Source organism: Mercenaria mercenaria, chromosome 17 (genome assembly GCF_021730395.1).
Source record: "Mercenaria mercenaria strain notata chromosome 17, MADL_Memer_1, whole genome shotgun sequence".
NCBI classification, from domain to species: Eukaryota; Metazoa; Mollusca; class Bivalvia; order Venerida; family Veneridae; genus Mercenaria; species Mercenaria mercenaria.
Genome location: NC_069377.1, coordinates 28204658 through 28276746, shown reverse-complemented (window position 1 = coordinate 28276746; position 72089 = coordinate 28204658). Strand labels below are relative to the sequence as shown.

General features: G+C 34.6%; 4 protein-coding genes and 1 pseudogene across 4 annotated transcripts in view; 4 read left to right on the top strand and 1 right to left on the bottom strand.

The window, feature by feature from the left end:
• Positions 1-4622, top strand: part of LOC123535615 (sec1 family domain-containing protein 1-like) — a 7556-nt gene extending 2934 nt beyond the window's left edge. Inside the window, exon 2 of the mRNA XM_045318333.2 lies at positions 121-4622. Coding sequence (XP_045174268.1) covers positions 121-1081 — 961 coding nt within the window. The 3' untranslated portion in view covers positions 1082-4622. The remainder of the gene's footprint in view (positions 1-120) is intronic.
• A 9402-nt stretch (positions 4623-14024) lies between these two features.
• On the top strand, positions 14025-15722 carry LOC123535854 (uncharacterized). The gene has a single exon (XM_045318608.2). It carries the CDS (start codon positions 14025-14027, stop codon positions 15720-15722), a length of 1698 nt encoding a protein of 565 aa, XP_045174543.2.
• A 9133-nt stretch (positions 15723-24855) lies between these two features.
• Positions 24856-26072, top strand: LOC128549944 (uncharacterized). Its single transcript, XM_053527735.1, has 2 exons — positions 24856-25558; positions 25873-26072. Exons 1-2 carry the CDS (start codon positions 24856-24858, stop codon positions 26070-26072), a joined length of 903 nt encoding a protein of 300 aa, XP_053383710.1.
• A 6640-nt stretch (positions 26073-32712) lies between these two features.
• Positions 32713-39479, bottom strand: LOC123558135 (uncharacterized; annotated as a pseudogene).
• A 7751-nt stretch (positions 39480-47230) lies between these two features.
• Positions 47231-48813, top strand: LOC123537244 (uncharacterized). Its single transcript, XM_045320896.2, has 2 exons — positions 47231-48005; positions 48311-48813. Exons 1-2 carry the CDS (start codon positions 47288-47290, stop codon positions 48754-48756), a joined length of 1164 nt encoding a protein of 387 aa, XP_045176831.2. The 5' UTR covers positions 47231-47287; the 3' UTR covers positions 48757-48813.
• Positions 48814-72089: the final 23276 nt, after the last annotated feature.

Sequence of the window (72089 nt, the reverse complement as noted above, 5' to 3'; positions counted from 1 at the left end):
CCCTTGTCAATTAAATGTATAGCAAAGACATTTAATAATAACTTATTACACTCAATATGATCTTTTCCGCATTTTATAATGCCATAAATAGGTAACAGTAAGTTACGCTTGTCTTTTCAGGTTCTGGCAGTTACAGAAGGGCAATCCTTTTCCCACAGTAGCAGAAGCTGTGCAGGAAGAGCTGGATGCTTACCGAGCTAAGGAAGACGAAGTCAAAAGCCTGAAGGCTGCAATGGGTATAGAGGGCGAGGACGAATCTGCTATCAGCATGCTGTCGGACAATACAGCAAAGTTGACCTCGGCCGTTAGCTCTTTACCGGAACTCCTAGAAAAGAAACGGCTGATTGACATGCACACTAACATTGCTACTGCTCTTCTCGATCAGATTAAAAGTCGTAAGTTGGACGTTTATTTTGAAACTGAAGAAAAGCTAATGAGCAAAGCCATGCTAGATAATCTAATGGAGATTATATCCGATCCTGAAGCTGGGACACCGGAAGATAAACTTAGGTTATTTTTAATAGCACTTATCTGTGGACCAACTTTGAGTGATGCTCAGATTGATCAGTACAGTGTTGCACTAGAGGGCGCTAACTGTGATATATCGGCACTGCAGTATATCCGCAGATGGAAAGCTTACACGAAAATGACGGCGGCACCAAGTCAGTATGGTGGGGGCGGCACTAAAACTGTGAACATGTTCTCAAAATTGATGTCACAGGGATCGCAATTTTTCATGGAAGGTGTGAAAAATCTTGTAATTAAGAGGCATAACCTCCCGGCAACACGAATCGTAGATGCTCTTATGGAAATGAAAACGATGCAAGACATTGAAGATTATCGTTACTTTGATCCGAAACTTTTGCGAGCTGATTCCTCTATTCCGCGAAACAAGTCACCATTCCAGGAAGCCTATGTGTTCGTAGTAGGTGGGGGTAATTATATAGAGTACCAGAATCTTGTAGACTATGCTAAGGGAAAGTCTGCTACAACACCAAAGAGAGTCGTTTACGGCTGTAGTGACTTGTCAAATGCGTCACAGTTCCTCAAACAGTTGTCAAGGCTAGGTCAAGAAATGTGAAGCTGTAGATATCAACTTCAAAATAGTACAAGCTTATATTAAGATTGTCATACTTGGCAAAGTGTTGGTAACTAACCGTAACAAGTCTGTTTTAAAGAGTTAAATTAGGTACTTTATTCATAACGTTTTTGTGCATGATCAACTGAAGAAAACATACTAAGCTTTTCGAGAAATCTGAATTGTCTTGCTATATACTGATTTTGAGTTTACATTCTTTGAAAATGTATTTATAAAAAATGCAAGGAAACTATCAAGGAAGTTATTTTTTCACTTTGGTATATACATTGTAATTTTAATAAATATGTTTTCATGATAGCCCTGTAATTGATTCAAAGTTTTGTCATATTTGTCCAAGAGCTAAAAGGACAGATTGAGGGTCCATGGAAAGGCTTTTGTGAAAACAAATGTTCATTAACAATTTATAACATTAGAAAATTCATGTACATATTATATACTTGTAAATTGTCTGATGGGAAAACTCCCAACCCGGTGTTTACAATCATTACCGACATTTGTGGTGTTGCCAATGACAAAAGTGAAGAATGAGAGGCTGTACTGACCAGGTTTTACAGGTAACATCAGGGTGATGCCTGTATTTAATGCCCTGTCAGTACAGACCTGTCAGATAACGTGCATGCTGGTGTAATAATACATTGGCTAGATTATACATAATAGGGACTATTTATTTAAATTGTTATAATCATGTAATAAGAGTTGACTAAATGAAAATAAATGGTTTTGAGATTATTTGGAGAAAACAGGTTGCTGAAAAAAATAGTAGCTCCCTGTGCCACAACAACTTACATGTATATATTGAAGTAAATTATTTTCAAATTTCATGAAAAGAGTGCTATCAGTGATTTAAACTGTAAAATTAAAAATTTTTGCAAAGGATTAACTTTTGCTATACTCGCTATTAAGTGTACATATTTATACATTCGCAAAAATGAATATTCTTGAAAGTGCTATTATGATTTTAAAACTACCTGCTCAGAGTTTGGGTGAAATTTCAGTGTGTTCATTTCCACTAACTTTGACATACATTATATAAAATTATGATAAATGACACCGAAAAATGTTAAAGTGAGTGAAAGGAAGTGTTGGGTAGTTGTAAAAAGCAAGAAAATTGTTGATTTTCTCTGTTATTTCAAAAGTGTTATGAAGATTTGCCCCCCTCTGCACAATAATATTAGTAATTAAATAGAAGAATGTCGTGCAACATTGGTTTGTCAGTAAGTTTTTACAACATGTCGCTTTTCACAGCACCCACATTATATGAATTTTTGAGAGAGAAAAAAATATTCACCTAAAATGTGTGAGCAAGTCGCTTTAAATAGTACATTTTTCACAAGCTGGCCATATTTGTGAATATACTACCAAGCAAACTTCTTTCAATTGTAAAGTCTTTAAAATTTGTAAAATGAAATTTAAGCCTTGCTAAAACGTTTTATTTTACTAATAATTTTTAAAGGAAGTGCATGAATGTGTCAGTAAATTCAGAGAATGTGCTTTGCATTGTTAATAGGGGTGACTATTTATTTGATAAAGAGATATTTATTAATTATCATTAATATTTGGTTATAAGTGTTTTGTTGTTATGATTAGATGGGGAATGTGTGTTTTCCAACCAACTCTTGTTCTACAGAAGTTAAGCTGTTTTCTGAAAGAATGTCAGAATGGTGTCTTTAATAATGATATCCATGATCATAAGTCAGTTAATATTAATTTATACATTTATTGACTGGAGAGCCGTTCAATAAATGTTTTATTATATGGTGTAGAAATAAATTTTTACATATTTCAAGTATTGACTTTAATAATCATATCTTCTATTTAGGCTATGTGGCACTCACACACTGTTTTATAAACTTAATGACATCTTATTGAATAAAGAGGAAAACTTGCAAATGAGGTATATAATATACATTTATATGACAGAAAAGTCATTCAATAAGTGTTTAATTTATTACATGCCAATAGAATTCAAATGAATTTTGATAAGATTTTCCTTCAAGTTTTGACTAGCTAACAGCGCAAACTATGGACCAGAGATTTATGTAAGGAGTCGTGTAATAATATGTATTTATAATTTTATTCAGTGGGTTGCCAGCCAATAGTCAAAAATATTTACCCAAGTTACAATGGACAAAGGTCATATAGTTGTCCATCCATCAACTTGGACAATACATTAAATTTTGTACCATTAACTGTTAAAAGGGGTGCATACCAAAAAGATACTGACAGAATGGCAAAAAGTAGATCATGATCAGCCTGCACATACATGCAGTATGATCATGATCTGCACTGCTCGCAAAGGTAGAATCAGTTGTGTCTAGCATGAAAAGGGTTAAGAAATCCTGGTTACTTACAAATTTAATGTTATTGCCAATCTTGACACTTAATAATATTGATAACTTTAAATATATCTGCTATATATATTTTTCAATCCAGAGTAACTTAACAAAAATGGTGGAGAAAACGGTTTCATTCTGTAGGTTGTATTTGCCTCAAATTTTGTGCTCTAACCTAATTATTGTGCACTGATATAGTGGTTATGGTCGCTGACTTCAAATATCTTGCTCCTCACAGATTTGGGATTGAGCCTCACTCGGGGCATTGAATTCTTCATGTGAGGAAGCCTTCAGCTAGCTTACGGAAAGTCGGTTGTTCTATCCAGGTGCTGGCCTGTGATGAAATAATGCACAGATGGGCATCTTGGGACTTCCTCCGCTATCAAAGCTGGAAAGTGTGACCTTAAACCCAACAAATAAATTGATTTTCATTTTTCTGTTGATAAGTCTAGCAAGTCTTGTTGAAATGATTATTCTAATATGAGGAACTTCTGTAATAATACATGCTATATATATGTCCAGGAACTTGTGATAATTGCTAAAACATTTCGAATGAGTCTTAAAGGGACACGCCTCCAGTTTATGTATATTTTGAAAGTCATTTAATTTATTAATTATTATTGATAATAAATTGAAGGAAGATGTTTCAATGAGTTCTGTTTAGTATTTGTTTTGACAAACACAGTAAAATAATGTGAAACTGTATAATTTTGTTGGCACACACTTTCATGACATTGGCAGAAACAGCTATTTAAGTATGACAGTTGAAAATAAAATGATTTGGAATTTTAATATGTAATTTAGATTACATTTCGTGGACTGATAATTAACAATGAAATCCACAAAAATTAGTCCCAATGAAAAGTAATGATTCCACAGTATGTAGAAAATGTAGAAAAGCTCCCAAAAGCATTAGTCACACAGTAGAAATGTGAAAATGAGGGAATATACATTTTTTTTCACACATTTCTAAAATATTAACATTCTGACGAAAATTTTGAGGTTGGTCCCTTTAACTTCACATGTACTTGCTTGTTTAAAACTAAACTTTAATGTTATGAATGATGGTATATTACAATTACTCTCTACTTCATAGTTATGATCATTATGAAAAATGTGCAATGATCAGAAGTGGTTATCAAATTGAGTTTTAAATTAGTGAATATGAATAAAATCAGCTATATTTGTAATGCATTGCTTTTTTTTCTTATCAAACAAAATTTAGAAAGATATAAAAAATGCTCCTGAAAAGTATATAATAGAAGTTGCTTTTAGCTCAACTTTTCGAAGAATAGGTAGACCTATTGGACTCGCCCATTCATCAGCATTGGCATCCTGATTTAATAAAGTTTTTGTATGTAAGTTGGTATCTCGGTAACCTCATGTGGGAATGGATTGAAACTTCATACACTTACTCACTGTGAAGAACTGATTCACACTGCACAGGTTCCATTACACCTGTTTTACTTTTTTACAAAACTTATGCGCCTTTTTTGACTTAACAATTTTTGGTCAAGGTTTTTATGCTCCCCAAAGGTGAAGCATGTAGTCACAGCTTTGTCCGTCCAGTCATCAGGCATTTCTTGTCTAGAGTATTTCTCAGCAACCACCAGCTTAGAGAAACTTCATAGGAAACTTCACTATCAAAAGGAGATGTGCATATTATCTATATGTTTTAGTCGGATGATTTTTCACATAGTTATAGCTCTTTGATTATTCAACAGTTAAAGTATACTATAGTACAATTCTTGTCTAGAGTATTTCTCAGCAACCACTGGTTGGAATTTAGCTGTACTTCACAGAAAGGTTTATCATCAAGAGGAGATGCGCATATTGTCTTCATGTTCTGGTTGAATGATTTTATACCGAGTTATTGCCCTTTGATTATTCAACAGTAGTAAATTATATTACAATGCTTGCCCGGAGAATTTTTCAGCAACCGCTGGTTGGAATTTAGCCATACTTCATAGGAAGCATTGCTATCAGGTTATAACACACTAAATAGTTGTTGTCTTTATTCTATATAAAATTGACCTATTTCCAATGGCTGCAGCACACATCAGGACCCATTTTAAATGTCTGTAACCTACATTTTTAGCCCACCATCATCAGATGGTGGGCTATTCAAATCACTCTGCGTCCGTGGTCCGTCGTCCTTCCGTCCGTCCGTCATTCCGTCCGTCCTTCCGTTAACAATTTCTCGTTATCACATCTCCTCAGAAACTACCAGAGGGCTTTGATTTTTAGTATGAAGCATCATCTAGTGGTCCTATACCAAGATGATTCAAATTATTTCCCTGGGGTCTAATATGGCCCCGCCCCAGGGGTCACATGGTTTATAAAGACTTATATAGGGAAAAACTTTGAAAAACCTCTTGTCCAAAACCACAGGGCCCAGGGCTTTGATATTTTGTATGTGACATCATCTAGTGGTCTTCTACTAAGATTGTTCAAATTATCCCCCTAGGGTCAAATATGGCCCCGCCCCGGGGGTCACATGGTTTACATAGACTTACATAGGGAAAAACTTAGAAAATCTTCTTGTCCAAACCACAAAGCCTAGGGCTTTGATATTTGTAATGTAGCATCGTCTAGTGGTTCTCTACCAAGTTTGTTCAAATTATCCCCCTAGGGTCAAATATGGCCCCGCCCTGGGGGTCACATGGTTCATATAGACTTATATAGGGAAAAGCTTTTAAAAACTTCTTGTCAATAACCTACAACATTCAAATTTGGACCACATGTATGGCTTTGAGCGGCAAGATGAACCTTGATATGAGTTGACCTTGATTTTGACCTAGTGACCTACTTTCACATTTCTGTAGCTACGACCTTCAAATTTGGACCACATGCATAGTTTAGTGCACTGAAATAAACTTTGACCTTGACATTGACCTGGTGACCTACTTTCACATTTTTGAAGGTACAGGTTTCAAATTTGGACCACATGCATAATTTCGTGTTCCGAAATGAAATTTGACCTTGATTTTGACCTTTTGACCTACTTTCACATTTCTTAAGCTACAGCCTTCAAATTTGGACCAAATGCATGGTTTTATGTACCGAAACAAACTTTGACCTTTACATTGACCTAGTGACCTACTTTTATATTTTTGAAGGTACAGGCTTCAAATTTGGACCACATGCATAGTTCTGTATTCCGAAATAAAATTTGACCTTGATTTTGACCTACTGACCTACTTTCACATTTCTCAAGCTACAGCCTTCAAATTTGGACCACTTGCATGGTTTTGTGCACCGAAACAAACTTTGACCTTTACATTGACCTAGTAACCTACTTTCACATTTTTGAAGGTACAGGCTTCAAATTTGGACCACATGCATAGTTTTATATTCCGAAATAAAATTTGACCTTGATTTTGACCTAGTGACCTACTTTCACATTTCTCAAGCTACAACCTTCAAATTTGGACCACTTGCATAGTTTTGTGTACCGAAATGAACTTTGACCTTAAGATTGACCTAGTGACCTACTTTCACATTTCTGTAGCTACAGGCTTCAAATTTAGACCACATGAATAGGATTGTGTACCGAAACAAACTTTGACCTTGACATTGACCTAGTGACCTACTTTCACATTTTTGAAGGTACAGGCTTCAAATATGGACCACATGCATAGATTTGTGTTCTGAAGTGAAATTTGACCTTGATTTTGACCTAGTGACCTACTTTCACATTTCTCAAGCTACAGCCTTCAAATTTGGACACTTGCATAGTTTTGTGTACCGAAATAAACTTTGACCTTAAGATTGACCTAGTGACCTACTTCCAAATTTCTCAAACTACAGTCTTCAAACTTGATGCACATGCATAGTTTTGTGTACAAAGAACTTTGTCCTTGAAATTGATCTAGTGACCTACTTTCACATTTCTCAAGCTACAGCTTTCGAATTTAGACCACATGCACAGTGTTGTGTACGGAAATGAAATTTGACCTTGAGCTAGTCAATAAGTTGAAATTTAGAACACACAAAAATGGCACATTGGTGGGCGCCAAGATCACTCTGTGATCTCTTGTCTTGAAGAGTATTGTCAATGCTAAATAAAAATCAAAAGAAAAGTGGGAGTCATGTATGATGCAAGAAAAATAATTTCAGTCAAACACACAAACTGCAAAATCAGCTAAAAAATGAGACCCCAAATTATACTGGTGGTGTATGATCAAAATTTCCATGAAAAATTTTGTCGTGTTGTTATTTCATTATGAAAATGCTACCTACATGTCAAGCATAGATCTGTCGTGTGATTTTAGCAAAAATAAAATGCAAAGAAAATAAGGAAAATAGCTCTACAGAGCAAAAAAAAACTGAGAATTATTTGTATCCGCCATTATGCGACTACCATTTTTTTTCGCGCCATTTTTCTATTTAGTGTTTGTATGCCATCAAGAGGAAATGCGCATATTATCTTCATGTTTTGGTTGGACGATTTTTCACCCAGTTATTGCCCTTTCATTATTGAACATTAGTAAAATTAAGCGCCATCATAGTCAGGCCCCGGTTTCACAAAAAAACTTAAGTCCGTTGTAACTACTTAAACTCAGTAGTGTACTCATGTTTTGACTTCAGTTGAGTAATTATTTGAGATGTGTTTCACGAACATAATCACTCAGCTGAGTCGTTTATCAGACTTAAGTTATAACTTGAGTTAAAATATGAGTAAAAACTTAAGTTTTTTTGTGAAACCGGGGCCAGGAGTACTTCTCAGCAACCACTGCGTGGACTTCAGCAAAAATTCATAGGATGCTTCATCCTCAAGAGGAGGTGCGCGTATTTTCTCAATTATCTGTTGGAATAAGTTTTCATGAGATATTGCCCTTTGGTCATTCAACACCAGTAAACTATATGTGCCCAGTCAGTAAATTCCACTTTTGTTCTTTTGATATGCAAATTTCGGATAGCATCCATCGGTTTTACGATATTTCTTGTATGTAAGCTCAGGTATCTCAGTACCCACTAATGGGAATGGATTGAAACTTCACAAATTTGTTCACGGTACAAATGTTATGATCTGACATGCAGTACATAGGTTCCATAACTCTACTATGCATTTTGCAAAATTATGCCCTTTTTTCAACTTGGCAAGTTTTGGTTAAGGTTTTTAGCTCGACTATACGAAGTATAAGGAGAGCTATCCTACTCGCCCCGTCGTCGGCGTCGGCGTCTTTCCGCGTCCCCACCTTGGTTAAAGTTTTGGTGCACTTTCTCTTTTTTCAACATATCTCTGTAATTACTTGATGGATTTGATTCAAACTTGCAATACTTATTCCTCATCATCATCCACATCATCTGACATAAGGGCCATAACTCTGGCACCAATATTTCATGAATTATCCCCCCTTTTCACTTAGATTTTCAGGTTAAAGTTTTGATGCACTTTCACTCTATCTCTGTTATTACTGAATGGATTTGATTCAAACTTAAAATAGTTGTTAAGCATCATCACTCACATCATATGACACAAGGTGCATAACTCTGGCACCATTTTTAGCTCATCTGATTTTTTGAAAAAAAATGATGAGTTATTGTCATCACTTGAGCGGTTGTCGGCGTCGGCGTCGGCGTCGGCGTCGGCGTCTGCGTCGGCGTTGCCTGGTTAAGTTTTATGTTTAGGTCAGCTTTTCTCCTAAACTATCAAAGCTATTGCTTTGAAACTTGGAATACTTGTTCACCATTATAAGCTGACCCTGTATAGCAAGAAACATAACTCCATCTTGCTTTTTGCAAGATTTATGGCCCCTTTTGTACTTAGAAAATATCAGATTTCTTGGTTAAGTTTTATGTTTAGGTCAACTTTTCTCCTAAACTATCAAAGCTTTTGCTTTGAAACTTGGAATACTTGTTCACCATCATAAGCAGACCCTGTACATCAAGAAACATAACTCCATCTTGCTTTTTGCAAGAATTATTGCCCCTTTTGGACTTAGAAAATCAGTTTTCTTGGTTAAGTTTTATGTTTAGGTCAGCTTTTATCCTAAACTATCAAAGCTATTCCTTTAAAACTTGCAACACTTGTTCACCATCATAAGCTGACCCTGTACAGCAAGAAACATAACTCCATCCTGCTTTTTGCAAGATTTATGGCCCCTTTTGGACTTAGAAAATACCAGATTTCTTGGTTAAGTTTTATGTTTAGGTCAACTTTTTCTCTTAAACTATCAAAGCTATTGCTTTAAAACTTGCAACTCTTGTTCACCATCATAAGCTGACCCTGTACATCAAGAAACATAACTCTATCCTGCTTTTTGCAATAAATATTGCCCCTTTTGGACTTAGAAAAATCATTTTCTTGGTTGAATATTATGTTTAAGTCAACTTTTCTCATAAACTATCAAAGCTATTGCTTTAAAACTTGCAACAGTTTTTCACCATCATAAGTGGACACTGTACATCAAGAAACATAACTCTATCCTGCTTCTTGCAAGAGTGATGGCCCTTTTTAGACTTAGAAAATCATGGGTAGGACAATATTTCTATTATACAAAAAAAATCAGATGAGCGTCAGCACCCGCAAGGCGGTGCTCTTGTTTCATGAATTATTCTCCCTTTTTACTTAGAATTTCAGGTGAAAGTTTTGGTGCACTTTCACTCTACCTCTGTTATTACTGAATGGATTTGATTCAAACTTAAAATAGTTGTTCAGCATCATCACCCACATCATATGACACAAGATGCATAACTCTGGCACCATTTTTTCATGAATTATTCCCCCTTTTTACTTAGAATTTCAGGTTAAAGTTTTGGTGCACTTTCACTCTACCTCTGTTATTACTGAATGGATTTGATTCAAACTTAAAATAGTTGTTCAGCATCATCACCCACATCATATGACACAAGATGCATAACTCTGGCACAAATTTTCATGAATTATTCCCCTTTTTACTTAGAATTTCAGATTAAAGTTTTATGCACTTTCACTCTATCTCTGTTATTACTGAATGGATCTGATTCAAACTTAAACAATTGTTCAACATCATTACCCTTATCATATGATGCAAGGTGCATAACTCTGGGACCAATTTTTCATGAATTATTTCCCCTTTTTACTTAGAATTTTAGGTCAAAGTTTTGACGCACTTTCACTCTGTCTCTGTCATTACTGAATGGATTTGATTCAAACTTAAAATAGTTGTTCAGCATCATCACCCACACCATATGAAGCAAGGTGCATAACTCTGGCACCAATTTTTTATTAATTATTCCCCCTTTTTACTTAGAATGTTAGGTTAAAGTTTTGATGCACTTTCACTCTGTCTCTGTTATTACTGAATGGATTTGATTCAAACTTAAAATAGTTGTTCAACATCATCACCCACACTATATGACACAAGCTGCACAACTCTGGCACCAATATTTAATGAATTATGCCCCTTTTTGCTTAGGATATACTTATATAGTGTTTTGATACATTTTATCTTTACCTCTCTTATTACTTTAAGTTGATATTTTTGACATAGACTCAGGCTATTGTGCAATAACTTCAACCACAATTGGAGTTATTAAACACTCCAGTGACAGCTCTAGTTTCCTCATATGTGCCCAGTTTCACTATCCAGCATCGAAATAGTCGAGCACGCTGTCTCCTGTGACAGCTCTTGTGTATGTAAGCTGGTATCTCAGTAACCATTTATGGGAATGGATTGAAACTTCACACACTTGTTCACTGTGGTGATCTGACATGCATTGTGCAGGATCCATAACTCTGTTTTGCATTTTACAAAATTATGCCCCTTTTTATACGCCCGTCTCTGAAAGAGCGGGGCGTATTATGTGAACACCCGTGGAGGCGGGTGGTCGGCGTCCAAAGTATGTCCGCTCTCTAAGTCAAACAGTTTTTATCCGATCTTCACGAAACTTGCTGACAATGTTTGTAGGCATAATATCTCGGCCAAGTTCGATAACAAGCCAAATAGCCTCAAACACTCGTGGATTATGGCCCTTGAGTTTCTCGAAAAACTGCCAATTTAGCCTTGTCCGCTCTCTAATTCCAACAGTTCTCATCCGATCTTCACCAAACTTGCTGACAATGTTTGTGGGCATTACATCTCGGCCAATTTCGATAACCAGCTAAATCGCCTCAGGCACTCTTGGATTATGGCCCTTGAATTACTCGAAAAACTGCCAATTTAGCCTTGTCCGCTCTATAAGTCAAACAGTTTTCATCAGTTTTCATCCGATCTTCACCAAAGTTGCTGACAATGTTTGTGGGCTTAATATCTCGGCCAAGTTCGATAACAAGCCAAATTGTCCCAGGCACTCTTGGATTATGGTCCGTGAATAAGGCCAAGTTCGATGACGGGCGTCTTTTGTGACAGTCTGGCACTCTTGTTCGACTCATATTCATTCAATTGACAAGGCTGTTGAATTGTCAAGCGTTGCTGTCATCCAACAGCTCTTTATTGAAAACATTTTATTGCATCTTGAAGTTTTCATATTGAGCTCACCAAAGCATAACTTTCACAAGATCACTTAATATATGTGGCGTCCAGTGCTGTCAATATGTTTTACAAGCAACACCTCTCAAGCCACTGAGTGAAAGCTCATGAAACTTGGGTTGAATGTTCGTATGATGGTTTTCTTCAAACTTTCATTTGGTTCTGATTTTCTGCACATGGGGTTCAGTAGAGCTAAAGATAGGAAAATCTTCAGAAAACATCATGCTGGTCCGATTTTACCAAGATAGTTTTGTTGAAAAACATGGGCACCAGAGGCGATGGTCGCTTTCACCGATATCTATTTAATGGAAACTTTAAAAATCTTTTTGTAAGAAATTTCAAAATACTTTCACTGAAATGTTCATTGTTTGAACACCAGGACATCTTGATTGGTCAAAAACACGACTGCTATGAGGTCAAACTTTAATTCTTTTCCCAATATGGCTGTCTTTGAAAAACACATCTGAATGTGACGGTCCGAGGAAGTTTTGAAAATCTAAAACTAACACTTCAGTGGACCAAAGTGTTTTTTTTTAATCAGTTCATATATCTCATACCCAATCTTTCCCAGATAAAAGTAACATTGCTGAATTAATAGTGCATAATTTAGGAAAATGTGGCAGTTGAGCAGATAGATCCTGTCTACTATATTTTTCCGTTACAGTTTCTTTTGTTGCGGGCCAACTTTTGCGGTGCATGGCTTTATAATCGGTGTTAACTGCTAGTTAACGGCTGTAACTGCTAACTGCCAACTTCCCACTGTTGGATTCATGGCTGTGTTTTGGGTGCTCTGCGCTACCGGGAAATCTACCCTTACCATTTATCTTTTTAATAGTGAAACGAATGTATACATATTTTACTTCCGGAACGCCATGAGTAATGTACGTAGAATAGTTAACATTATTCTTTTCATCCTTATATGAAGTGGTATGTATGTTTATTTCCTTGTACTGAAATACTTCTTTAATATAAGCATATTGATAGATTGAAATGTATTTTACCGCCCAATCAATTGAAATTATACTTCGATATTTCACTGAGAATTTATCAAGATATAATCCAAAATTATTTTTCAATAAACCACTGAATCACACAACAAAACTCTTGAAATTCGAAAAAAGGTATTGAAAAAAAAAACACATAAAAGAAAAATCGTCAGCCACCACAAAGAAAAAAGTGGCTAAACACCATATCATCAACAAAAAGTGGAGACTTACTTCTGATCCCGGCAAATTCCGTAAAACCCGTAATGAAAACCGGCAAAGTCTGTACTCTTCACATGCGATTTCGGCATTCTCCGATTTTTATGACAAGCCACGTGCGGATTACACGGATCCTTGAATATGATAATATTGGTATTGATATTGTTTTACCATTTTGAAACTATTTTTTACTTTATTTTACATATTCATTTCTGTGACAATGATAAATCAGTATTGGCGATATTGACGAGTATAGGTGAGAAAACTGAAGATAAAATTACAGAGATTGATGAAGTTATGAAAAGGGCAAGTGAAAGAATTTTAAAAGAAGTTCTCCAATATCGGAAGGAAGTTAATGATCACTGTAAACATATCTTGACAAAATGAAGTCCACAGACAAAAGTACAGAAAGGCATAGAAACATGTTCAGGTATACACGTGTATCAGCATCTACGCATGTCAACTCAAAGTTATTCTTTTAATATACTCTCCTTTTGGGATTAAATAGGCTAGTGTTACAAACGTACGGATTCAACGGAATGACGGATGGGCCAGGACACAGATGAACAGTTAGACGCGGGGTCTCAAACAGGGGACATAAGTACCTAATTATGACACCAGAACACTGAGAGTATTATCCCTTTCATACATGGGCACATTAGGTTAAGAATAAGAACATGCTATTTATAGGTGCATTTTTAGGAAAAGGAAGTAAAATTATGACAGACAAGATTTTACAAGATTTCTTGATTTGATGTTTAGAAAACATGTTTAGAAGGATTTTAGACTTTTATAGTTCGGTCACGGCACTTTTTTAGCCACTTTTAGTATCATCAGATTATTCACAAGGAGTTTGGGAAATGTACATGTATCATACAAAATAATTGCCTGAGGAAACAAATCTGAAACAAGATCAGACAAGTAAATTTACAAAATGGCAGTGTCAGGACGTAAGTCATCAGATTTTCGTGGTTCAATATCTAAAGGTTCCGCAGAGGACTTTGATCACAGTTGTGAACCATGCCTAGTCATTGGTAAGCATGTCGAGGCTCATGGATTTTGTGTGGAGTGTCAGGAATATCTGTGCAAAAACTGCTACGCATATCATAAACAGATAAAAGCCACAAAAAGTCACCAGCTTCTTGATAAAAAGAACATGGGCCAACACACATTTCAGAGGACGGATTCAGCTGTTTGTTTTGAAAAGTGCACTATCCATGGAAATGAAATCATCAAGTTTTTCTGCACAACCCATGAATACCTTGGCTGCACCGATTGTATTACCCTGAACCACAGAGCATGTGAAATTGATTATATACCGGATAAATGTGCAGGTATTGGGGACACTGAGGAATACAGGGAGACAATGAGGAAACTTGAACAGAAAATAAAAGAGCTTGATGAAGTAACGAAAAGGGCAAATGTCGAAGACAGGGAGATAGATACTTGTCATGACAAAGCATTACAAGAAATTATCAAATTTCGGAAAGAAATAAATGACCACTTAGATCAACTGCAAATGAAAATTCAAGCAGATATTGACAAGAAGAAGTCAGCAGACAAACAAAATCTCCAGGAAATGATCAAAATATTTTCCAACATTTCTGCAGATATCAGCAAACTTAAGTCCAATCTACAGGACAGCAAAGCTTCTCAACAGCACGGACAACTTTACATCAACATTAAACAAGCTCAGTCGAAACTAAAGTCAGATGAAGTTCAAAAAGCAGAAGAATCCTTAGCTCAGACAAAGACACAATATATATTTGAACGCAGCAAAGATCTAGAGAATGCGATATCAAAGCAGAAAATATTTGGTACGTTCCGCCTGGTTACGCCAAAAGAAAAGAAAACAATCGACAAATTAACATATAAAGATGATATAAATGTACGCACAAAATCAGATAAGAGTGACTGTTATATTAGAGGATGCGCACTCTTGTCCTCTCACAAAATTGTGCTGGCTGATAAGGATAACTCTAAACTGAAAGTTGTGGACAGGCAAAGTAAAGTCGTGTTAGAAGAGAAGTCACTTGACTCTGGACCACGGGATGTTACCGTACTGCCTCAAGATCAGATTGCTGTAACAATGCCAGAGAGTAAAGAGATCTATATAATGTCAACAGCTGGTAAATTGTCAATCATCCGCAAGATTCCAGTTACAGGAGAATGTAGAGGTATAACGTATCACCAAGATCGTCTCTATGTGATTTGCTGTGATCCTAACTGTGTACGTATTTTAGACATACAAGGTAATGTCCAGAACACAATTTCCCTCAATGATAAGGTATTTTGCTACCCTAACTATATTGTGTTCAATGAGGATTCTAGGCTTATCTATATAAGTAACTTTTTGACACATAAAGTAGTCAGCATCACGTTACAAGGTGATGTATCTGCCGTATACGAGTATAAGGAAGTTAGGGGACCAGCTGGAATGTTGATTTTAGAAGATGGCTCATTGCTGGTTTGCTGCAGGGTCACTGATAGCATACATCGTATCTCGGGAGACTTGAAGCAAGGTCAGACAGTGATTGATGGTCTGACAGACCCACGGTCCATATGTTACAATCATTATCAACAAGAAGTCTATATTGGTGGTAAGAATCAGCTGAAGGTGTTCAGTGTGTAATGACATTTCGTTTCAACAAACTTTAATAGCCAATATGCGGAATTTGTTTTTCCAAGACAAAGACATTTTACTATGTTAAGTATGTAAATTATAAGCCACACACTTCTGTGTATATGTGTGATTTACTACTGTTACGGCATCTTTGAGCTTCCATGTAAATTTAGACACGCATTTCTGTATGTTTGTGTGATTTTCTCTAGCTGCATGTTTGAGTTTGATATGTTAATAAACATGTACAGTAAACACTTCTTTTCATATCATTTTGATTACTAACAATAATGTATCACTTTAGTAAAGCGTTAATTGAATTTAAAAAAAAAAAAAGCATTGAGGGAAGGAATGGTTACTTTCTACATACTCTCGCATTTTACATTGCAAACATATTTCAATTTATGTTGTTGAAAAGTAACAAACAATATTAATTATGTTATCATATCGTTTAGATTCATTCGTCTGCTCAAACTAGCGTTGAACTCCGTAGAAACACTACGCGTGATGCTGAACTGATAAATACAGATATACATATACACACGTTCAACATTTTTTATGTCATAAATGATAGAAATGTTTCAATATAAAACACTTTTATTGTTGTTTGTGTAATTTATTTTCATTTTCTGTTACATTTTTTATAAAAAAAAATGCCAGCTACTGCAGTATTTTTGTACAAACTATTTTAGTTATTCAACATTGATATAAATGAAAATATTATCTTACTAAATAAAGTTATTTAAGAATGTCCTCATGAACGTAGTCTGGGCTACCTTAGTCTGGCTACAGACTAGATAATCGTATTTTTTTTTTTAGAAAAGATAATTCTGTTATATATTCTGACTTCATCAGTCTTGGCTCTGATTGAGAAGGAAATGGACACAATTATACAAAATTTGAATAGCCTCAGGAGTTATCTCCTGTGAACAGAACACAGAGTTTGAACACAGACTAGGGTTTCCTGATCGTTACCCGGCACGCTATTACAATTAAGAAAATGCTTGGAACCGGTCGAGCTATGACAAGCCTCTTAGTACGCGAAAATGATTTACTTCTGACTTCAATAAACTCTGATGTAAATCAGCTTTTCACATGTGTGCATATTGTAACCTTTTACATGTATCCATGTACATCATAAATAATGTATCTGTAGTAGATTAGATAAAATGTGAACTATTATTTGAACTGTTTTCTTTTCCGGAAATATTAGTATATATTACAATATTACGTTTAGTGTTTCTTCCGTGGAAGTTTTATTTGGTTCCTTACTTGAAATATTTACGGAATTTGCTTTTCTATCAAAATATGTTGTTTTTTTTTTTGTATTTTCTTCCATGAAATATTTATCAGCAGTTCAAAAGTGTTTACTTTTCAGTCAGGGTAAATAGTTTCCTGTTATATCTATTTCTAGCTGCCTGAAATCTACTCATTACACAAACAGGATAAACTGAACTTAAAAATATTGGAAAACGTTAACCCTTATCATGCTTGTCACAACTGATTCTGCCTTTGCGATCAGTGTAGATCTTGATCAGCCTGTACGTCCGTGCAGTCTGATAAAGATCTGCACTGTTCGCTATTCAGCCAGTATCTTTTTGGTGAGCACCCCTTTCAACAGTTAATGGTACGGTCCAAATTGGAAGATGGACAAGTTCATTATAGAAATTTAGCATGGTAAGGGTTAACAAGATATCAGTTTTGGGTAACGTAATTTGTAGCTATAGGTTGCTTGAGGTACCAGCCAATGTCTCAGATATTACATCCAGCATGTCATCATTAACATTATAGCATGAGCTTTCAGAGGAATCAGTACGATACTGTCTCGATACTGTGCAGTAAACAAGGAGTATTTCCAAACTCTGTGTAAAATAATGTGTCCCTCATAATGGCCTTTCGATTCAAAAATGGTACGCAATTGTCGGGTACAGTTATGTTACTCTAAAGAAAACGGTTATGTAAGTGTCAGACTGACTGTATGTGACCTTGTCTTTTCACAGATATCTAATAATCATTAATTAACTTTTGACTAAGCCTTCTGAAGCTACGAAAAGGAACTATTGTCAGATGAAATATCGACAGGGAAGGGCCCTAGACCAAGTGACCCAAAAATGATTATTATATAACATTTGATGGTCGGAAGCTCAAGGACTTTTTCAGATATTGATTGAAAGCCATTTAGAGTATCGGTTTCGCCTGTTGATCCTATAACAGTATAAACTTACTGAATGGCTTGTAAAACTATCGCCAGAGGTTCAAAAGACCGGAAAGTCATTCAGTAAGTGTTTTATTACATGACATCAAAAATTAATTTTCATCTTCAATGTGTGACTTAATCACAGCGAAATTTTGTGTTTAACTATATACCGATCAATTGCACACACTATAACCCGACTATTTATAGAGGGGGTCATGTAGAATTAGAAGTTATTTACTGACCGTATGCAAATACTGATGGCATTATCGACTTATTGATCAGAAAGAAAAATCAGTCTCGATGCCACGTACATTTGTCTTTGAATTTGTATTGAATGTCAGTACTATGTATAGGTGTATTAATGGTCACATCTGTGTTTAGGTGTATTAAAGGTCACCTTTGTGTTTAGTTGTATTAAAGGTCATCTCTGTGTTTAGGTGTATTACAGGTCACCTCTGTGTTTAGGCGTATTAAAGGTCACCTCTGTGTTTAGGCGTATTAAAGGTCACCTCTTTGTTTAGGTATTAAAGGTACCCTCTGTGTACAAGCGTTTTAAAGGTCATCTCTGTGTTTAGGCGTATTAAAGGTCACCTCTGCGTCTAGGCGTATTAAAGGTCAATACTGTGTTTAGAAGTATTTGTTAAGCTGTATGCTGCTTTAAATATCAAGGCAACAATTATGGTATTCAAGAACAATAAAAAAAGAATCAATTTCATCAAAGTGATATTAAAACATGTTATCAATTACTGTATTAAAAGTTAAACATAATATCATAACAGCTCTGTATTTTCACCTTGAATTAACTAGAAACTGAAGCACTGTTTTGTACCCAAAAATACACACCCATCAATAAACACCCAAATACGAATATCACTGAAAGAAAGTCACAAACATGATTTTGAATAATTCTTAAAAGCCAGTGTGCACAATTTGATATTAAAACGATTTTTAAAGGCTTTGTGAAAACTATTTGAATATTGCTTTTTCTTGTGAAACAGCCTATTGCAAAAGTATTTAAATAGGGAGGTTTCGCAACCAAACGTTAAGGAACATGGGCTTGATAGTCAGTGACCTTAACCACTTGGTCACGGAGGTATAATATAATACTGGTACACAGGGGGAAAAGCACAATGTAATTTAATGGTAGCTTATGTTTAGAAATAATCAAACTTGTTATCAAAATATTTAATACTAAATTTCATTTGGCCAATCAATAAAAATGTCGACCACTAATGGTACAGTTATATTGTATACTCAGATATTAATCAAAGAGCCATTACTCTTGTGGAAATATAAATATCTAAACTACTATCTTTAGTTAACAACTCATCATGATGGGTCGCCGTTCTCGAATGGTTAAGTTTTACTGACTTCCAATCACTTGCCCCTCACCGATGTAGGTTCGAGTCTCACTCGGGGCGTTGAATTTATCAAGTGAGAATGCCATCCCGCTGGCTAACGGAAGGTCGGTGGTTCTACCCAGGTGCCCACCCGTGAAGAAATAAACTATAGAGGGGCGCCTGGGGTCCTCCTCCACCATCAAATCTGGAAAGTCGAGGTATGATCTATAATTGTGCCCCAACAAAAAGCAATTAAACATGGTGAGTGATCACATCGAAAATGGAGGAATCGGTCTGATATTCAATGAGACCTTGGCACACAAGAATGTGTCTACATGCAAATTGACAAGATGGACAAAGCCATATAATACTATATTAAAATGTGCGTAAAGTTAGCAGCCTAGCGGCCTAGCAGCGTGAAGTTAGCGGTCTTGCAGAGTGAAGTTAGCAGCCTATAAAATATACTGTCTACTTATTGAAGTCACTGCCTCGTCACTAACTCATGTATCAATATCGGACTGCACGGCTGTTTTTTGCATAGGCTTGCACATATCAACATGTCCTTCTATGAGTCATCTGGAGTTATCATACTCGGTTTTAATGGAGCATAAACGTTCAAATCAAGTCGTAAATCCATTTTAGAGCACTCTAGCAATTTTGCTACCCAGAAGCCTGGAGAAAAGAACAATCTAGGTTACAGGTCATAACTTCTGAATAAAGATCTGTGAAATCGGATTTTATATCAAAACAGACTGAAGCATGAGTAAAACCAGGGGCCGTATTCATAAAGCATCTTAAGTATAAGTATAAGAAAGTGATTATTTACTTAATTTATTTTACTTAAGTATATTTGTTATTCATAAAACAACTTAATAAGTAATTCCTGGCTTTTATTATGGACGAAAACATTAAAAAAAAAACAACATTAATTTCAGACAGAAACAACATGCACAATTATGTTTAAATGGCTTTTATCTGAAAAACAACACTTTAATCGTACTCACCACGCTATTTTGTTTTCTGACTTAAGTCATTTCTTACGTATCTTAAGTTTAAGCTGTTTTATGAATAGGACTTAAGTTTTTTACTTAGACTTAAGCTGAAATCACCACAAACTTAAGTAAAATCTTCAACTTAAGTCAAAACTTATACTGAAGATGCTTTATGAATACGGCCCCAGATCTGATTAAACTGCATCATCTGTAATAGTTACTTGAATATTTGACTTTGGTATTGACTTTCTATCTATTGCAGATTCTTACACTAGTATATCTGATTTTGTTGCTGAAAAAAACTATAAAAAAAAAGAAATTTTTATCTATTTGATTGTGATTTATCAACTGATTCTTGAAAATCTGACTCAGTCATTCATGACCTGGGGTGGAACTTTGGTTATTTTGCACTTCTGGTTTATAGATAGTGATATTATGCTGAATAGTTGATTGGGCTTTTGCAGAATCAGTTGTTTGTATCCGGTAAGTATATACGCTAAAGTCAAAGTTTCTGAATTATGTTTTGATTTGTAACATTAGTACGTGCATTCCTGATTCAGTAAAAGTAATTTTATTGAAGAAATTAAGACATTTGCCTTCATGCAACCCATTCATCCCATCGTGACAAAGATACTTTGTATACCTCCTTATTAAGTGAATCATTCTTATTTTTAGCATAAGTGACCTTTTGACACATAATTGGACATTTTAGCCTCTATAAGAATAAATTGACCACGTTCATGTACTACATGCAGAGTCTCTCTCATCAACATTTATGACATTCTTTAAACCTTGCTCTTTATCGTTGATGTGACTTCACTCATGTCCAAGAAAACCAAGAAAATGCCAACCGCATTCCTATTTTTCTGAATATAAAAGGTATTGATAGACATATAAATATGTTAGATCAACTAGAGTTTCTTTCGCTTGAAAGAAGGTATGTACCTGATCATCTCGTGATAGGAAGTTCACTTATATAGTAAGCATACTTTTCATGTGGAAAGTCAGCAAGGAACAAAACACGTCGATAGTAATGGCATTAAAAATTTAAAAATATAATATGTTTCGTAAGAATCGTAAGAAGAAATCAAAGCATAGGCAGTGGAGACTGCTCATGACACAATGATACATAAACCTAGGAGAATGACATCTCTTGCAAAGTAGACGGAGTAAGTATGAAAATGAAAGATATATTTACAGATATATATATTAGAAATATACATAATACGTTTTCGTAATCAATCACCGAGAACCTATTTCAAGATTTTTTTTAACTTGTACATTTCTGACTCAGCTGTAATATTTAGTTTATCAGACTACCTGTTGTGAATTTGGTACCATATTATTAAGAAAATCATACATATCATATTCATATTGACTTTTAACTTACAAAATAGAAAAAGTGAAAAACCACAGGTCGCTCAACACGACATAAACGAAAATCTTGCCTGTTCATGGACGATAACATGACAACTGGTTGTCTGATATTAAGAAATGCATTAATTGCTCAAGGCCGTCGTGGACGGTCCGGCCGGTCCGGCCATGGCCGGACCACTTTTTTGGCCGAGTATGACTTCGACTGTAATCATCCAGACCAGTTTTTCGCATTAAATTTCATCTTTTGCTTTGATTAAAAGTGTCGAAATATTGCCTTGTTTATGCAATTATCCACCAAGAGCGGTATCCTTATGATTGCCCTCAGGTGTGAAAACAACTTCGGCATTTTTCGTCTCAAACTTATCAACCCTGCTTGACTGGATTAATCATAACTAAACAATTATCTGATGGATCTTTAATTCGATATGATTTAAAAGACGATTTCTTTTATAATCTACAATAATTGTTTAACTAAATAAAAAAAACATGCCGTATCTTAAAACAATGGAAAATAATTTGGTTTATAACAAAACTTACCGAAAGCTAATTTCTTCAGATTATTTGGTTATTACTTTCAGTAATGATTATTTATCTTAAATACTGCAAACGTACGTATCAACATTTATAGCAATCTACTAATGTTGGATAGTTATCCTTGAAAAATATCATGAAATGGACTCGGAAAATCTTAACAGAATGTGCTTTCGAGATGCAAGAAAAACGCACCTACTGGTATTCCAAATCTTAAAATTTTCTCGGGGATGAACCCCCGAATCCCTCATATAAGAAAGACAGGGATGGGGTGGGGATTCACCTCTCGTGCTCTTCCCCGCTCTCCTGCCTTCGGCACTCGCGGGACACCATTTGGTTATTGTTTTAAGATATGATTTTCTATCTTGGATAATTGTTTTTGATCCAAAAAATACCGAAATACATCTCAACTATAAAACAATGCATCGACATTAAGAGAACCAGCTAAAATTGGTCTAATGTTGGATAGTTATCCTTGAAAAATATCATGAAATTGACTGAAATCTTAACAGAAACTGCTTTCGAGATGCAAGAAAAACGCACTAACGCACTTACTGGCATCCCAAATATTAAAAATTTTTAGGGGGAGAACCCCCGAACCCCCGTTAGAGAGAGAGAGTGAGAGAGAGAGAGAGAGAGAGAGAAGGGGGGGAGAGAGAGAAGGGGGGGGGGGTAGGGAAGAAGGGGACATCTTTCTCTCGTGGTCTTCCCCCTCTCCTGCCTTCAGCACTCACGGGACACCGAAGGCCGGACCACTTATCCGAAGCCGGCGACGGCCCTGTTGCTACATTTAATCCATAGTATATCTGATATACACTGCGACGATGGCCTGAGAGGACCAAATTTTGGCTCGATTCTACTGTTTTTATGCAGAATACGACAATAACTGAGCACCAAAAATAAGATCTAAGTCATATTAGCCTTGCATACATGCACACAAACGAAACATTTTATTCAAACAACCCATGAATCAAAAGGACATATTTCAACATTGATATGTAGTTATTCAAAATTTAGGAAGTTCTTCATTTTCTAGTTATCGTAGATAAAACAGTTTACAAAATATTGTTTATAAATTTTAAAGGCGTTGCTACGTGTTTACACAATTATGTATTGTCATCTGCGTTTTGCATAGAATGGAAGTTTTAGATGCATTTTAAAGGCACTAATATATATTATTATACCTCACATAAATATTCAATGCAAATTTCCCATTAGTTTAACTTTAATAATATATCATATTCCCCAGTAATTTTATATCTCATGCGCAAAATCGTTATTTTCAGTTTCTGCGCATGTGATATGATTCATAATTTCATATCACCTGCGCAAAAGCGCTATTTTGTTTTTCTGCGCATGTGATATTATTTTTTCATATCTCCCGTTGAGTGATTGATACTTTTGCACTGAGTAAAAGACTGAGACGTTAACTTTTCAAAAGATGTGCTTTTATAATTTAGGATTAAATTTCTTTCATTTGGGAACCCGGCCGATTTTTCTTTTATTAATGATTTGTTCTACGTGCCAAAAACTTCGAAAACAACTTTTTATCAAATATTGAATCGAAACTATTTCCATGAGATTGGAAATGATCTAACTAAGAAAATAAGTGCTCACACATATATGTTTCGTTTAGAAATAATAAAGTTATCGCCGTTTTTCCAATGTTACTGCTAGCTATTCCAGCAGTGTGTCACAATGTTGAAATAATTATGCGCATAAACATAGGATTCAGCGATATGCAAACGTCTTGACTAAATCTATCAAAAATGTCTTATTACACAGAAGAGTTGCCACCCGAGTGCTAACAAATAAGCACTCATTAATTCAGTCTCCATTATTTGGTAATTCATTTTTAACGTTAGATAAATCATTTAAATCATTATGTTGATTTTACAGTAAATGTTTTGACCTTTAATGTCATTTCGGTATAATAAAATAAATATTACATTCCTGAGAGGGTGATATGAAAAATGTTCACCCCTCGAAATATGAATATAGACCTCGGCTGGCGCCTCGGTCGATATTCATATATCTCGTGGTGAACAGTTTTCATATCACCCTCTCAGGAATGCAATATTTATATAATGTGTTATTCCTGAGAATTATATTCATAGTTATTTGGTATAACCATTAAATGCACGGATATAATTTTCTTGAAGTTGTGACATCAAACCTATTTTTGTCATCGTGTTAAAATGTATCCTAGTTGTTTAAAACCACTTCTCTCTGGATTTCCGGCTAGGAAAAAGTGCCAATCAGGAATAAATCTTTTATTTTATATATCACGACTAAGAAATGTTCATTCAGAATCATACATGCATTTTGAAGTTTTAAATTTTGGTAGAACCTGGGACTGTGACAACATTACAGATGATATTGGATACATATGGATGACATTATGCATCGTCATCATCAAGAACAACAACAGCAGCGACATCGTCATCATCATCATCATCATCTATCACCGTCGTCGTCGTCGTCAACAAGGACAAGGAGTACAAATCTTGGTCCATAAACAGACGCACGTATTTGCTCCCTTCCCACCGATTAACCTTGTACGAGTGGTATTGATTTTCAATATCTTATCGTACTTGAGATAACTTTTACGAAAACAGGTACACAGTTTATTTCTTCATTTGTTCTATAGTAGATAAGGATATAAACGTAAACTAGGAAAAGACAACATAATGCTTTTAATTAGCCTTATGTTGATATTTGGAGGACTCCAAGCAGCATATGCAAGGGATAAGAAAACAGAACCAGGCCTCCCCGGACTTCCGAGTTTGGAGAAACGTTTCTTTGATTTCGACTTGCGCATCGAGAGGAAATTGGTACAAATGGAAAACACCTTTTTAGAGAAGTTGAATTCTCTGGAGACATTCTATAAGAGGAAATTGGCTAAAATAGAGAATAAACTTTCTGAAAGTGAAAAGTTGCAAGCATCTACGGAAATGTTCTATAGCAAAAAGTTGGTTGAGGTAAAGAATAGCTGTGACAGCATTGAAGAAAAACTTCATTTATCACAGAAAATGAACGACATCATATTAAACAAAGTTGAGAAAAGACTAAACAATATAGAAGAAAGACTGATCGAGGCCGTACACTCAAATGAAAACAAGATAAATGAATTGGAAAGAAATGTCTACCGTACACAAGAAAAACATAACTCTGATTTTAAACTCTTTGAAAAACAGCTCACTGCAATATATCAAAAACAATATGATCATGTGGGAAGAAAAACAATTGCAAAAGCTGAAAATACTGAACTGAAATATGACAAAGTGATTCCAAACAGCGGCGAAGTAAATGAAGAAAATGTCTCAACACAAAGAACCGTTGGATATGCCATAAACGAAAGTGATACCGAAGTTTACCGAAATGTCAAAGATAGAAAATCAGATGACACAGGTAAATTGTGATGTGTATTTACTTGAAACCCCCAGACTTGTCGAAATTAAATAAACTTCAGATTTGAATTCTGTGCATTTATAATAAAGAAAAGGAATACTTGTGAATCAGGTTAATTGACGCCATGATTTTTTTTACGTATTGTCAATGTCAGTTACGTCTTTGCCTTACTACAGTTTCATTTGAATGTTTTTATATCTTATGTTTAGATTATATATTGGACAATATTATAACAAAAGAAAAACATCTGCCAGAAACTCGTTATACATGCATTAGTTTAATATAAGCAATTTCTTCTTGTTTTTTTTTTTCAGTGTATCCGTCCTTGAAACGTCGCCTAACACCTTCTGGAATCAGTCGTATTGCATTTACAGCTTATTTATCCAATACTGTCACAGAACTAGGTAAACAGCATCCTATACCATTCGATCAAGTCATGCTCAACGAAGGACATGCATATGACACAGTGTTGCATGCCTTCATTTGTCCAGTAAATGGCATATACATGTTCTAGTCGGCTGCAATGGGCACACATACTGACTCGATACAAACTGAAATTGTAAAAGATGGCGTGGCACTAGTTGTCATATACGCAGCAGGTGCTACTGGAAGTCATGGTTACGACCAAGGCTTCAATTCTGCCGTCATTCAGTGCAACCAAGGTGAAAGAGTGTGGGTGAGAGTACATGTGCATTACGGTACTGATCTTTACGGTGGTCGGTACACAACATTCTCTGGATATCTGCTTTGGGAAATATAACAATATGTAGATTCGTCTTGCACTGAAAAAATCAAAAGAATTATACATGAATAAACCAGCAGAGCAATAAAGCATTACTTATCTCATTATTGTTTTCTGTATGAAATTAAAATTTGCATTTGTTCTTCAACTGTGTGTAGTTATATGGCAATATTTACTGGACTCTTATACAATACTGATTGAACTCACAACATTTTTGCTTAATTTTCAGACATAAAAACAGACTAGAATTTATAAGTGTCTTGAATACAGACAACGTGTATAGGGAATTGATCCTACCAATTTTCGTCACGCAGCGACGAAAATCGGGATCGATCCCTCTACAGTAACATGCGATATACTGAATGAGATATGATACTATCGTATTAAAAAATGTGTACTTCCGGCACGTGCACAGAGCATCTGACTTCAGATTTTTTGGAAGAATTAAGGTAGTTCTGCACGTTTGGTAAAAAAAAAATTCTACAATGTAGATTTTTTTAAGACCTATTTTTTTTCAAACTTACATATAATATAAGACAAATAAGACCAAAAAAATTATAGGTCCGTGTGCTTATTTTTTTGCTATATTGATTTTAAAAAAATGGGCCATATTTCATTTTTTACAATGGAAGTCTATGGGGAAAATACAAATTTTGCTACATTTATGCATTTTATTTTTTTTGCACAATGTAGATTTTAAAGAAACTTCACAGACTTGTAGTTAGACGTGTTTTCAATCAATGGGTGAAATAAAATTCATATGTCCGTGTGCTTGTTTTTTAGATATTTACCATAGTATTGGTACACCCCTCTATAAAAGGGGTAGTTTGTAAGCTTAAATGTGAGCTGTTTCAGCAAGTGTTTTATTTTAACACATGAAATAAGTTCAAATGGATTAGCTCTTTTGCAAATCAGTTAATGAATAATGTTTACATTTTATATACTTGGAAAAGGGTACTTTTTATAGGAAAACATGGTATTTTCTTATTACCCCACCCACTTGTGAAATTGTATATTGTGAATAATTTGGAAAATTCAACTTTTCGTCATTTCATATTTAAACATTTTACTGTGATTTTACAAAAAAAAGCCTCTGGCAGTTATTTCATCCTAACTTTTCTTAAAAAAGAATGATAATGGGTTCGTCTTATGATTGTTAACCTTATTTTTGTAAATAAAACAATTTGTAGAATTAAAAAAATACTTCTGTTGTGTGTAGATGTTGTACAACATCATAAATAATGAAAGATGTAGAAAAAATAGATTTATGTCTTTAACTATGTGAAAAAAGCCATGATAAACTTGAAAGCAAATAAGAAATATCTTTTGCTTGAAATACATTTTTGTACCCCACCCACTTAACTGAAATGATGTGACTGAACACATAATTATTTCTTTGACAAAATCATGATAACGATTGGTTGACTTTACATGCATTATAAAAAACCCCACACAGATTTGTATTTCATCCTCAACAGGTTACAGATTATAACAAATTTTGAATGCATTTTTTTTTAAAACAGTAAAGACTGTAATATACCTGTACTAGTAACTGGATCTTCTAAACAGGTAAACAATTTCCCAGACCGGAGTACAAATATTGACTATAAAGGCAGCACTTCGTTTTACATGTGTAAACAATGAAAGTTTCAGTAGTGAAAATGTTTTCTTTCATTTTTAGCTTTACTATATGAAGTATATGGAGAGCTATCTAACTCACCATGGCGTCTTTCCGCGTCCCAAACATGTTTAACATATTCTCTTTTTTCTACTGATCTCCGTATTTACCTGATGAATTTGCTTTAAACGTAAAATAGTTATTTCTGATCTTCACCCACGTCATCTGGCACAAGGGCCATAAATCTCACACAAATATTTCATTAATTATCCCCCTTTATACATTGGATTTCAGGTTAAAGTTCTTATGCACTTTCGCTCTATCTTAGTTATTACTAAATAGATCTGATTCAAACTTCAAATAGTTGATCCACATCATCTCCCGCATAAGACACAATATTCATAACTCTGGTACAAATAACAAATGAATTATCTCCCCTTTTAACTTCAAATTTCAGGTTCAAGTTTTGATGCACTTTCGCTCTATCTTAGTTATTACTAAATTAATTTGATTCAAACTTATAATACTTGTTTCACTTATCAACATCATTTGACACAAGGAGCACAACTCTCGCACCAATACACATCATATGACACAAGGTGCATAGCTCTTGCACCGACATTTCATGAATTGTGCCCCCTTTTTGCTTAGAATCATACTTGCCTAGTGTTTTGAATCAATTCTTTATATCTGTTATCACTTAAAATTTTTACACAGACTGAAGCTATTGTGTGATATCTTCATCCACCACTGGAGTCATTAAACACTCCAGTGACAGCACAAGCTTCTTTAGATGTGTGCAGTTTCAATATCTAGCAGTGATATATGACCGCCCTTGTTATAATACCGCTCTTGAAATTTCAAAAGACAGTGTTTGGATTTTACTCTGTGATAGGTAATTGTATAAATTTTATACAGAAATTTAAAAAGCTTTTTGCTGAGGGACAATTTGTCAAAAAGACCCTTTAGTGTTTTTTTTATACATACATGTTTGTATGTATGACCAGGTGCTTCCAGAGAAGGTCAGGAATCTAGAAGATTGTATTGTTGACCTAACTTAGCTGACATACCACTGCATTTTACTGATGTTCTTCTGTTGACATTCACTTAACTAACATATTCAAATTTTGAATGAATTGATTATCAAATTCCAATACCAATATTGTATATACCGAGTAATAAATGTCTTTATAAATAATCAAGATGTTGCAAGAACTGGTTTCTGTGATCTTTAAAATTCATGTTACATAAGTTTATTATTTGTAACCTTTATATCCAAAATTAAACTGAGTTTTATTTCATCTTTATTGCAGTTATGTATGCAAATTATTCATGGAAATAAAGCATTTGTTCTTGTCTTTTATATATAATGACATCTGGTTAGAACTGTTCGACATAATATATGTGTTTTTTCTTTGTATACGTTGCCATTGCCCAAAAACAATATGGTTTATCAGATGCACGAATCCTATGAAGTAAAATATTTAAACAAATCAGGATGTGGACTCCTATCACCGACACCAAGGCATGGATGAGTGCAATAGCTCTAATTATTCTTTAAATAGTCAAGCTAGAAAGTGTTCCATTTTTTTTTCAAAGAGGGCTTTAGATTTAATACTTGTTCAAATAAGCAAGGAAAAACATAACACTTTATGCACAGTTTGTGTAATTTAATTATCATCATTCAGCAACTGCATTGCTAAACATGTAATGAACAGAAACTTATAATAACAACGTTTACATGATGTACTGCAGTTGTCACAATCCTGTTTGAAACATGCAATACAGTACAAAGTCCATTGAGTTGGCTTATTTTCTATACTAAATATAACACAAAGATCAAATGTCTACCAAGGATACAATATCAACAAGGGTGCCAGAACGCCTGTCACCGCAAATTTCTTTACACTAGCACCTGTATTTGCAAATGGAATTTTAATTCTGTGGTAGTAATTATTGTAATTCTTTTGTTTTTCTAAATCCATATAAAAACACCTTACCAGGTAGAGATACCTTAAAATACTTGAGGGTAACACTCTGACCAAGTTTCATTAAGATTGGGCCAAAATTGTGACCTCTAGAGTGTTAACAAGATTTTCCTTTGATTTGACCTGATGACCTAGTTTTTGACCCCACATGACCCAATATCGAACCCATCCAGGATTTTATTGAGGGTAACATTCTGACCAAGTTTCATTAAGATTGGGCCTAAAATGTGACCAAAAATGTTAACAAATTGTTGACGACGGATGGATGACGGACAAAGGGCGATCACAAAAATCAAATTTGAGCACTTCGTGTTCTGGTGAGCTAAAAATAACCAACCTCCATATAAATTTTCATGATCTTAGGCCCCAGCTTTCTCAAGTTATCAACGGAAAACCGTTTGTTTTGTGTTATTGTGACCTTGATCTTTGACCTACTGACCTCAAAGTGGAACTTCACCTGTATTTCACGACGTTACACTTGTGTACCACAATTTATCATCCTATGCCCAAGCGTGCTCAAGTTATCATCCAGAAACCGTTCAACTGTTCAGGCTCACTTTGACCTTGACCTCTGACCTACTGAAATTGCCTAAAACATCTCTGAACATGAAATAAGAGGGGTGCTCACCTGTAAACAAGGTTTCAAGTGTGTTTGTTTACAAATACAAAGTTAGGTTTCTATTATATTATATACATGTCATATAAATTTTGGAACTTATCGCAATAATTTGAACTATTATGGTAGACAGTACAACTGTGATATCAAATGCCAAATATCAAGGCTCTATCTATTATCTATTCAGAGGAAAACATTTTTAAAGTTTCTAATATAAAAGCTTATACTAAGTACATGTCACACTTAGGACAATAATTTGGACAATTATGCTAGAGTCACACTTTTATATCACATACCAAATATCAAAGCTCTACAAAAAAAGATTTTTAAGTCTGACTGCTAAAAACCTATTTCTAACCAAAAAGATGATCCGTCACCATTTGTATAACTTCGAAAGAGGGCTACCAAGACATCATTTTAACAACGTTTCATCAAAATCCCTTCCTTGGTGTAGAAGTCGTGAAAAAGAAATTGTTGTTGAAAAATAACCAAGCCCTCTAGCAGCCAAGTTTTATAAAAAATAACAAGAGCTGTCTCCATAGGATGACGCATGCCCCCGATGGCACTTTGAATGAAAAGTTATGGCCGATGTTAGAGTTTAGGACCTTTGACCAACGGACCTAAGTCTTTCGCGCGACACGTCGTCTTACTGTGCCACACATTCATGCGTAGTTATTTTAAAATCCATGCATGAATGACAAAGATATGGACCGGACACGTCCATCAATGCACTATCATGAAATATGACCATTAACGTCTAAGTGTGACCTTGACCTTTGAGCTACAGACCTGGGTCGTGCGCACGACATGTTGTCTTATTGTGGTACACATTCATACCAAATAATTTTGAAATCCATGCATGAATGACAAAGATATGGACAGGACATGCCCATCAATGCATGAAATATGACCTTTAACGTCTAAGTGTGACCTTGACCTTTGAGCTACAGACCTGGGTCTTGCGCGAGACACGTCGTCATACTGTGGTACGCATTCATGCCCAGTAGTTTTAAAATCCATGCATGAATGACAAAGATATGGACCGGACACGCTCATCAATGCACTATCATGAAATATGACCTTTAACGTCTAAGAGTGACCTTGACCTTTCAGCTACGGACCTAGGTCTTGTGCGCGACATGTTGCCTTACTGTGGTACATATTTATGCCAAGTTATTTGAAAATCCATCCATGGATGACAAAGATATGGACCGGTCACGCCCATCAATGCACTATCATGAAAAATGACCTTTAACGTCTAAGTGTGACCTTTGAGCTAGGGACCTAGGTCTTGCGCGCGACACGTTGTCTTACTGTGGTACACATTCATGCCAAGTTATTTGAAAATCTATCCATGGATGACAAAGATATGGACCGGACACGAAAATTGCGGACAGACCGACAGACTGACAGACGGTTCAAAAACTATATGCCTCCCTTCGGGGGCATAAACATTCTAGAAGGTCAGACAATGAGCATTTGTGTGAAATAATTCTAGGATTGTGATACTTTTCTACTATATACATATAGGGAAAAATGACCATGCCATCTTGCAGCCAATTTTTATTTTCAAAAAGGACCATAATTCAGCCAAAATAAATGACAGAGTTATGTACTGTTGCCTACATTTAGAAGTTATAGTAAACAAGTGATAAATGTTTTAAAGCCATATGTCAAACAGTTTACACATACATTGTAATATGAACCGAACGAAAAACTGAACCAAAATGTGTCATTTAAAACTAAAAGGGGCCATAATTCAGCCAAAATTTATGATGGAGTTACAAACTCTTGTCTAAAATTGGAAAAGGTGATGTTACACAGGTGTTGAAATTTTCAAAGCTTTTTCTCGAATGGTTTCATCAAAATGTGAACTGGTACGAAAAACTAAATAATGTTGTGATGCTGACACCATTGTGAGTAGGATAGCTCCCCTATTCTTCACTTGGTCGAGCTAACAAGAGACCCAAGATGGCCTGAGAAACACACCGTAACACACTGTAACAGTGTAAACATGTTTGACCTAGTGAATTCATGGAAAAAATATTCTTACCAATTACCATTAAAATTGGAGCAAAAATCTTGATCAACAATTATTTTCTTTGCTTTGACCTTGTGACCTAGTTTTTGATCCAAAACGACCCATATTCGAAACTGACCTAGATTTTATTAAGGCTATCATTCTGAACATCGGTTGAAAAAAAACAGCCTCTAGCGCATACACAGGGTTTTTCTTTGATCTGACCTAGTGGTCTTCTTTTTGAACTTAAATGACCCATATTTAAATTCAACCTTAATTTCATCAAGGCAATCATTCTGACCGAATTTCATGAAGATCAATTGAAAAATACAGCTTCTATCACATACACAAGGTTTTTCTTTGATTTGACCTAGTGACCTACTTTTAGATCCCAGGTGACCCATATTCGAACTCAACCTAGATTTCATCAAGGAAATCATTAAGATTAAATTTCAGGAAGATCAATTAGAAAATACAGCCTCTATTGTATACACAAGGTTGTCCTTGATTTGACCTAGTTACCTACTTTTTGACCTCAGATGACCCATTTTCGAACTCGGTCTAGATTTCATCAGGATAATCATTCTGACCAAAATTCATGAAGACTACTTGAAAAATACAACCTCTATGCACACACAAGGTTTTTCTTTGATTTGACCTACCGGTAGTGACTTACTTTTTGAACCCATATGACCCATTTTCGAACTTGGCATAGATTTCATCAAGGTAATCATTCTGACTAGAATTCAGGAAGATTAACTGAAAAATACAGCCTTTATCACATACACAAGGTTTTTCTTTGATTTGACCTAGTGACCAAGTTTTTGACCTCAGATGACCCATTTTCGCACTTGGCCTAGATTTCAGCAAAGTAATCATTCTGACCAAATTTCATGAAGATCAGTTGAAAATACAGCCTCTATCGTATTCACAAGCTAAATGTTGACAGACAACAGACAATGGACGCCGAACATTGAGCAATCAGAAAAACTCATCTGAGCATCATTGCTCAGGTGAGCTAAATATTCAACTACAACATTCTGTTCAGATTAGCTTATAAGATGTTTTATCACAAAAACTCTGAAATTATGTGTTACATGTATTTAAGAAATCAGCAACTGCTTGTGAAATTCTTTAACAGTTTGTTACTCTAACCTGATTCTTTTTATTTTTTTCACTGAAAATACTCCTTATTCCATCCAACCCTTTTCGCTCATAGGCAAAAAGAATGTGGTTAAATGAAAGGCCACTGCCTGCAATCAATTGAGCACAATTTTTACTAAGTACTTTTTTGCCAACAAGACCTAGTAATGAAGGCAAATTGCAACTTATTCTTTCTTTTTAAGTCTGAACATTTTGTATGTACTGCATTGAATATGACGACCTAGACCTTTCCTGTAATGAACCAGGACATTTCTTAAACATTTGTTGTAATACACAGATATCAGCTACTGCATTGTGAGCTTCATATGAAAAATCTTTGCCTAAAATACTTGTTGCAAGACATTCTTGCTTATGAGACCCTTCTTTAAAAATTTGTTTGTATAACTTTAAAGTGTCAATAAACCCATACACATTTTCACTGAACTTCTTAAGTAAATTTGTAGATTTTAAAGCATTTGATAATACCTGACAATCAAAAGACTGAATATTGTGTCCTACAAGAACATTTCTTTCACTTTCTGATAGGAAGTTGATGAACTTTTTCAAAGCTTCGCTTACAGAAAAACTCTCTACAGGAACTCCTTTGTGAAACAATTGATTGTTTACAAAAGTTATGTTGGTAATCTCAGCAGCCTTGCTGCCGATTTTAACTGTTGGCTGAACATAACAGTTGAATGTTTTATCTTCTCGTCTAGCACTTATCTGTATTATATGACTTGTTCTCTCTGAAATCAGGATCAAACAAGATAATTACATTTTGCTTCTATAAAATAAGGCAACATAATACAGTGGTAGATTTAATTTTAAGCGTCTTAATTGTAAATATACAAAACAGATATGATTTCTTATCAAACTTTGCCGATACATTACAGAGAATCATAACCTGAATACATCTGCTATATTCATAAGATGTAATAATCTAAATAAGTTATATAACGGACTTGCCAGCATATATCTTGCATCCAGTAAACAACAAATTAGGTCAGTATTACTGTCCCATCAAGAAGAGTATGTAAATAAGAGGTCATAGAACATTAAATGCCCCCTTGATTCATTCACTAACTGCACAAGAAACAGAGATTATTTGGTCAATGTGCACAGGATCTTAGACATACTGACCTCAAACCAGTAATAGATAGTAAAAGGGTAAACCTTTTACCGTTACCTGTGACCTTGACCTTGAACTGACATGGCTGATTTATAAATTCTGCACACTGTCTTGATGAGGTGATCATTTGACCCAAGTTTCATGAAAATCCTTCAATGGGTTATTGAGATACAGAGCTAATGGTCCGAATACATCTGCTCTGAAACCCATGATGGAATCTGGCCAGTTCAAGAAAGGAAGAAAGATCTTGTGGTGATACAAGTTGTGTGCAAGTTTGGTTAAAATCAAATCATAAATGAAGCTGCTATTGTGCAGACAAGGTCAAAATAGCTAATTTTGGCCCTTTCAGGGGCCATAACTCTGGACCCCATTATGGAATCTGGCCAGTTCAAGAAAGGAACCGAGATCTTATGGTGATACAAGTTCTGTGCAAGTTTGATTAAATTCAAGTCATAAACGAAGCTGCTATTGTGCAGACAAGGTCAAAATAGCTAATTCTGGCCCTTTCAGGGGCCATAACTCTGGAACCCATACAGGAATCTCGCCAGTTCAAGAAAGGAACCAAGATCTTATGGTGATACAAGTTGTGTGCAAGTTTGGTTAAAATCAAATAATAAATGAAGCTGCTATTGTGCAGACAAGGTCAAAATAGCTAATTCTGGCCATTTCAGGGGCCATAACTCTGGGACCCATAATGGAATCTGGCCAGTTCAAGAAAGGAACCAAGATCTTATGGTGATACAAGTTGTGTGCCAGTTTGGTAAAAACCAAATCATAAATAAAGCTGCTATTGTGCAGACAAGGTCAAAATAGCTAATTTTGGCCTTTTCAGGGGCCATAACTCTGGAACCCATAATGGGATCTGGCCAGTTCAAGAAAGGAACCGTGATCTTGTGGTGATACAAGTTGTGTGCAAGTTTGGTTAAAATAAAATCATAAATGAAACCACCATTGTGCAGACAAGAAATTGTTGACGCACGTACGGACGGACGCACGCACGCACAGACGACGGACGAAGGTTGATCACAAAAGCTCACCTTGTCACTATGTGACAGGTGAGCTAAAAATCTATCAAGGGTTTTAGGAATACAGAGTGGACACAAAATGGAAGGCTCAAACCTTTGACCCTAAGTTGTGACCTTGACCTTGAGCCGGCATGGCTGACTCATATGTTATGCACATTGTTTTGATGAGGTGATCATTTGACCCAAGTTTTATAAAATTCCTTTAAGGGAATTAAGAGATACAGAGCGGACACAAAATGGAAGGGTCATACCTTTGACCCTAAGTTGTGACCTTGACCTTGAGCCAACATGACAGACTCATGAGTTATGCACATCATCTTGATGAGGTGATCATTTGACCCAAGTTTCATGAAAACCCTTCAAGGGGTTTAGGAGATATGGAGCAGACACAAAAGTGTTACAGACAGACAGACTGAAGGATGGACGGAGACCATTCCTATAACCCCATCCCCCACACTTGTGGCGGGGGATCAAAAATGTCTTACCAAGCCCAGTTGTTTCTAAATCAAAAAAGATCTCTGTAACATTCTCTACATTCACGCTGTCTGCCAAAGGCTTGAAATGGGCTGGAGGAATAGACGAAACATTATATGCAGCTTCACTTGACTCCTTCATTTCTATTCCTGTTTCATACGTTGTTCCCTCCTTTGTTTCATTAAGTTCTGACTTTGTTACTCTGAATAGCAAAAATATATCTGTCAATTCAACATGGTCAAAATGATCATTGGAGGTGTAGACTGTTATAGAAGTTCTAACAGATTTAAAAAAAATAGTAAACATTTTCGCCAAGTATAATATAAATTAGGTACCTTAATATCCAGGATATCAATGATTTGATACAAATTTTTATTGACATTGTTTTTGGCCTTATGCACCACACATTTGAACTTGACCCATATTTCATACAGTCCAAATTTCTGGAAACAATAGCACTGCCCTGCGGTTGTAGACGCTTATCTGATTTTTTAGTCTTTGCATAATAGAAATATTATTTTACCCATGATTTTGTAAGTTCAAAAGGGACCATTACTCTTGCAAAAAGCATTGTAGAGTGACAATATTTGCTGTGCAGAGTCAGCTTTTAATTGTGAATATATCAAGTTTAAAAGCAACAGATTTCATCGTTGAGGAGAAAAGTTGACCTAAACACAAAAATATCAAAGAAATCTGATATTTTGTAAGTCCAAAAGGGGCCATAATTCCTACAAAAAAGCAGGATGGATTTATGTTTCTTGCTAAACAGAGTCATCTATTGATGGTGAACAAGATTTGCAAGTTTTAAAGCAATAGCTTTGATAGTTTGATAGAGAAAAGCTGACCTAACCATAAAACTTACCCAAGAAATCTGATTTTCTAAGTCAAAAAGGGGCCATAATTCTTGTTAAAAGCAGGATTGAGTTATGTTTCTATTTTGACGGTTAACAAGTGTTGCAAGTTTTAAGCAATAGCCGATGCTGATCAAGTTATGAAAATAACTTCTCATTTTTTTCAAAAAAGAAAAGATAGGCTAAAATGGCCTCTAACAAATTAACACAGGTTTTGTGATATGATAGGTCTACCAACCTGTATCTTTCAAACTTACAGAGTTAAACATTTAGTACAAGAAGATATTTGACCCTAGGGGGATAATTTGAATAATTTTGGTAGCGGATCCCTAGATGATGCTACACACCAGATATCAAAGCCCAAGGCCCTGTGGTTTTAGACAAGAAGATTTTTAAAGTTTTTCCTTTTGGTTGCCTTGGCAACCAGAGTTCTGGATGGAATATAATTTTTTGAACAATTTTGAAAGGGGGCCACCCAAGGATTATTCCTGTGAAGTTTGGTGTAATTCTGCCAAGTGGTTTTCAAGAAGAAGACTTTTTTTTAGAAAATGTTGACGGACACACAACGCACAACGGACACTGAGATCAATGAAAATGATTAAATTTGATTTTGTTCTGCTAAAATACCTGTCTTTCTTTAGTTTATTTCTCAGTCGTTTTGCTTTTATGGTTGTTGCAATCGCTTTCTGTCTTCTCCGCTGTAAGTCCCTAAGTGTCATTGCCTTCTTTGTATGCTCCCCAGGGGAAATGCCAATGACTTCATTCACCTGTTAAAATTCATGAAATATTTAATATGCTGAATTGAAATGTGACATCAAAATACCAAGAAATCATCAATTTCAACAACTGCATTATTCTAAATAATGGTGTGTATAAACTGCACAGTTTGCAACGGAAAATTTTAATAGAAAAGTGTGGCATATATTTAACTGTATGACTCATAAAACCAGCAATAATATTGTAATATTTAAAAATTTGCAAGCATATATATAATGTAAAATGGCAGTTGAAAACACCTGAACACAAAATTAATACAATACAACAGTAACATATCACAAAAACTGCAACAAAACAATGTTTTATCATAAACCTTCTCCAATTGTACTTATATAAAACCCAGTGATACATGCCTCTGAACTACTTTTAAGTATTTTCCCCATATAACCAATATACAAGTGACCCCAGGGCGGGCCTCTTTTAAACCCTAGGGGCATATTTTGAACAATCTTCATAGAGGATCATTAGATGACGCCAAAGGTAGATGTTCTATACCTTGTGGTTTTAGACAAGAATACATTTTAAGGTTCCCTTTCAGTATTTAATTCTTTGAAGAAGTTTGAAATTAGGCCACCTAAGGAACATTCCTGTGAAGTTTTGTTTAAATCTGGCAAGTGCTTTTGTAGAAGATTTTTATGCATATCTGACTACTGTCATCAAGAGGTCACAAAAGATCACAATTAGCCTTTGGCTCAGGTGAGCTAAAAAGAAATCATGAAATCTCAGGTGAGCTAAAAAGACATCATGAAATCTCTGTTAGTTTCAAATTTTCATCGTTTTCTCTAGGGAAGTAGAAATTTTCATATTATAACATATTAAAAAATATTTTGTTAATTTGGAAGGTCAAGATAAAAAAACAGTAATGTAGAACCTTTATATTTGTCTTACTTTCATTACATAGCTGTGTCCAATATTTTTTTGTGCAACTGCTGCAGCCACTCTATATGACAAACTTCCAGTTGAGCTGAAATGCTTATTTTGGGGTGCTTTATCAGCTACCATTTTATTGAAGTTTTCGTTGGCCTGTGTACTACTCAAGGTAGACAACTGAGCACTATGTTTCATATATGACAGAAACAGGCTCTTTACAGAAGCCTGCAGTGCATCATCTTTGAGCGCTTTTCCATATGGCAGGTACTTGTATATTGCTTTTGTATTGGTGATGTGTCTACAACATTCTTTGTCACAACTAGAATGATCGCCAAATGGATGAAGATACATTGCAACCAGACCTCTTTCTATTGCTGCTGCATTTCCTCTACATTTCTTTAGCATCACATTAAAGTTATTCAGGAAGCATTTAATCACTGTATAAGATAATGTTTTGTGATTTTTTTTATAGAATATAAGGCATTTGATATGATCTTTTTAATGTGGTTGCTGTCAGACTTCTTCTTTATCTTTTGGTCAACATTTCTCCTAATTTTGGCAATTGTCGCAGAGTCTTCATCACCAACTATGGCATCTACTTCTACACCCTTATCTACCATTCCTTTGACAATCTCCTCTACCATATCTGCTTCCATAGATTTTGCACTTTTATCAAAATTTTTTCTACAATTATGGACATTAGGTGCTACTGACCTTTTTAATGCGGTTTCACATGTTCGGCACGTTTTACATCTTACAGCAAACCCAACACATTTTCCAGTTTCTTCTCCTATTGCTGCAACATGACCTTAAATAAAATATTGTCAATTAAATGCAGAGAATATACCAGCATTTATACACTTTAGTAATATAATATTGTACATTACAGAAATAGTACTAAAGTATGAACTGCAAGCTATTAATAAGATGCTTTTTCATCTCATGTTTGGCATTGCGGGAGTGTAATAAAGCCATTACTTAAACAAGAGCTGTCTGATGACAGCGCGCTCGACTATTCGAAGAATTGATTGAAGAATGGGGTTAAAATATTTCCACGGATATTCAGACAAAAGAAATAAATAGATTAGACAAACAATGTTCCTGTATTACTTTATTTCGATAAGTCTTGCACTAAATGGCAATATATGAGCCAATTTCAAAGTCCAAAAAGGGCCATAATTCATTCAAAATAGTTATGTACTCTTGCCTACAGATGGAAATCATAATGATAAACTAGTGTTCAAAGTTTAAAAGCCATATGTCAAATAGTTTTGACAAAACATGGACTTGTACGGAAAACAGAACCAATTTCAAAGTCCAAAAAGGGCCATAATTCAGCCAAAATAGATGACAGAGTTATGTTCTCTTTCCTACAGATAGAGACTATTATACTAAACAAGTGATAAAAGTTTCAAAGCCATATGTCAAACACTACAAAAAATATGAACTGGTACGAAAAACTTAACCAAGATTTCTAAGTCAAAAGGGGCCATAATTCAGCCAAAATCCTTGATGGAGTTATGTACTCTTGCCTATAACTGGACATGGTGATGGTAAACAAGTGTTGAAAGTTTCAAAGCTTTATCTCAAAAGACTTTGTCTGAATATGAACTGGTACGAAAAACTTAACCAAGATTTCTAATAATAATTCATCTTGCTTATTTTAACCAATCATTAAAGATCTTTCTTTTCCTCCAAGGGATATCCTTGACATCAGACTGACCAAACTGTTTTATGCACTACAGCTGATGGTTATAATAGGTCGGTCACACATTAAACCGGAATCCACTTAAAAACCGGAATACACCGGAATACACTTTGCATAACCGGAATACACCTGTATTTTTTAATTTAAAGGTATTTTTGAAGTGTTTTTGATATAATTCAATAACATATATCATAAATAATTAACATACGAAAGGAAAATAAAATACGTTCACGCAAAATGATTTTATACCAGATTGAAGTTCGGCGACCGCGCGGGAAATTTTCATAACCGAAATACACCTGTTTTTTATAAATAAATGGTATTTCTGTATTTTTTTTATATAATTCAATCAAATATATCATAGATAATTAATATACGAAAGGAAAATAAAATACGTTCACGCAAAATGATTTTATACGAGATTGAAGTTCGGCGACCGCGCAGGAAATTTTCATAACTGAAATACACCTGTATTTTATTAATAAATGGTATTTCTGTAAGTTTTTTTTTTTTATATAATTCAATCAAATATATCATAGATAATTAATATACGAAAGGAAAATAAAATACTTTAACGCAAAACGATCTTATAAGAGATTGAAATGCGGCGATCGCGCGGGAAATTATCATAACCGAAATACACGCGTATTATATTAATATTAGGTTATTTAACATTGTTCTGTACAATACGGTGATATATTTGGACGAGTACCCAGCTGAGAAAACCATATTGGACGAGCCGCTAGGCTCAGCTGGGTACGAGTCCAAATATATCTCGTATTGTACAGTACAATGTTAAATAACCTTTTTATTCTATATCTATTTTATCTTACTATAATAATAGTTTAAATTAAAAATGTTTCACTGAATATTGTATTCCTGCCTTTTCTAGTTTTTCCCAGCTTGGTATGAGTGCAAATATATATTATACAGAACAATGTTAGACCTTAAATAACCTTTTCATTCTATATTCTATATTTATTTCACTTCATACGTAATATACGTAATTCATTGAATGTTGTTTTTTTTCTGCGTATCATCATTAAAAAAGTATATGGTGCAACCTCTCTACAACAGCCATTTGGCGATTTGGGTGGAAATAATACTTGGCTGAGATATTATGCCCACAAACATATATACAGATATATTAAAGTACCCGTATACAACAGAAAGGAAACTTGTTTATTTGTTAGAATATTGGTATTGATCACGTGTTATTACCAAACGTAATGCAATCAACAATACAATCGCGGTGATAAGATATAATAACTGATAAGTGTCAACCGGCAATCCAATCAACATGTTCATCCCGTCAAAAGGGCGTATGATTGTAATTTGATTGTACATTTGAACCTAGAGTTGATAGATTTAAGATTTTTGTTTCACTAACGTACATTTATAAAGAGGGGCAAATGCTTATTATTGTCTAATTGTACTTTTGACAAATCTTTAACAACGAATAAGTCATAAACTGTTAAAATTACATCTGGCACTTTATTTGTTTATTTATACAGAATTGTTCATGGTCGTTATAATACAAGAAATTGAAAACACAAATGGACCGCGTCACAATAAAAGCGTATTGTATCGCGTCGTTAGTTATAATTAGTTATAACTGATCATTGTGTAGTCGATAGCTAGAGTCATTTTAAGGTGGCTGCGGTTCTTAGACAAAAATTATTAAATAATAATGATCACAAAAGAATTTTGCTAAATAAAAAATGAAGACTGTTTCTTTTTCTGAAAATGCATTCATTCTTGGCGTTAAAATAATTCCCCTTTACCTGAAATATGAAATTTAATTATAAATACATCTGCGCTCCTGCAATTGTTGTTGCTTATATGGTTACACTATATTTCATAAAGTAATATTATATAATACCATTTAAAGACTATTTTGAAATAATATTTAAACCAAAAAAAAATCAAAATTTTAAAGAAATTTACCTACCGAAGTTAAAAGCTAACAAAATAATGACGATTGTAGTTCATTCACGAGTGCGCAAATTTCACGTGCGCTCAACAAATTTTCAACCTCGTATAAAAACGTTTTGCGCGTTTTAATTTGCTTTTTTTAAATTAATTATTCATTTTAAATATGATTGAATTCTGTCATTTACCCTAAAAGTAAGAAATAGTTCTAAAAAGAAAGCCGTTTGATTGATTTGATTTTATTACTATGTCTTAATATTGGTATGCAAGAAAAAGATTCTGTCACTGGTTATAGAAGCATATAGAAAAATCCGGTTCTTGGTTAACTGTTTAGGCAGTATCTTGGTAGTAACCTCGTTACCACCTAAATAAACAGTTACCCTCGAGGCCGGAGCTTCCCATCTGCACCTACCTGTGAAAGAATGTTATCCACATATAGTATTATTTGGAGTACTTTCACACATATCACGATACAAACAAATTCAACCCTTCCTTACCTGTTGAAAACTCCCCATTCAATTTACGCCCTTCAATTTATAATTATCCTGGGGATATGTAAATTACCACTTCTCTGTCCACAAAAAAAATCAGAATGAGTGTATTTTATGGAAATAGCCCATTGCATGTTACAACTGAAAAAAAGTCAACAATGCATAGCATCTACATAAATCACCTTCAGATACTTCTCTTGTGGTCTCGCCATCCACGGTCTTTGAATAGGAATGGTCCAACTCCAATGCAGATATCCGTACGCAACTTTCCTCATCTTCAACTTGATGATCTTCCGAAACTTTATTTCCAATTGTACTATAGGTATGATCAAAATCCTTGGTTGCGCGACCAAACGAATTCCTCTTTAACACTTTGAAGATTTCCTTTTGCTTTGCAGATTTAAAACCGACGTTACCTTTTGATTTAGTCTTGGTCATTTTACTGTCGTTTGATTTTGATGTGGCATACAGACACTAAATAGCCTGAGCACCTATGAAAAAATGGTAGTCGCATAATGGCGGATTCAAATAGTTCTCAGTTTTTTTTGCTGTAAGAAGGATTTTCCTTGAAATCATTGCTATATATTGGTTGAAATCATATTGCATGCCTATACTTGACATACTGGTAGCATTTGCATGTTGAAAAAAGACTCCAAACTGATTTAGCATGTGAAATTTATTCATACACCCCTACCCTAAATTGTGATTGTCATTTCAGTGTAAAAATTACGGTGTGTCCGTTTGACCAGAAATATTTTTCTTGCATCAAACATGACCCCTACTTTTCTTTGGATATTTTTACAGTATTAATGTGATCTACAAGAAAATGTAAGCTAAAGAAATTTAAATGGGTCTAGGTGTGTATTGCAGCATTGTGAAAACTTGTCATTTTATATAGAATATATAGTGGTGGCTATTTAGTGTGTTATACCTATAAGAATTGTCACCCGGTAGAATTACTAAAATTTTCTGTCGTCTGCAAATAAAAAAAAATTTGTAAACATTGCACATCAACCCAGACAATTGATTTTTGAAAGAATTAAGCAAAAATAATTTATAATTCTATACCCGGGGGGGGAAAAAGGGTGTCGGAAATGGCTTGGTTGTACGACAGTAAATAAAAATCCTAGCTATGGAAAATAACCACAAAAGTGCCTGGAGAAACTGTCAGAAAACAATATTATGTGCACAGACTTATGTGTCAGGCCACTAGAAATATTTTAAAAATACCCGAAGGCCTACACGTGTCGCATATATGCCATTTTTCTCTGTGTGTGAACCCGGAACATTTGAGCAGAAATGTGGGGACCAATGCTCAGTCAGGCCATAAGTTTAGGGAGTTTTCTTTCAAGGACTGTATTCTATGGTATACAGTAGTTTACTATTTTTGTATAATATTTTTGATAAATATAGCACTATTATATACACAACTTATACAAGGCTTATTTACATTTGTGCGGTTAATATAACTTGTTATATGTGTGCAGTGCCGGCTCAGCTGGCCAACAAGGCAGCACAATAATTTTACTTATAACCATCTTTATTTCATCCTAATATCACACTCTATGCATAAGCATGATCTTTTAGGTGTGGGGTGCTAGAAAAGTCAGGCTTGGGGTCAGTGAGACCCTTTGAATAGTGTAAATCTGTATGTAATTTGTACCTATACTGGCGTGATGCAAAACGACTGCGTCTTGCTCGCGATATGTACCTAGTAGTTTTACGCAACTTGTCGTAGTACTCTGTTCTTTAAAGGTGTCTGATAACAGAAGAGCCATGTGACAGTTTTACACCATTTACCCTAGCTTTAAGGATAACAGTGTCAGCAAGCCCATGATTTAGTCTTAGGATCAACTCGAATTTCTTTCGCTTGAAAGAAGGTATGTACCTGATCATCTCTTGATAGGAAGTTCTCTTATATAGTAAGCATACTTTTCATGTGGAAAGTCAGCAAGGAACAAAACACGTCGATAGTAATGGCATTAAAAATTTAAAAATATAATATGTTTCGTAAGAATCGTAAGAAGAAATCAAGCATAGGCAGTGGAGACTGCTCATGACACAATGATACATAAAACCTAGGAGAATGACATCTCTTGCAAAGTAGACGGAGTAAGTATGAAAATGAAAGATATATTTACAGATATATATATTAGAAAAATAAAATAATACGTTTTCGTAATCAATCACCGAGAACCTATTTCAAGATTTTTTTTAACTTGTACATTTCTGACTCAGCTGTAATATTTAGTTTATCAGACTACCTGTTGTGAATTTGGTACCATATTATTAAGAAAATCATACATATCATATTCATATTGACTTTTAACTTACAAAATAGAAAAAGTGAAAAACCACAGGTCGCTCAACACGACATAAACGAAAATCTTGCCTGTTCATGGACGATAACATGACAACTGGTTGTCTGATAAGTAATGCATTAATTGCTACATTTAATCCATAGTATATCTGATATACACTGCGACGATGGCCTGAGAGGACCAAATTTTGGCTCGATTCTACTGTTTTTATGCAGAATACGACAATAACTGAGCACCAAAAATAAGATCTAAGTCATATTAGCCTTGCATACATGCACACAAACGAAACATTTTATTCAAACAACCTATGAATCAAAAGGACATATTTCAACATTGATATGTAGTTATTCAAAATTTAGGAAGTTCTTCATTTTCTAGTTATCGTAGATAAAAAAGTTTACAAAATATTGTTTATAAATTTTAAAGGCGTTGCTACGTGTTTACACAATTATGTATTGTCATCTGCGTTTTGCATAGAATGGAAGTTTTAGATGCATTTTAAAGGTACTAATATATCAAATAAATATCCAATGCAAATTTCCCATTAGTTTAACTTGAATAATATATCATATTCCCCAGTAATTTTATATCTCATGCGCAAAATCGTTATTTTCAGTTTCTGCGCATGTGATATGATTCATAATTTCATATCACCTGCGCAAAAGCGCTATTTTGTTTTCTGCGCATGTGATATTATTTTTTCATATCTCCGTTGAGTGATTGATACTTTTGCACTGAGTAAAAGACTGAGACGTTAACTTTTCAAAAGATGTGCTTTTATAATTTAGGATTAATTTCTTTCATTTGGGAACCCGGCCGATTTTTCTTTTATTAATGATTTGTTCTACGTGCCAAAAACTTCGAAAACAACTTTTTATCAAATATTGAATCGAAACTATTTCCATGAGATTGGAAATGATCTAACTAAGAAAATAAGTGCTCACACATATATGTTTCGTTTAGAAATAATAAAGTTATCGCCGTTTTTCCAATGTTATGCTAGCGATTCCAGCAGTGTGTCACAATGTTGAAATAATTATGCGCATAAACATAGGATTCAGCGATATGCAAACGTCTTGACTAAATCTATCAAAAATGTCTTATTACACAGAAGAGTTGCCCCCCGAGTGCTAACAAGTAAGCACTCCTTAATTCAGTCTCCATTATTTGGTAATTCATTTTTAACGTTAGATAAATCATTTAAATCGTTATGTTGATTTTACAGTAAATGTTTTGACCTTTAATGTCATTTCGGTATAATAAAATAAATATTACATTCCTGAGAGGGTGATATGAAAAATGTTCACCCCTCGAAATATGAATATAGACTCGGCTGGCGCCTCAGTCGATATTCATATATCTCGTGGTGAACAGTTTCATATCACCCTCTCAGGAATGCAATATTTATATAATGTGTTATTCCTGAGAATTATATTCATAGTTATTTGGTATAACCATTAAATGCACGGATATAATTTTCTTGAAGTTGTGACATCAAACCTATTTTGTCATCGTGTTAAATGTATCCCATTGTTTAAAACCACTTCTCTCTGGATTTCCGGTAGGAAAAAGTGCCCAATCAGGAATAAATCATTTATTTTATATATCACGACTAAGAAATGTTCATTCAGAATCATACATGCATTTTGAAGTTTTAAATTTTGGTAGAACCTGGAACTGTGACAACATTACAGATGATATTGGATACATATGGATGACATTATGCATCGTCATCATCAAGAACAACAACAGCAGCGACATCGTCATCATCATCATCATCTATCATCTATCATCGTCGTCGTCGTCGTCGTCGTCGTCAACAAGAACACGGAGTACAAATCTTGGTCCATAAACAGACGCACGTATTTGCTCCCTTCCCACCGATTAACCTTGTACGAGTGGCATTGATTTTCAATTTCTTATCGTACTTGAGATAACTTGTACGAAAACAGGTACACAGTTTATTTCTTCATTTGTTCTATAGTAGATAAGGATATAAACGTAAACTAGGAAAAGACAACATAATGCTTTTAATTAGCTTTATGTTGATATTTGGAGGACTCCAAGCAGCATATGCAAGGGATAAGAAAACAGAACCAGGCCGCCCCGAACTTCCTAGTTTGGAGAAACGTTTCTTTGATTTCGACTTGCGCATCGAGAGGAAATTGGCACAAATGGAAAACACCTTTTTAGAGAAGTTGAATTCTCTGGAGACATTCTATAAGCGGAAATTGGCTAAAATAGAGAATAAACTTTTTGAAAGTGAAAAGTTGCAAGCATCTACAGAAATGTTCTATAGCAAAAAGTTGGCTGAGGTAAAGAATAGCTGTGACAGCATTGAAGAAAAACTTCATTTATCACAGAAAATGAACGACATCATATTAAACAAAGTTGAGAAAAGACTAAACAATATTGAAGAAAGACTGATCGAGGCCGTACACTCAAATGAAAACAAGATAAATGAATTGGAAAGAAATGTCTACCGTACACAAGAAAAACATAACTCTGATTTTAAACTCGTTGAAAAACAGCTCAGTGAAATATATCAAAAACAATATGATCATGTGGGAAGAAAAACAATTGCAAAAGCTGAAAATACTGAACTGAAATATGACAAAGTGATTCCAAACAGCGGCGAAGTAAATGAAGAAAATGTCTCAACACAAAGAACCGTTGGATATGCCATAAACGAAAGTGATACCGAAGTTTTAAATGTCAAAGATAGAAAATCAGATGACACAGGTAAATCGTGATGTCTATTTACTTAAAACCCACATACTTGTTGAAGCTACAATAAACTTAAGATTTGATTCAGTGCATTTATGGTAAAAAGGGAATACTTGTGAATCAGGTTAATTGACGTCATGATTTTTTTACGTATTGTCAAGGTCAGTTACGTCTTTGTCTTACTGCATTCTCATTTGAATGTTTTTTATATCTTATGTTTAGATTATATATTGGACAATATTATAACAAAAGAGAAAATCTCTGTCACAAATTTATCATACATGCATAGGTTTAATATAAGCAATTTCGTGTATTTTCAGTGTATACCTCCCTGAAACGTCGCCTAACATCTTCTGGAAACAGTCGTATTGCATTTACAGCTTATGTATCTGATACTGTCACAGAACTAGGTAAACAGCATCCTATACCATTCGATCAAGTCATGCTCAACGAAGGTCATGCATTTGACACTGTGTTGCATGCCTTCATTTGTCCAGTAGATGGCATATACATGTTCCAATCGGCAGCACTGAGCACAATTACTCACTCGATACAAACTGAAATTGTAAAAGATGGTGCGACACTAGTTGTAATGTACGCAGCAGGCGCTACTGGAAGTCATGGTCACGACCAGGGCTTCAATTCTGCCATCATTCAGTGCAACCAAGGTGAAAGAGTGTGGGTGAGAGTACATGAGCATTACGGTTATGATCTTTTCGGTGCTCGGTACACAACATTCTCTGGATATCTGCTTTGGGAAATATAACGATATGTAGATATGTCTTGCACTGAAAAATTCAAAAGAATTGTACATGAATAAACCTGCAGAACAATAAAGCATTTCTTATTTCATTACTGTATTCTATATAAAATTAAGTTTGCATTAGTTACATAACTGAAATACTGTTTAAAAGTGGCGTTAAACCCTAAACAAACAAACAAATTATTACAGTCCCTTGCTTCTTGTTTTAGTAACATTTTGGTTTCCCTTTTTGTGCTTTTTCCAACCTCCCACCTATAGTCTCTTATTGGGCAAAATCCCTTGATGAAGCTTTCATCCCCTTTACTTCTTTGACCGTGTAGTATCTAACATCCACCAGAGTTAAATGTGTGTGTCCAGAATAAAACAAATCACAAAATGAGATATATTATTTCTTAACTCACCTCGTATTTTCCGTGTAAATTGGCATGTGGCCGCCATTTTATCAGTGTTAAGCACCAGTTTAGGTCATGAGTTCCTCTACACACACTGAGCAATGGCAGCATCGTAAACAAACACTTCTAGAGAGTCAATGTGGTTAAAACATTAGCATTACCACACGTCTTGATTAAGATGTGTCTTATATAGTATATTTGCTCTCTTGTTGGGTAGCTGTTACGGATAATATGTTGCTTTATTATTATTATTATCATTATATACCACATATATATATACTAGTAGCACTCATTTCATATAAAAATGCATTCAAAAGTGCTTTCCATAAAACATCTATATAATTTAAAATTTTAAAATTACATTATGGTAATAAAATACATAGCGTTTTAAATTAAAGGTTAACAGATTAAACTCCCCAATAATAACAACAAAAACAAAATAGTGAAGTATACATAAAGTATCATTTATGAAATCACAATTTGAAATATACTTTATATTATTTTGTCACACTGGATTTATTGACTTGCCGGCCAAGTACTTGCAATACTCCACCAGGTAATTAGTGAGATTAGTTCCCATGGAGTCGTATGAAATAATGCGTCTTTTGCGCTTTTTTGAAACATTGCAAGGTCTAGCAGTATTTTATGACAATGGGCATTCCATAACCTCGCAGCTATTGTAAAGGCTTTGTCAAAGAGAGATCATACCTTCTTTGATACCTAATTCAATTGATATCTAACATTTATTGATTACGATTAAATACATAGTTTCTACTTATTATAATTATTTTAATTAGTGTTTATCTTAAGGTATTAGAAGCGTAATAGAGTACCTCCTTTTAGAAGAGTATTCAATTCCAACCATAAACCTACTTTTACTGCAATTCTGGGAGGCGGGGTGGGGGGGGGGGGGGGGTGGGGGTGAGGGCGTAGGTTCAATCCCTACTGGGACCAAATTGTTTCCCTTATTTTCCTTTTTTTCTAGTAAGTTTTAATTTCTTTCAAGACTTATAATTGATTTATTGTACAAAAAAGGAAAACAATAATTTGATATGCGATTTTTTGCTGTTCAAAGTGAATTTACTGCTTAAACGGAAGGAGTAGAGTTACACATCTTCTTTAAAGATATTGAGTTGCATGCGGTAAAAGTTCTCTATTTTGCTTTCACTCCTTAGAATACATATCGTGGAAGAAATTTAGGTAGGTTTTACGTCTGCCCCCAATGAAGTAAGCAAAATTCAAAACAGAAACAGACCTTATTTTTTTTCAATGTTGAAGTTAGAATTCTGTCTTATTAAATCCGTTTACTTGAGGCACCCTAGAAAAAATAATATTGACATTTTTATTTTGTGTTTTATAATTGTTTCCAATAGTTTGATGTTTCTTTTATTAAAACTAATGGTAAAATGAGTTCTCTGCAAACGTTTTAGATAGTGGCCATCACCTTGAAATTTGTCTCTACTTGAGCTTGAGGAGATGACATAAGTTATACAAAATTTATAAAATACGGCACGGTAAAAGTTGTTTAAAAATTGCAAAACAGTGCGAAACACGGTCACCTTGAAGAATATACCAAGCAAATGAAATGCCATTTTGTAAATATTACTAATAGACATCTAATACCTTAATGACCCAGTATATCTAGGAATATTCCACTACTAAGTACAATGTATTCATTGTATGAACAATTTGAAATATTATTTGGAAGTGTGACCATAGGACATAGATGCACCAGCGTACTGTGCAATTCTATGAATAGCAAGGTTTTAGTACAGACCACCTTCACATGAAGGAAGTTCGACTAAAGCTTGAACCAAATTTTTATTCAGATAAGCTATTGCATCTGAGTAACTTTGAAGCCATTCCTTTTAAAAGTGTATGAGGAGTTGAACACACCAAATATCTTTACAATGGCTTATTTGGTGAAATTAAAAAAGGCCATAATTCTAGAAAAATAAATGCCATAGAGAACAGTCCATTATTTAAAATCGTTTTCACAATAAGGTCCTTCATTTGTGAAATTTTCAAGCATATCCTTTCAATAGTGTTTAAGGAGTTAGACACAGAAAATATTTCTCTATATTCTATACAGCAAAATTATCAAAGGAACATAACTGCAGTAAAAATAGTCACAGCAAAAGTTCTTTCTTTTAATGTCATCAAGCTTGATCATCCGTGATCAGGCTAGTAGTGCGGGTTGACTTGGACACTATTTCGGGACGTGCGTACGGACGTACGGAGAGCACCAACGCTGTACGCCCCCACATTTATGTGTGTTGGGGGAGGGGCGGAGCGGGGGATAAAATATTTTGTACATTCTGTTACGCTTTGAAATGCTTCAAAATGACAACTATTGTCTTCTTCATTTTTTTCATACGTATCAAGTTAACATATAATTCTTATATCTTGGTTTGATATTACTAAAAGGTCACAGTTAAAGTTTTAAATTTAAAGTTCTTATTTTAAATGCTTGTATATTTTCTTTTGTTTGTTTGTTGTGATGTAACACCATTTTCAACAGTAATTCAGTTACGTAAAGATGAGCAGTTTACCTATCCTTTGTTCCAGGATTCTGTACTGGTACTAATAAGTTTTCCACAAGTAAGTGCTAACTTATTAAGCAGTGGTAGAGGTCGAATGACTTTAGACACACTGTCTTTTATCAATTCGTCACTGAGAACACATGCATCGCCCAAGTATCAACACAAGACTCTATGATCCTTAGATCTGTATTCTTCCTATTGAGCTAACCAGAATGGCTTCGTACATAGGGTTATGACGCTACTATTTCTGAAAAACAATTTTAACAAAACTTGCTTTTTACTTACAGGAATGACTGCATATATAAGCTTGCATATATTAGCTTTATGACCACATGATTGAACAAATTGATAGTAATGTGTGTTTTATTAAAATTTCATCTACAATAATAGTTACATAAAATGTGTTATATATATTTTAGGCAATATCTGAGAAATATCGTTAACACTCACCCCTTATATTTTGAATAAACAAGTATGTGAATAACTGTGGCTTCTATTTCTTCTTACATAATTAAAATATGGTAGCGTATTTAAACGTGCGTTACAGGAAAAAACCTCACTGTCTGACAAGTAATGACTGTATTCATAGAATGCAAAAAAGCTGATATTAGTTATGTTTCTAGAATAATTTCTAAATAATTGCTGCAATAAAACAAGGTTATTCAAATGGTAAGGTAACATTGTAAAGTATGTTACATATTGGTTCCTCATTCAATTAAGCGTTTCCACTATATTTTCAAACAATAAAGCTTACATAGCCATCAAATGATTGATAACAATTATTTGAAACATTTTATTCAGTTTTAGTGATATCTTGTTTCCAGAGACGATGTTATGGCACTTGCTGATTTTCTGCAAATTAGCTAAACAACATACCTAAGTTGGAGCAATTACTTTACCACCAGAGTAACAAATTACTATTTCAGAAAACACTGGGAAACTTTATGACCAGATTAAAACTGTTTGGTACATTTAAATTGATTTAAACTTTTGTAATTTTATAACATTCTCATTAATATTCATGAACATGCAAATTAGTTCATTAGTTTAGAAATACTGCTAATAAAATGTCTCAACTCCATTCTTTCAGTAACAGAAGTAATATAAGCCTTAATAAACTATTATTTTGACTTTGGTGCCGCAAGTATAAAGAATATGATATGGCAGTTTCAGAGCGTAAATCATCAGAATTTCCTGGTTCAATAACTAGAGGTTCCGCAGAGGACTTTGATTATAGCTGTGATGTGAACCAGGCCTAGTCATTGGTAAGCATGCCGAAGCTCATAGATTCTGTGTGGAGTGTCAAGAAATGTGTGTGCAGAAACTGTTACGCTCATCATAAACAGATAAAAACCACGAAAAGTCATCAGCTTCTTGCTAAAAAGAACATCGCCCAAAGCATTCAAAAGAAAGATTCAGCTGTGTATATTGAAAAGTGTACCCGCTATGGAAATGAAATCATCAAGTTTTTCTACACAAACCATGAATATCTTGGCTGCACCGATTGTATAACCATGAACAACAAAGCATATGAAATAGATTACATACCTGATAAATGTGCAGGTGTTGAGGACACTTGAAAATACAGAGCTACCATGAGGAAGCTTAAACAGAAAATAAAAGATCTTGATGAAGTTATGAAAAGGGCAAATATCAAAGACAAGGGGATTGTCATGACAAAGCATTACAAGAAATTATCAAATTTCGGAAATAAATAAATGACGTAGATCAAAAGCAAAGGAAAATTAAAGCATATAGTGACAAGAAGAAATAAACAAACAAACAAGAAGCCCAGGAAGTGATCAAAATACCGTATAAGTACTTTTTTCTGCGGGAACTTTATTTCTGCGTTTTCTGCGGAAAACAATGAGACCGCAGATTTAAAATCCACAGAAAAATTTGTCCTGACATGCCGTGATACGACGATACAAGCCGTCATTATGTGTAGGTTACTAACCGAGTAGGAGGTGTTCATGAATTGAAAATACCCGCGCGAGCGCGGGTATTTTCCATTCATGAACACCGATCTAAGAGGTAAGTAACTGACTTACACAACGTCATTTTAATTTGTTAGTTTTTATTAATTAATTTATATATAAGTCTTTCCTTCTCCCAGTCAGAAAAAAAATGAGTGTGGGAATTACTTTAACTTCAGCAGGTAAATTGAAATATGTAAAATGATATTAAAAATAGTTTATGAAAGTTCTGCTAATTCGCGTATGTAAATGCATTTTTGTTAGCCGATTATTTGTTGGGAGTTTTTTTTTTCTTTTTGTTTCATTTTACAGAAAAATAAACAACGCTGTAACATCAATATTTCACTTTCTGAAGTTCACATTCTCATGAACTGATATTTAACAATTATGTTTCCGAAAATGGTATCGTCTGTTTATCTGTTTAACTGAATGAAAAGTCCGCAATTTGTTTCATTGTTATCTTTTAATGCACAACTTCACACTTCGGTTGTATGTTTATAAAACATTTTTCATGATAAACTTAGTTTCGGGCTCTGCATTTACGGTTTCGTCATGGTCATGGTCGTCATCATCATCATCATCATCATCATCATCTAACAATATTAATAATTATTATGATTATCGTCTTCATCTACTCCTCCCTGTTAAGTACTGAGCCGTGAATGTATCTTGTAAATGAAAACATAATGATCGTAATTCACAGGCCAAAATATACAACATTTAAAAGAATAAGTATACATTTGTAAATGCTACTTGACGCAGGTATTGTCTATTGTCCGTAAGTATTGACCTGGCACTCATTAATCTTCGCCAGTTTTTTAAGGGGTTCCATTATTTTACGAAATATTTGTATCCTAAAATAACCAATATAAATAACAAATGGCACGGTGGCATAGTCGTAGTGGTAGCTGTCTGACTGCCACGCACGATCCCACGAGTTCAAAATCACCTCAGACCATTTTTTTCAATTCAATGTAATGTTGTTATCGATGTTACTTTTACTTTTACTCTTACAATATCTGTGTAACATATTTCCCGAAATCTGATTGTTTTCTCTTGTAGATCTAGTATTCATTTTCAGGAAACGCTGGTGAGAAATAGTTTGTCTTTTTATCTAAGATACTTTTAAATATGTTTTATTCAACATTTTCCATAACGTTTATAGACCATAAGTTATGATCAGATAAGTATATAGCTGGTGAGAAATACTTTGTCTTTTTATCTAAGATACTTTTAAATATGTTTTATTCAACATTTTCCATAACGTTTATAGACCATAAGTTATGATCAGTATATACGAAATATCTATTTCGCTATTTAACTTCAGACACCGAGAATTAATTTACGGAAAATATACGAATATTCTTGAGTGTCAGGTCAATACTTACGGACAACAAGGCAGTCTGAAAGACAGCTAAATCCCCCGCCACTGCTATGGATAGTGAAAGGGTAAACCTTTGATTTTAGCTGTAACCTTGATCTTGAACTGACATGGCTGACTCATGAAGTCTGCACAACGTCTTGATGAGGTGATCATTTGACCAAAGTTTCATGAAAATCCTTCAAGGGGTTTAGGAGATACAGAGCGGAAACCTTTGACCTTCAGTCGTGACCTTGACCTGGAGTTGACATGGCTGACTCATGAGTTCTTGATGAGGTGATCATTTGACCCAAGTTTGATGAAAATCCTTCAAGGGGTTAAGGAGATAAAGAGTGGACACCAAATGGAAGGCTCAAACCTTCGACTCTTAGTTGTGACCTTGACCTTAAGCTGGCATGGTTGACTCATAATGTCTGCACATCGTTCTGATGAGGTAATCATTTGACCCAAGTTTTATAAAATTCCTTCAAGGGGTTTAAGAGATATAGAGCGGACACAAAATGGAAGGCTCAAACCTTTGACCTTGAGTTGTGACCTTGAACTTGAGTCGGCATGGCTGACTTATAGGTTCTGCACATCATCTTGATGAGGTGATCATTTGACCCAAGTTTTATAAAATTCCCTCAAGGGGTTTAAGAGATATAGAGCGGACACAAAATGGCAGGCTCAAACCTTTGACCTTGAGTTTTGACCTTGACCTTGAACCGACAAGGCTGACTCATGGGTTCTGCACATCGTCTTGATGAGGTGATAATTTGACCCAAGTTTCATGAAAATCCTTCAAGGGGTTTAGGAGATATGGACCGGACACGATTTTGTTACGGACGGAAGGACGGACGGACGGACGGACGCAAACCATTCCTATAATCCCTCCGCCACGGCGGGGGATTAATAACATGGCATTATATAAACATAACAGTTTGAACTCATCTAACATTCTTTTCACGTGCTCAGGTATAGTATGAAATCTGTGCACGAGCGCAGGTATGGTATGATACCTGTGCACGTGCGCAGGTATGGTATGTAGGTATTCATTTTGGTTATTAACCCGCAGAGAACAATAGAACAGTTGTGTAAGATCCGGTTAAGTGTAAGTCAATGTCCGATAGCGACATCGGCTTTTGTCCCAATGTAGCCGAAGTCCGACGAAACAAGTTGAAAATTTAGTAGTAACGGTAATATAATAGAACCGTTTTATTATGGTTTTGCTGTTGAATAAACCATAATAAAAACATCGAATTGAATTTGTTTTGATTTTCGTTCACCATTGAGCAGTCAGCTGGCAGTTTCAATTTTATTATGGCCGGTTTTTCAACTCTAGCACTAAGAAAGGCTCAAACCAGTATTAGTTAAGCCATCGCTCAACCTTGTTTTCTAGCGGATTTTTACTAATATTCGTCGGGTATATTTGCGATGTATTAGTTAAGCCTTGGTCACACACTAGGAATATGTAGATACAGTCTTCGGACCGTTTCGCTTATTTTTTCATATACAAAAACGTTTTACTTTGGTGATTTACTACTTTCGTAAAAGAAATTCTCATAGAAATCATAGAAAAATACAAAGACACATTAAAACACAGAAGCACTAGCGCCCGTATAATGAATGAAAAAAAAATTGCTGGGGAAAAAAGGTGAATTTATTTCAAGGTAAGACTACAAGCATTCCTATGTTTGCTCATTGCCTTATTGTTTTCATTATTCCTAAATGTTCCACCTTTCATGTACATAACACGTGCAATATGCATTTGTAATTAGGAATGCATTTGTAAATTTGAATTTATAGTATAGGTACCCAAATTGCACTTACAAACGCATGAATTTCAAAATCCACACGTCATTGAAAGGACGTATATACACAGACGTGCGTATCCATATATATATGTTCAACTACATATTTGTACGCTACATGTACTTATTATTAAATACATGCACTTATATATTTATGCTTGCACGTATATTTTGAAACGTGTACAAACGTAGCGAATTTAGTAAAGTTAAAACTGAAGAGCTGAATCTGTTACATTTTTAGCTCGACTTTTCGAATAAAAAATGAGCTTTTGCACTCGCCTCCAGCGTAGGAGTCGCTGTTGGTTTAAGTCTTTTTTTTATAAAGCAAAACATCTGTAATACTAGCTTTACTGTGACGAAATCTATCCAAAAGTCCAAATCGTCGTACATAACGAAAGGGTTTGCTCAGTCCCGTATCATTCCCTCCCTCCTCAACATTGCTGCTTTAACTTCATACTGGAAATTTAAATCCATGTCTAAATATTCCGCCTCCATCTTTTCTTAAACCACCTATGCCCCAGGTTTAAAATAACAATAGAAAGATAAGCCATTGCTGACACCGCTCAAAGTAGAAAAATCCAATCGAAGGTTTAACTTTTGTCGAGTCCCGTTATTCACGTGCTGACTTAATCGTTGTAAATATATCCGACACGGCCTAAGTCAGAGCTTAAGTCATTACTTAATAGTTGAAAAACTGGCCATTAAATTGTGTGACAAACACAATCCATTGTATCCTTTGTGTCTATTGTTAAAGCCCTGCTCCCGTCCTACCTTTTAACCTTGAAATGTCACTGAAAAAGCATGAAAATCCTGACTATGAACAGTGACGCCTGTCAAAATAGTCTATTTTAAATTCTGTATGAAATACCTGTAGTTTTGCGTGCTAAAGTGTGACACGTGGCCGTTAACTGCCATCTATTGTAATCATGGGTTGCATACACACAAAAGAATTTGAATAGCCGCGGAGCAGGGCTTTAACCGATCCGTTTGGCGATGGTCATATTTACCGTTATTTATATGCCATGGAACTTGAAAAAGGCGTGATTAACAAGAATTGTCATACCGTTACAATGCACTGATGCGAATGTTTGCAAATTATTATGAAAATATAGATTCAGGCATTGTTCGTGTCTGTTTGGCATAACTGTATTTATAAAATAACTTTCTCCTTGCGTTTAACACTCAACATTATGTGATGATGACGATGTTACATCAGTATCCGTCAACTTTTATTTTCAAACCGGAAGCCAACATTACCGTCAAAATAACAACAAAATACGTACCTGGCTATTTGAAAATAATGTGACTACAGAACCGCAGAAATAAATCCCATCAACGTGAGAAGGAAGATGCCATGTTTTATACATTTTATGCAGAAATACAAATAAATCAATGTAACAATGGCAATGTGCAGAGTGATTTATATAATGTCAACAGCTGGAAAACTGTCAATCACTCAGAATCGCCCAGAATTCCAGTTACCTAAGTATGTAGAGGTACAACGTATTACCAAGATAACCTCTATGTGCCCACTTGGATCTATGCTGTATCCTTATTTTGAACATACAAGGTAATTCCAGAACACAATTGCCGCCAGTAATAAGATATTTCTCGGCATTTTAAATATTTAATTTAATATTCATCATAAATACAATAATGTATCATTTTGAAGTCCTTGGGATACTAATAAATGGGTTTGGGGGGGGGGGTCTTAAAGTTGCTCCTGAATTGCAGGGGAAAATACGCCTTAATTGGCCTTGACATTGGCTAAATTTGTTTGTTTCAGACAAAAAGGTTTGCTTTTGTTTTAGATATGGAAGTAATTTTTGTATGTTTGTGTTAAGTGGATGATAGTAATTACTATTTCATTTAGATAAATTACAAGAATGTATCGTTTTGAAATTCTTTTAATACTAGTAAGTGTGACGAAATAACGAAAACACTGGGTTTGGTTTTGGGGAGAATGGACTTATTTCCATACGGAACTCTAACATTTTTACACTGGAAACATGTTTCTCTGCTAGTTGTTGAAAAATAACAAATGATTTAAACAAGTTTCAAATTTATTCATCTTTTCTGAGTTTCATAAGTGGTTTGTCTGAACAGAAGACAAAACGAACAACATTTCAATCCTTTATCTTACGAAGAAAGGTCACAAGTATCAAATAATTTGTTTTTGTATAGTTTCTCTTGGTGTTATATTATTTATTTTCTCAATAACTGCAGCTATACTTGCAGTTTTGTACAAAGTCTTTCAGTCATCTTACATTGATTTAACATTGATTTAACTTCAATATAATTTTCCAAACGAAAGGTAAGAAGAATTTTGTAATAAAACTTTTGTCAGAGTGTCGTCATTAATATTGATAAAACGTATATCCCAACTATATATTTTTGACGTCAATCAACTTATCACATGCATGTTGGATCGTAATTTATAATGTGAACTATGTACTATTCAGTTTGTCGTCACTCCACTGAAAGATCTCTGTCTATCCAGGTAATATGTTTTTTTCTTTTGCTGAAATACTTATGGAAGGTGTCATGCATATATTTCCTTAAAAAAGTATGTTTTATTGATATTTTCTTCCATGAAATATTTAAGATCATTTCAGAATTTTATGTGAAAATGATGTGTCATTATAACAAATGCAATTTATCATGCATATTTACAAAACGTGATGACAAGATATGAAATCATAATTACTTTCAAACAGGTATGAAAACTTTAATGTCTGTATATTTTGTAAAGCGCGTTTAAATATAGACTGCGTTTGTCATACAGTTTGGTCGCCAATAACGGATCACTTACGAGTTTTTTTAGTAATAATTCATTTCATCTCACAAAAACTGTTTATCAACTGGCCTTCAATTATGCATTATTATCCCCTTAATAAAACAGAATAAAAAAGATTTTAAAAGATTTCATTACAGTATAGAAGTGTTGATTTGTAAGTCATCGGTGTTTTCTCCAATAGCGAATCATATTCACCAATACCGGATCACGTGCCAGTGTAGAGTGGGGAATCATCTTAAAACCATAAAAAGAACAGAAATCAGCTGTTTTTCATTCTTTAAAAAACCATGTAGACATATGAAGAATCATACTTATAAATTTTCATGTTTCGCTGTTTTTAATAACAAGACAACGGAAATAACCTTTAAGAAACCATTTTTAGTCTAACCAATACTGTAATCTATTCCATTTTGTCCAGTTCCATTACACCACCTGCTTTGATAACTTTAAGCAACTGACTGAGTTTGGCAAATTAAAGATCAATATATCTACTTTTTTGAAAATGTAGTTACATGGCAACACAACACCACCACCTTTCGTACCAGGAGCAGGCGAATCTTGTGCACCAGTTAACCGCTAATGGCAACTTCACTACAATTTGCTTTGATAGCTACAACCTCTTTGTAAGAGCAAATTGTAGGTCATTAAATGGTAATACTGGTCTAGAATGGTTTACCTTTTAGTTGATGTTGGTTTCAGGTCACCTTATTTCGTTGAAAATAAATAGGAGAGTCGTCTGCAAAATTTCACTTTCAAAGTGAGGGTTGATTTCTGTCTTGAGCAAATGCTTGGTCAAGCAGTTCATTGACCTTGATTGTGAGGACGCAACAAAAGTAAATAAAAAATTTGTATTCATAATTGTATAACATTAATATTCATTGCCACAAAGTTTCATTTCCTTTGATAAACTTTTTTTTAAAAATACAGGAACAATTATCAAAAGTGATCTGCTATTGGGGAAGATCCGCTATTGGCGACCAAACTGTATACTGGCTTGGCAAAAAAAAAAAACAAAGAAAAAAACAACTGCAACTATCTTATGTAGTAATTTTACATTAATATCTGCTTTATTGATTTCGTAAAACAACTTTGTAGTAAGTTGATAATGACCATTTGCATTTACAAAGAAACATCTAGCGGATTAATTTCACATAAGGGCAGAATTAAGAATTGAAATTGAGTATTTTCAAGCATGGCAATGAACACCAATATGCACGTAGGATTTGATAACATAACGCATGATTTCACTCATATTAATACACAGTTATCAGATACATCAATAAGTCATTTGAAATTGCTGTTCTCAATACTAGTCATGCATTCTATTTTATTTCTTACAATAAATAGACGAGAAAAAAATAATCTCTTCATTAAAGTCACTTGAGCATACAGTAGACTCTAAGCCTGGATATTGATCTGATTCATGCTTTCAAAACAATTTTGTCAACTTATTTACGATTGTATATGTGTATCAAAATTATTTATGTAACTGTATCTCGGTGTTAAATTTTAATAATATTTTATTTGCGAAACGAAAATGTAATATGTGGGTGCATAAATTGTCGACAATTACACTTAGCCATATAAAACATGATAAAACAAATATAAATCACAAAACTGGTTTTAGTATAAGTAGTTCACTATCTTGTTTTACTTTTTTCATATTCACATGATGTATTTGCAAAATAGACTCGTCTAGATACTTAAAAAACGATCAATTTTGATTTTGGGTGCGCCATTAGAGTGCCCTAAAACTGATATCGCCAGCGTAGTCGTTGACTTTTTTTCTTTTGAAAAAGATTGAAAGGCGATGAAAACTAATGTCCTTTACTTTATTTGATGTATTTATTCTACGAAATCGTCATGTTTCATTTCACCTTATTTCACATCATTACAAGCTCAGTAAAGTCCTCTAGATCAAACATTTTCATGTTTTAAATGAAGGAAGTAATTTTCATCCTTACGAAATTGTTATGAAATAATCATAGTTAAGGCATGAATTCAGACAGGGATGGGGAATGTTCTAATATACCCCTTATTTCTAAAATGAAAACAAAATATATATATTGTTTAAAGGGACGAATAAGTGGCGTGAACAATGCCTTACAAAAGGAGCTGTAAAGACCTTGAAAACAGACCCTTAAAAGGGACTTGATTTTAAAGTATTTAATTATACAGGAAGATGTAACGGCATTTTTACGCTATTCTCTGCTTGAGGAAACTTTAAATACATGATTCATTTATAAGATGACTGTCACAGCACGTGTTGGGCATTAATTTGAAGGCATACATCAAGACTATGTCTCAAAATGTTGTAAGTAAACTTTAGTACTCCTTAAAGTTTATGTCTTACAAAAAATATATTTAACAACAGCAACACCAGCAGTAGCTGCAAAACAACAAGAACAACAATGATGATAATAACATAAAAACAGTTTTATTACTTCTTGATAATAAAAGCGAATGATGTTCTCTTCTATTACAATGTTTGAATGGCAGCATTTTTATCTGCAATGATATGATAAACGGCTTTGCTCTCGGACAAGTTTTATGTGGAATATTTGTCCGATTTAGTAGTGTCTCCTTAAAGTATTCGTGGTCAAAAGCTTCAAGAGGATGCGCCTACATAAATACAATACACGGACTAGGTTGATCCCAACAATATTCGGACGTTTCGCACAAATATCTCAGTAATCTTTATCACATATTCCAAATTAGTTTCCGAAATTTTTGCAGGAGTTGTTTCTTTAAAACTGCCTTCAATGACATAATTGGAATTTTCTTCTTCAACGCGTTCCACTGTATTTCCGTCTGAAATTTTCAGTGTAATTTCACACTTTATTTACAATATTTTCGATCAATAATGAAATATGATATATTCCTTTACTTCTTTCAACCTCACAAGTAATTATCTATGTCCCGTATTTGTTGTTAACCTACGTGATTTGAGATGAAGGCTGAAGCAATAATGATAAAAAAAATTATTAACATTATACTGAAAACACATAATATGAATTGAAATGACACTACAGCAGTAATGATAATATTATCATAATATTGAAAACACAGAATTGACTTGAGACGACGCTGAAGCCATAATGGCATTATCAACATAATATTGAAGGCACATAATATGAATTAAAATGATGCTACAGGAAAAACGATATGATTCATATAACATTGAAACCACATAGTATGAATTGAAATGACACTGGAGCAAATATGACAATATTTTCATAATATTTAAAATACAAGATATGAATTGAGATGAAGCTAAAGCAATAAAACAAAAACAAAATCTTGTACCGTATGGTACTGGATGTCGACTCATCATTTGTACAGAGCTCCAGTAGAGAAGTATCAGATAATTGCCATTATTTCCCAATTCTAACTACCGTCATTTTCATCCTCTACTAATATTTCCTTATCTTCTGTCTTTTTTCCGAAATTGTACATTAGCGTACCCCCGATGACAAACAATGAACCGCCGGCAAAATTAGGCGTGATTTTATTTCCAAGCAATATATGTGACGCAACTACTACTGACAAAACAGTCAACGCACCAATAATATATCGAACAACATTCCCCAAATATTTTAGGACCAATGACACCAAAATGCCTGCAAATGCATATTGGAATATTAAGATGACATGTGTCCAATGGAACTTTGAAGTATGGCGAGAATGCGCCAAAACGTTGAGGAGATTAAAGAAAATTCCGAAAGAATATAATTTAACATTTTGTGCATGAATAGACTCATCTGGGTCCATAGAATACAAATATTCACAAAACGCCCCTGCGCCCGCTGATAATAGACCCGACAACAAACCAAATATAACTGAAAACCACATTCTTGTAGAATCGCCTTCCAACGGATGTGCATAGATGATAACAAGTCCTGACAAAATAGCCATTCCTGCAATCCATTGTTGATTCGTAAATGTTTGCTTCAAGAAGTAAGTGGAAATAAGCATGGAAAACACAATTTTCAGATTTGACACAGTGATGATGAAATGAGAGGGTAAGTATTTGAAGGCGAATGCGCTCAAAGTGTTTAATGCCATATACAGCATTCCCGGAATCGCCCAAATTTTGATATTCTTAAAAGATATCGGCTTTGGTTGTCGATAGTATAATAGTGTCGATACGATACATTTGCATAATTCTGAACAAGTCAAAATTATGGGAGGATCCCACGTTGAAAGTTTCCAACTATATTCGCTAAATACAGAACTGGCTGTATTTACAACAACGGTTATCAATAACAGAAACATGTCACTCGCAATAAAGATGATTTACCTATATTCTTGCACTTAAAATATTGCTTGTTTTCTTTGATTTCATATACAACTTTACAACACAACACTAACTCCACCGATTTGTATCCATTTTATATTTTCAAAACACCTGAACTGACAATATTCAATACCTGTATTTAAATCCTCGTCATTGTAAGCTGCAAAATACCTTGATGTTCTAGTAGAATGATCCACAATATCACATGTAACGAAAACTTGGTAAGGTGTTTTGCAACACCTACAGTCGTAACGTGGATTCTACAAACAAAAATAAAATCTGTAAACCATGACGATAGCTCGTTCAAACAAAATATCTTTTAATATGCCATTAGAATAGTTTATCAAGTGTGAAAATATTATATGTTTTACAATATATTGAATAAATGTAAATGCTCCGCTGCAATTCATCCATACCTTTTGTTAATAATAGGTGTTTAGTTGACAAACTATCTAATTTGTTGCATGTTGAAACCGGGTAGTAATCTGACGAAATTTGTTGTAAGATACCGTACGTAATCATGTGCACTTAACTTTTACCCTGCTATATTTCTAAATCGTACTGGTCCATCATTCAATTTGGGCAGTACCACTTCATATTCAAAGGGGTGTTCACTGATAATTTACTTACTGAATAGAGAACAGTAAAGACCAAGATCAGCTTACATGGACGTGCAGGCTGATCTTGGTCTGCACTGGTCGCTAAAGCAAAATCCCTTGGCGGTAGCAGGTTATTGGTTAAGCGTTTTGATTTTAGAGCTGGTGCGTGGCAATCCGATTTGTCTAAAAACTGTGCATGTGGATTCAGAAAAGAAAAACATTACAAGTATTTTTATTTAAAGAGACTATGTCACAATAACTTATCACTCGATTTTATGACTTAAAAAGAATACACTTTACAAACTGTCACTGCATTACATAATGAGTGTTCAGAGTCGGTCAGAATACGCTCAGCTCTGTGTAACAGAATTCCCTAATGTGCATAGCTTTTTCGTAGATACTGGGTTCTTCGACTCGTGATAAAAGGTCAAAGTTACAACTAAGTTTAAACGTTAAGGCCATCTATTTGACCGTACCTTGAAAGCGTTAATAAATATCAGTATCACCGAAGAAAGGAAAAGTCTTCCGGTAAACAATATGTAATATAAATGTTTCTTTCCACTGAAAGGAAAGCGCATTAAGAGTTTATCAGGAAAGGACTAAGAGTTAGCCAATGTCGACATGGCGGCATTTGACCCAACGGTATAACTTCGTTACTACTAAAATGCATTTAGCATTGTATTTGAACACATCATACTACATATGTAATTCAATACTACGGTTAATCCGTGCAGTCTGATCATGGTCTGCACTGTTCGCCATTCATCAGTATCTTTTTGGTAAGAACCCCTTTTAACAGTTAATGGTATTGTCCAAATTGAAAGTGGACAAGTTCATCATAGAAATATAGCAGGGCAAGGGTTTAAACTTGCAGGAGCCGTGGAAGTAACGCAATGCCATCCTTTTAGCGTTATTCATTCCCGCTAGTGTATGACTTTTTTCATATTTATTCAATTATGGGAATTATTTGTTATAAATTGATATTTTTTTCGTAAAAACGAAATAGTATGTATGTAATGCGACAAATCATCCATTCCATAGTTTAGGTACAATTATTCACTCATGTAAAATGTTTATTCAATGTATTGATAGTTCTATGCAGAACTTGTTATTGTATCTTTTGAATTTTTTATTCTACTGTCTAAAATACTTATTAGATATTCTGAATTTTACGAATACGCTGTTTTATTATGAAGGATTTCATTGGGCAATTTCAAATAAAATATGTGTTTCGCAATGTTCAAGCGGAAATGTAGGGCTGCCAATCCAGTGATTTAGAATCGAATCACACCCACCTCTGGATTCTTCTGGAAAGCTTTTCAGTATCTCCGGCACAACATAGTACTGGTTTCTATATTCAGTCGGATCTTGCATTGGTGCTTACTCCGAACATGTTAAAGATCCAGTGATTCTTTTCGCCAAGATGATTTGTCAGAAGTGTAAATATTGGTTGCGTTCATGTGTTAATTGTGATAGCTGTTCGGAGTTATGGTGTAGGATAGTTCTACAGTACTAATTTAGGCAGTTCTCTAAAAATGGAGGTCCGAATTATATAAATATAAAATGGCAGCCTCCAGGTAGGACATACTCTAGCGTGGTCAAAATTTTTAACGTGGATAGTTGCAACATATCAACTTGTTTCCAAGACAATTCTAAAATACCTAAACCTGCTGATCAGCTCTTGCACTGGCGCACGCATCTTCTCGAGAAGTGAAATGATAAAATGATCTGTTACAGTTAGCCACATGTCCATTGGTTGAAATTATTGTATAAATGAACAAATATATTTTAACATTGCAGAAATGTTTCAATTTTCATGATAAAAATATTATTGCTTTTAAATTTTTTTTACATGATTGAATAAAGATATTCATTACTTTCATGAATTGTTTCACGCATGAAATAAACGTTTTTGTTTAAAACATTAAAATAGTTTACAGGTTTTCTGGTAACCAGACGCCTAGCCTATCCTCAAGGGGTTTTCTAGGCGTCTGGTAATAGGTTTGATTATGAAAAATGTTGCACAACATTCAAGTTTTGCCATCATCTTTGAAACGTCTATTTGTCAATATTTGAGCCGTGCCATGAGAAAACCAACATAGTGGGTTTGCGACCAGCATGGATCCAGACCAGCCTGCGCATCCGCGCAGTCTGGTCAGGATCCATGCTGTTCGCTTTCAAAGCCTAATGGAATTAGAGAAACTAATAGCGAACAGCATGGATCCTGACCAGACTGCGCGGATGCGCAGGCTGGTCTGGACCCATGCTGGTCGCAAACCCACTATGTTGGTTTTCTCAAGGCACGGCTCATTTGTATTGGCACAACTACCACAAAACAACATTTTTAAGAGACGTAATCTCATTTATAATCAGCAGCATTTTAGCGCAAATATTGTTCTTATGTATTTTCGCAACTAAGGTAGTTTTTAAATCCCAACGGGACTGAGCTAATTTTATTTTTGTCTTCTGGTCTGTTTTGTCCGGCCCTTAACGTTGTTTCCTTTATTGCACAGTCTTCTGTAAAGGCACTGAGTAAATGGGTTTATGGTTCGTAAGGATTGTTTTATATAGATTAACCGAGTCTGCTATTATTATTTTTGGTTGCATTCTTTACTTCCAAGGGATCTTTTTACAGATTTTATTACATAACATGCATTCTGTTTCATTGGTGTGCAAATTTATCTTTTAACTGTAAACACAAATGTCAATTTATGATCTCATTCAGAAAATATCAATAGGTAGTGACTTACCCTAAGCCCACTTTTCTCCTATTTCTAGATGTTTTTTCCATACTTTGACGCATATATATTGATAGAAGAGATTGTTCTCTTTCCAGCAGTAACCTTTTCAATATATTTTACCTTGTGAAATTCTGTGGGTTTTGACATATTCAAAATAATCGTCTGTTTGTTGATAAATTTCACCACAGAAAATGTCACATTTTCCCCAGGGCATTAACTTATTTGATCTTTACATTATTTTCTATTCAGATTGTTAATCCATATGGCAATTATGCATAATTATGCATGCTTTTTCCCTGCGTAGAGGTAAAAAGTACATAGTTTGCATGGGGTACTAGGTCAATAGCCACCTAAGCCTACAGTAAAGTCATAGCGGAGTTGTCTCCATTTCTTCCAAATATTTTACCCGGGATCATTTTTTTTCAGCTCAAATAACTCTTTTTCCGAAAATGATATCTGAAATATTTTTTCAGTCTACATACTTTGATGCAGTTAGCTACAAATATGCTACAAATATATCTGAAATAGATAGTTCTTACTTGAATTTTGTACTTTTAGTTACAGTGCCTACAATAGGACAGGTTAACAAAATTAAATTAACGGTTTTGATTTTCCCCCTTGATCACTGATCCTGGGAAATATTTATTACATATTGAGTCACTTTATTTTATTCAAACAGGTGTACGCACTGTTTGTAATCAACAATAGTAGAAATTTCAAATTACATTTCAGTTGAAATACCTAAGAAGTTATCTATGTATTAGTTTTTACTATGTACTTTTGTAAATAAAACAAACATCTGCGCACGTATTACGTGCACAAGTACATGTATTAGACAATACCTGCGCACGTATTATAAGGTGATCTGATAGAAATATGTGCGCAACTACTAATATGTGCGCTGATATTTTTATACTAATACGTGCGCAAGTATCAGTTTTCACGTGCGCACTTATAAGTATATAAAACATCTATATGAGCCGTGCCATGGGAAAACCAACATAGTGGGTGTGCGGCCAGCATGGATCCAGACCAGCCTGCGCATCCGCGCAGTCTGGTCAGGATTCATGCTGTTCGCTAACAGTTTCTCCAATTCCAATAGGCTATAAAAGCGAATAGCATGGAGCCTGACCAGACTGCGCGGATGCGCAGGCTGGTCTGGATCCATGCTGGTCGCACACCCACTATGTTGGTTTTCCCATGGCACGGCTCATATCATCTCTCTGTCACTGTATTTATGCCTACGTATTTTACATACTCCAACTAAATCTTTTGTAAGTTTTCAAAAAAAAGTATTTCGCTAAATATATATCATGTATCCGAAATACAATCCAGAAAATCTTTTTTCCACTTCAGTGAAATTTAAGTGAGGGATAGTTTCTTAAAATAAATGTTAAGCATAGACGCTATAAACTTGTTCACGGAAGTAATCATATGAACTAATATATATATGTTATACAATAAAGAAGCTGGATAAGGAAGGTCGAATATAGTGTAATAGAAGGTAGTGTATATTCATAGTACTAATAAGGATGATACAAACTAGATCTACGAGGAGGATTTTTATTTGCGTAAACCCTATATTTATCATTATAACGCTAAACACTTTATACATTACAGACGCTGCTAAATCAGAAAGCAATGAACATGAGGACGGATTTTATTCCTATGTTTTAAAAAAGGGAATATCCATTAATCAGACTTCTGAAAATGTGTACCGTATATCGTATAAAAAGTGGAATTGTGATATAGACACATCAGTTGCAAAGAACTTTAAACGAAAGAACCTTTCATGGACGGACATGTTTGAAACGAGAATAGAGGTGTTGAGCAAAAAAACTGTATTCTCAGCCGAACAATTACGTAAAAAGATGGGTGTTTTGCCCAAAGATGGAACACCCGTTACCTTGGTCGCTAGACAAGGCAACGTGAGCATACCAGAAGAAAATGTAATAATTCGTTTAAACAGACATGGTCCATTGGATGCAAGAACGACGATGGTTATGACTTGGCCGCATCCTGTCGACACAGTTACCAAGTCTGCACGCAATCAACCAAACGACGAAATAATTTACTGGAATCATTTCACAGGTTTACGCGCGCAAAATAATCGCTTATGGAACACGTCGCATCCATTTGTAATACCTGAAAAACTTTGGCGTCTTGAAAACTTAAGATACTATAGAGGGCCGTTATTTTTCATGAAGGGAGGATATTTTATCGGAAATTTTGCAAAATGCAAGTTTCATGATTACATTGGATTGGGTGCATTGAATCGAATAATCCATTTAAAAGGAAATATTACAACATTGGGATTCAGCACAAATATAGCAGATAAATGGAATACTTTGTCCGTAAGAAGAGTGCATTATCTTGCACACAAATTGGCTTGGTCGTATTATGTTGTAAAAGAGTTAACTGATACCAGTGTAATTTCTCATCAGTTTGATAACATGACCCATAACCGTACAGCTGAAATATTTAGCAGCAGTCTTTTCCTCAAAAATAATTTTCTTTCAGAAAATACTTTTATTTATTCGACTGTGATAGTAGTATTGTGTATATTATTGACTTTTACAAGAAAATGTAGGAAAATACTAAACACGACAAGAAAATGACAATTTTTAAATATTTGAGTTCTGGGATCTGGATGTGGGTGTTTATCAGAAAGTCAATAATGAGTTTTTCAAATCATATTTATATACATATATATATATATTATTTTGTCGTTTTAGCTTGTTTTATTTATGTAACAATCCATTGCAAAACTATTGACATGTAAAATCCAAACACCATTTAAATTAGAACAGGCTAAAATATAATCATGAGCCGAATTAAATATGAAAAATTGGTAATTTTACCTCTGCACCTCAGTAAGAGTATATATAGCCATAACATGAAAACCGACCCTGCCCTGTACCAGCCATGTTGTCTTTAACACAACGTAATGATCTGAAGGAATTCGGAAGTCGGTCATTGAAGGAAAAATCTGTAAAATCATTTTGAAATTATTCTGCAGATTCTGACAGGAAAATGTTCAGTTTCCAATACAGTCATATGATAAGAAAAACTTGCCCGCCCCCAGTGATTATATGTTTAAACGAAACAGAATAAAATGATTTGTATTTTGAGTTATTTTTAAATATGGCCAGCAGTTTCAAAGGAGAGACCTTTTTTCCAGTTGCCATACCCATATTTCTACTAGTAGTACAGGATGTGGACTGTCAGGAGTTCATGCTCAATATGTATGTTGCTAACATTAGGTGATAAAAGCCAGAAAACATATTCAGCTTCTTAAGGATTATGACTTTACCAATTTGTCATTCCCAGTGGAATTTCTGAGGCTCAATATGTATGTTGCTAACATTAGGTGATAAAAGTCAGAAAACATATTCAGCTTCTTAAGGATTATGACTTGACTAATGTGCCATTCCCGGTGGAATTTCAGAGGCTCAATATGTATGTTGCTAACATTAGGTGATAAAAGCCAGAAAACATATTCAGCTTCTTAAGGATTATGACTTTACCAATTTGTCATTCTCAGTGGAATTTCTGAGGCTCAATATGTATGTTGCTAACATTAGGTGATAAAAGCCAGAAAACCTATTCAGCTTCTTAAGGATTATGACTTTACCAATTTGTCATTCCCAGTGGAATTTCAGAGGCTATTACTCAAAAGTGTTTTCTCCATAGAAATAAAGTAACAAAATATGTCTGTCTAACTCATAATGTTATTGGATGTACTGATTACATTACCTTGGATTATATGATATGCAACGTTGACTATATTTCTGACAAAATGAAGATATACAATGTAATGACTAATACATGGATACAATGAAAACATTAAACAGTGAAAGTAAAAGTAACAGCTGAAATTTTAACAAAGGCGAAAGTAATGTGCAGGGAGAATACCCGTTGTCATGTAAGTGCAATAAAAGAAATTATTGCTGCTTAGACCAGTTGCAGAAGATTATACTACCGGATGCTGACATGGAAGAGTTCACACACAAGCAAACAGTCTAAGATGTAACTGAGACGTGTGTTACTAACTTTGCTGAAGATATCCGACAATTTAAATACAATCTTCAAGATAGCTAAACAGGCTGAATTAAAAGTTAAATTGGATTAATTAGACGAATAAAATGTGCCATAGATATTTGAACGTAGCAAGGACGTAGAGAACATGACGTTAAAGCAAGATGTATTTGGGAAGCTAAGTCTATCCATAAGATAATATGTAAACACTTAATCCACACACAAAATGTGTAAACGTTGGAACATTTTGAAATCGCATAAGACCCATTGTCATATCACAGAGTGTGCTGTTCTGTCCTGTGGCAATTGGTAATGACCGATACAAACAATAAAAAAAACGATTATTGACCCCGCCGATAGGGCAGTGACTGGAGAAGCACCACTTGACTCAGCACCATTACTGTAATACCACAAGACCAGGATTTAATCCACCGTTATTTTTCATTAAACCACTGAAACACACAACGGTATTGAAAAATCCACACAAAGACTGAAAAACAGGCAACCAAACAGAGAAAACAGTGGCTTGGCATCATATCACTGACAGTAGTGGAGACTTAATCCTGACACAGCATTCCCCAAAACACGTGATATAGGATCCCTAATGAAAATCAACAATTTCCAAGTTTTCTTTTATAAAATTCGGAAAATTAAATATACCCTTTATCTTAATCAATTATTTGTAAAATTGGTTAAAACGTTTATCAAAAGAGGATACGATGCGAAAATTGTGAAGCACACTGCATGTTTAGTGATTGACCCCTCTACAGTTAATTGCTACG

Bases quoted from the DNA above. Each gene is read 5' to 3' on its own strand.
- LOC123535854 (XM_045318608.2), top strand. From the start codon at position 14,025: ATGGCAGTGTCAGGACGTAAGTCATCAGATTTTCGTGGTTCAATATCT.
- LOC128549944 (XM_053527735.1), top strand. From the start codon at position 24,856: ATGTTGATATTTGGAGGACTCCAAGCAGCATATGCAAGGGATAAGAAA. The intron at 25,559-25,872 runs GTAAATTGTGAT...TTTTTTTTTCAG, and splicing joins TAGAAAATCAGATGACACAG to TGTATCCGTCCTTGAAACGT.
- LOC123537244 (XM_045320896.2), top strand. From the start codon at position 47,288: ATGCTTTTAATTAGCTTTATGTTGATATTTGGAGGACTCCAAGCAGCA. The intron at 48,006-48,310 runs GTAAATCGTGAT...GTGTATTTTCAG, and splicing joins TAGAAAATCAGATGACACAG to TGTATACCTCCCTGAAACGT.